We start from the raw sequence: 63,322 nt of genomic DNA on the forward strand, positions 1-63,322 counted from the left end.
CCCCCCCAAGTGAAGACAAAAAAATAAAGGGAAATACAGCTTAAAGGAAAGAAGGCATCTAGAGCTTAGAGCAAATTGAAGGCAAAAGCGTACTGACTTTTACGCCAGGGACAACACTAGGTGCTGTCCTGGACACTTGAAACGGAAATTGTCCTATTTCGTTCGAGACTTAGTTATTTCGGCCCTACACGGTCCCAACTCGTATAAAAGGGGTCCTAAACCTATTTTGGAGGAGGGGGGGGATGTATTTTAGAGTAACTTTTGTCTAAGGGAGAGCACAGAGCCGCCGCGGAGGCCGGGTTTCATCTTTTCTTCTATCAAGCTTAATAATTTTATGTCTCTTTGTGTGATTTGTTGTTTGTCTACCATGACTATGTGGAGCTAAACTTCACGTTCCAGGGTTGTGGTTCTTTCATGAATCTTGTTATTCGAATATTGATTTTGATTTCTTGATTTGTCGTATTGGTTTATTCATTCAATCTTGCGCTTAATTATTTGATTCCTTGATCACCACTACTATCTACGAATCTAGAATTGAACTCTAACGTGGGAATTCTAGATTGCACATAGGATTGAGTAGAGCAAGTTCTTGAACCTGGGCATCGGGGAACGGATTCGCAGTTAGGATAGACATATAGCTAATTGCCTTGCTTGGATGAAATACAGGAATTATAAATGCGTTCCCGTTAGTTCTAATTCCACAGATATATAGGCGTTAGGTTAGCTTGAATAGGCGAGTAAGAACTCGACAGATTCTTATGAGCGATATTAACCCTGTTAACCAATAACTAGATAAATTAGTTAGTCGATTCAGTTGAAGAATATAATAGGAATGTTAGATAGCCCATAACCCTGGATCGTTTTCATCACATTGATATTATAAAAATCTGTTCTTCCTGTTTAAAGTTCATTTGTTATTTTCTTTTTAGTTTAATTACTTTAGCATCACTACTTTTGGGTTTAATCCTTGTTTACATAATTAGGATAGTCTAATTTAGTTAATAGTTAATCACAAGTCCTCGTGAATTTGACATCCGACTTTTAGTCACTTTATTACTTGACGACCACATATACTTGCATGTGTGTTTGGCCGCAACAAGTTGTTCAAGCAAAAGATAAAGAGGGTAAAGATTGCTCAATCTAAATGGAGTAAGGAGACATATGGAGACATATTTAAACAACTTGCTATTAGGGAAGACACTATGAAGGTGAATGAGATGCTTTTTGAAGAAGAACTTACAATTAAGAATAGAATAGTGCTTCAAAAAGCACAAGTTGAATTGAAGAGATACTTAAGCATAGAAGAGCAATACTGGAAGCTGAAGGCTGGGATGATATGGTTTGCTGAAGGAGATAGGAATAAAAGGATCTTCCACAATCATGTTAATTGCAAGAGATAGAAGCTGTGATTGAATAGAATACAAAAACGGATGGATTCTGGGTTGAAAGCCAAATGATACGACTACTGCTGCTGTGGAATTCTACCAGAGGCAATTTACTAAAGAAGCTGATCCTAGTGACTTCACTCTACCAGACGATGTTCCTGCTATGGTGACTATGGAGCAGAATTTGGAATTATGTAGATATCCTACTCTTGAAGAAGTCAAGGCTGTTGTGTTTGAACTTAGTGGGGAGAGTGTTAGTGGTCCTGATGGATTCACTGGCACTTTCTATCAAGAATGTTGGGACATTATTGGTATTTATATTCATAACATGGTATTGCACTTCTCTTGGGGGAGCACCGCTGCCTAAATCTATCACACATACTAACCTTGTGTTACTTCCAAAAAATCCAATGGTTAAGACTTTCTCAGATTTGAGGCCCATAAGCTTGAGCAATTTCATCAACAAGGTGATGTCTAGAGTTACACATAATAGACTAGAAAAGTTCTTGCCTTCTTTGATATCCTCCAACCAGTTTGGCTTAATGAAAGGAAGAAGTATTTTTGAAAACATACTCCTCACTCAGGAGATTGTTACTGACATCAAGTTAAGGGGCAAGCCTTCCAATATAATGATTAAATTGGACATGTCTAAAGCATATGATAGGGTGTCTTGGAAGTCTTTGCTTCATGTGTTCAGGAAGATGGGATTTGCTGAACATTTTATCATCATGATATGGAATTTTTTATCAAATAACTGGTACTTAATCTTGGTGAATGGACAATCTTCAGGCTTCTTCAAGTCTACTAGAGGGGTGAAGCAAGGAGATCCATTATCTCGTACATTATTCATACTGTCAGTAGAAGTGTTTTCTAGATCATTTAACAAATTGTTTGATCCATTGAACCATCTTGCATATGCTGATGATGCAATTATCTTTGCCTCAACTCATCCAGATTCATTGAAGAAGATCATGGCAGTGTTGTGTGGATATGAGAAGATCCCAGGCCAGCTCATCAACAAGGCAAAGAGTTCCTATTATATGCACTCTAATGTGGAAACTGCTTTGGTTCAAACAGTTGGTGATATTACTGGCTTTTCTAAGGGTGCATTCCCTTTCATCTACTTAGGGTGTCCAATAATCTATACCAGGAGGAGGAAATACTACTATGATGATCTTGTAAAGAAGGTAAAGGCCAAGCTGCACTCATGAAAAGGAAAGTTGTTATCTTATGGAGGCAAGGCTACACTGATCAGTAGTGTGCTTCAAAGCATGTCAGTGCACTTACTCTCAGTTCCGGATCCTCCCAAAAACATATTGGAACAATTTTCATAAGTTATTTGCAAGGTTCTTCTGGAGCAATAAGGAAGAAGGGAAGAGTAGACATTGGTCCTCATGCCAGAAGATTTGTCTCCCAAAAGAGGAATGAGGGTTAAGCTTCAACTTGTTTGATGTATCTGGGCACTGTTTGCAAAGATGTGGTGGAGATTTAGGACTACAAAGTCATTGTGGTCAAATTTTATGTGGAACAAATATTGCAAGAAGGAGATACCAAAAGTGGTACAATTTAGGCAAGGTTCTCATGTTTGGAGGCAAATGTTAAGGTCTAGGAAAGAGGTGGAGCTTAAGACTTGGTGGGAGATGAAGTGTGGTACTACAAATATTTGGCATGAAAACTGGACTGGGTTAGGAGCTTTATAGCATGTAGTGCCACCTGATTTTCACATAAATGAGTACTTACAAGAAGTGGCAGATTTGAGGCAAGGAGATGAATGGAATGAGCAGTTAATGGAACAATCATTTCCTGAGGATATTGTAGAACATATTATACAACAGGTGCATTTTGAAGACACTGGAGGTTACTGGGACAAGCTTTGGTGGAGACCTGCAGGCTGCAGCTTCGGTCAAGTTCACAGTCAGTAGTGCATGACAACTAGTGAGACATAGGGCAAACAATAATCAGGAATTCAAGCATATGTGGATTAAAGGTCTTCCCTTCAAGATTTGTTTCTTCCTTTGGAGGCTATGGATATTCAAATTGGTTACTGATGATATATGGAGAAGACTAGGGTATTGTGAGCACGTGATTTTTGTCCTATATGAATTATTCCCATAAATTCAAAACAAAATAATTCCTTTTCATTACTTGCAATTTTGTTGATTTTCGTGGCGTTTTTGTGCTAATTGTTTGTTGTTGTCTGTGCATTTTTATTTCTTGTTTAATTAATGAAAAAATACAAAATATGTGCATTTGCATTTAGGAGTTAATCTCACATTTTGAGGAATTAATCGGTAATTAGGTTATTTTATAAAAAAGGAAAAAATCACAAAAATATCTTACTTTTGCATTTAATTTCAAATTTTGCGATTTTATTTTTAATTTGGTAATTATTAGAGTTAATTAATTTATTGGGGTAGGATAATTTGTGTTAGGAGTTAACTTAGATGTTTATTTTTATTTTAAAAAGAAAAAAAAGGTTTTTTTTATAAAGAAATGAAAAAAGAAGAAAAGAAGGATCAGATTTGGGCTAACTCAATTTAAGCTCCTAGGCCCAATGCAATTGCACAAAATACCCGCCCCAATTGGCCCAAACCCGTTCCCCAACCCGGTCCAGCCCCTCAGTACCCCCAAACGACGTCGTATTAGGGGATTCAATCCCAGCCGTCGAGGTTTGATGATCGGACGGCTGGGAAGCCTAGGTCACTTAGTATTTAAATGTCCAAATGAACCCCGCCCCCTCAGAACCCCCTACCCCCACCTGCGTCTCTCACCTGTTATCAGAGACCTGTAACGCCACCGCCTCCCACCGTGCACCGCTGGCCGGAAATCGCCTCCGCCGGCGGCGATCACCCAAAGGCCCCCAAATTAACACCACTTGACCGCCTTCCCCTCCTCGTTCCAAATCCATGCCCCGTCTCCCTCAAATCTAACCCACACTGTTCGAATAATCGAAACCCTAGCGCCGCCTCCGCCGTGTCCGGCGGCGCTGACCCCAGTTAACCCTAAAATCAACACCAAGTAATCCCTTTCACATCTACATTCCAAATCTCAACCCCGTTTGCTTCGAACCACAGCCATACTCGTCGAATCTTGAATCTGGTTTGAACCCTAAAAGCCATAGCCTAGTCCGTTCATGCAAAGACGTCTCACAAGGTCTTTTCAGCGTTCGGAATCCGTTTGATCTTGAAATAATGTCATTCGTTCATTCTTGGCCAAGAACAAGCGTATGACATTGTTTGAGGATTAAATCAAAGATCAGTCCTGAGTTCGAGCCGAGCCGGTGAGCCTCCTACTTTCTTCTGTTTATTTTTCTGTCTTCTTAGCATCTTTTCATCTTCTCTTCTTCTTTTTTTCTCTGGTTACCTGAGCTAATTTGGATAAGTTTTAGTTAGGATTGTTTGGCCTGTTTGATTCGCCTGTTAATGGCTTAATCAATTGCTGAGTTCACTATTATTTTCTTCACAAATCGAGTCCAAGAGGTTTCAGTTCGATAATTTGTTCTAAGATCATCTTTGTTTCGTTTAGTTCTTACTGCTTTTCTGAGTAATTCCTTGTTCTTGTTAGTATTTCAAGCAGATTCAAAGTCAATTCTCCTTTGTTTAATTTTGTCTTCTTGGTTTTTATCTTTATCAAAATCGATTTAATAATCAGCAAGGGTCAAGTTGGTTGTGGTAGGGCCTGGGTCAGGATTTGGGTTTTTGGTTATTCATGTTGGTTTATTTGGGAATCAGTTTGGGCTCTTGGAGTCATTTATGACCCAATTCAAAAAGGCCCAGCCGTTTGAACCCAGGTCTGTTTGGTAGCTTAGGTAATTTGCAAGGTCATTAGGGGTAGTTTAGGGAGTTCAACTCAGGGAATCTTAGTGGTACTGAAATAAGAAGCCCCTAGAAGCTTCTAGGTGGGGGTTGGAGTTGTAATTTCTGATTCTTGATAGTATTACTTGGATCGCAAGTCAGGAATTTAGGGGTAACTTAGTTAAAATAAAAGTTCAAAAATGACTAAAGGTTAAAAACTGAAGGTCTGAAGTTGCCCTAGTAACTTGCCTATAAAGGCATTGTTACTTAGGGCTGAAGGCAGATTCTAAGCACTGAAAAATATACTAAAAAAACTCCAGGCGGCAAGAACCTCTAAAAATACTGTTCCATTGCCCCCTTGCTTGGATTCTCAAAGTTTCTTCATATCTGAAGCAATTCTTGTTCATTTAAGGTTTAACAATGGATTAAATCTTAGCTCTAAGGTCTGATTCAGAGGTGTTGGGTTTGCATTCGGTTGAAATCACCCTTGGTATACTGATTTGGGTTGCATTTTTTCCACAATTGGTCTGCTTTGGTCCTGGTTCAAATGTTTTGCCTCCTTTTGGTTTTGATATTCGAGTTGGTTGAGTTGTGTTGCTACTGGGTTGAATGCTGTTACTGCTGCATTCCTCACCTTTTCCTTTGTTTTATCCAGGTATTTCCTTGGCTCATGGTTGTGGTTTGATTGTTGGCATGTAAAGAATTGAAGTTTTGTTAAATGAAGATTTTATTTGATGTTGAATTTCTCTTCTTTTTTACTGCTTCATGTTCTGTAATTAGAGCTCAAGTGTTAGTTAGGGCCCCCTATTCCTGCTGAAATCTAGTGTGTGAGAATGACTTGGTATTGTATTTTGCGTTTTGTGTCCATAGTTGAACAATGGACTTTAACTGTTTGAGTTTATGCTTGGTGCTGCATCAGGGTTCTAGCCTTTGTGAATGTCTGGCTGAGAATCGCCCAGATTTGGTCTTGAAAGTCATAGTCAAAGCTCTAGAGTGATATATCTTGAAATTTATTTATATTTTAGCTGCAATTAGTTGATACTTTCATATGATTTGTGTTTAGTTAGCTAAAAATGGAAATGCTAGTTGTTACGGCATGAAGTTTTGTTCATATGAGCCTGTTTAGGATTCAGGACCGCAGATGTGATTCCAACGTGATTTGGGATGATTTGGATGGTTGTCGATTACTTTAGCTAGTTAATTCTATATATGTGACATATAGTTGTTGAATGCATCAGTTCATTAATCAAAAGGTCAAAGAATGGACATTAGTTGGGTTGTTTGAGATTAATTTTTTTTCTCCTTCTAGACAAGGTATGAATATGGGTAATTGAAAAATAAATGGGTTGAGTTTTGGTCACATTTTGCATATGTGAATTGGTTTATTATGAACTCTACTGTTCTCTTCATTTACGCTAGCGGCATGTTCACCGGAAGCAAATCATTTGCAATTGGGTATTAAACACATTGTGCTTGTTTATACGTATGTAACTTTGCTTTAAGTGGTTTAATCTAGTTTATATGTTGAAATTTGGGTGTTGTAGTGCTGTGATAGATATCTTTTAGCTCTTGAAATTGTAGATCTCAAGTCTAAGGCTCAAAAATGTGAAAATGGGTTATTCTCATGAATGTCTCTATCTTAAGGTAAGGCTGGATGCTTAGCGAATGGTCATTTAGTTAATGGACGGTTAAGGCTGCAAATCAAAGCGGTCGGAATAATTCGATATCATAAAATGGTAGGGTTTGGGTCTTCTAGTTAAGTAGCATGCTTGAGTTAAGAGATTTGCCTCTTGTTCAAGTGTGGACTTGAACTTGAGGCCCAAAGTCCTTAATTACTTTAACTAATAGCAATCCATATTGTTAATCAATTAGGGCCCTTTAGAGACATTCCATACTAGAAAACAATAGTCTCTTTAGGGTGGCCTTTAAATAAAACGAGGCGCGCCACGCCAAACAAAACTCATAAATTGCGTGGCCTCTCTTTTAAAATTTATATTAAAATACTTAGAATTCGGGGCGTGCCGTTTAGCGAATTTCACGGCCCTCCGCAAAGTTAATAACACGTTAGTCGCTTTAGGCGCGTTCTTTAATAATTTTACCTTCCTAAACTCGGGTGTGCATTTCATGTGACCCAAATCTAAATCCCAAAACATTGAATAAAAATGTGTCGAGGATCCGGGTGCATTTCATGTGACGTGATCCAAAGACACGTTTTTAAACGACGTTCACCTTCTTAAATTTTTTTAATTAAAAGCGGTTAAAGAATTCTAAAATTGCACAATAGGATAACATGTATTAAAATCAGACTTTAGCCAAATATAGCAGTTGAGCGACCGTGCTAGAACCACGGAACTCGGGAGTGCCTAACCCCTTCTCCTGGGTTAACAGAATTCCTTACCCGGATTTCTGGTTCGCGACTGTTAAGCAGAGTCAAACGCTTTCCTCGATTCGGGATTCAAACCGGTGACTTGGGACACCATAAATTTCTTAAGTGGCGACTCTGAATCTCTTAATAAAATGAATCCCATTTCGATTGTCCTTTAATTGAAAAAACTCCCTTTATTATACCCTTTGCGGGGTGTAGTAGAGAAAAAGGAGGTGTGACAGGTATGTATATACATCTAGGTGTTGGTGTTTTCAAGCTCCCCAAGAGGAATCATTTAATCATTTGTTCCTAACTGGCCATACTGCTACTAGAGTTTGGAGGACATTTACGAATGCTGCAGGGCTTAATTTTCAGCTAGTACAGGTGCATCGAGATATTAAAGAGTGGTGGAATGCTGCATGCTGCCCAAAACATAAACCATTATATCAAGTTGTGCCAGCTATTGTCACTTGGGAGATTTGGAAGATGAGAAACACAAATAGAAATGGTGGTTCAGTATTTGTTAATAGAGTGATTCATGAGAGCAACAAGACCTTACACTTATTAGCAAAGATAAGGTATAATTGGCTCCTGGTATTCCTTATCCATGGCCAGACATGGTCAAATTCTTTGAGGGATACAAGCCAGTGTTGGTGACTAGAAGGGTGACTTGGCAGCTGCCTCATAGTGGATGGTATAAGTGCAATACTGATGGAGCTTCAAGAGGTAATCCAGGACCTAGTTTTATAGGCTTCTGTGTGAGGGTAGTGAAGGTGATTTGGTATATGAACGAGTAAAACAACTGGAGGACACAACAGATATTATTGCTAAGGCTAAGGCAATTGAAGAAGGCTTAGCATATTGTATGGCTCATGAGCTACACCCTCTCATATTGAAACTGATTCATTGGGTTTGAAGAAGATTATTGAAGGAGAGTGGGATCCAACATGGTGTATTATAGCTGAATGTGAGGAGGATACAGGATATGAAGGAGCACTTCAATGTGCTATTCCAGCATATACTAAGGGAGGACAACACTGTGGCAGACTTTTTAGCTAACATTGTATTTTCTTTTGCAGGTACAATCTAGTTTCACTCTTTCTCTGAACTACCAAGTGCAGGGAGGAGACTAATCAATCTTGACAAGTCATAGGCTCCTAATCTTAGGGTTAGGATTGCTAAAAGAAGAGATCTTGATTAATGAGTATGTTACTTTTCTTAATGCATGTTCTTGCTAGTTGTTTTGTTATAGTGGCATTCTGTATATTGTTAGGGTGCTTTCCAGTGGTATTAGCATGTTATCATGCTCATTCTGGTGGTGTTCTAAAGGTATATAGAAGTATTTGTACAAGCAACCAGTGGATTTCTCATCATATAAGGGCACAACATGTCTTCATATCTAGCTTTAGGTCATTGCATGTCCTATGCATTGTCTATTGGTTATGTATTCACTACAGGATATGCATTCAGTTGGTTCATAGCTCTCTAACTCATCAGTTATTAATGAAGCCTCAGATGGTGAACTTAAGTTGGGATTTAATGATTTAAAAGCTTTGTGGTATGCTATTGTGTATATGAGTACTGTAATGACATTGTCCAATCGTATTGACATGTTAACATGCCCATTCTAGAGGGGTTATTCCAGTGCATATTGGTGGATTAAAATGCAGGAATGCAGCCTACATACAGGCTACTACTGGCAGCTCATGGTTCATCCTTTGATTCAGAAGAAAGGCTACTTCACTACGTCTGTCATTGATATAGGGAGGAGACTATTCTCATATTGTATTCTGATGTTCAGAGTTTGGATGTTTGCATATGCATACTGCTTGGATGCTTGGTCAGCCCTAGAATTTAATGGTGTTGCTTGGAGATTCACATTTGCCTGGTCCTATGGAATACAAAACTTGGCACTTGGTGAGAGCGTTGGAGGTGCTACATTGAGGTTTTGCGCTTGGCTTCTGGATACACTCATCACCATATGTTGGGAGTTGTCTACTTTACCACTTGTAATAGTTAGGTTTCATAGTGTAGCTAGCTTTAGCTTTACTTCCTGTAACTTTGTTTTTTGGACAAATTGTACACATTGGAATCCAGTTTTGAATTATTATTCATATATTAGCCACTAGCATCCAGCCTAGTGGTATATTTGCTAAAAAAAAGAATCATGTTTCTTTCACCCGTTAGAACTTAGGATACATTGCCGCCATCATCTCCAAAATCAACTATATATATTAAATGAATACTGCAAGGGACAAAGATTTTTAGTTATAACCAATGATGTTAACCATCTTCGGGGGATGAAATATGTACTAGAAGATATTAGATATATACTTGTTTTTTTTATAAATAATAGAACTCGGTTGCATCCTTTGAAATTTATGCCAGTGAAATAAAGATGAGCTCAAAAGAAATGGAATGCAACAATAGACGGTTTTGAATCCAATCTGAACTTTGGCCCAAACAAGTAAACATGCAATCGGCAAGACCAAGCCCATATCCGTAAGGACCGTAACTTTAGACCCAACAATTTAGTTCTGTCCCGTGTAAACGTGTTTAATCAGGGCAATTGCACAGATAGCCAGTTGGAGGATCGCTATGTAAGACAAACAAAATTACGATGTATATAATATATAGTTGCTTCAGGGCTACGGGCTGAAGTTAAAATTTCGGGTACAAACTTTATGTACGAGTCTGAAATTGCAAGCTTTCCAAAGTCTAAGTTCAGACTTGTATATTTGAAGTTTGCATATTGCTTTTGCACTTCAAATTTTAGATATTTAGATATGAAGTTAGATTTGACAATCCCAACTTCAGACTTTATATCTGAAGGTTGAATTGTGAAGCCTAAATTATATTCAGATATTTAGGTCTGAAGTTCCCTCACTAAAAACTAATGGAACTAAGGATTATGAATTATATACATTGACACTATATTACATTATCAATGTAACATGTTATAACAATTCAGTTGAATTTTATTTCCTTGTTAGCGAGTACAAACTATATAGAGTAAATATTTAATTAAAAGTTAGAAAATATTTATATTAAACTCGTATATATTGTCACAAAAGAGTAATGAATTCATTGATTACTTTGTACCACACATCATATTATACGAAAAATAGGAAGCTCCTACCTTCAAAGTTGGATTACGATAATACCTTTTAAAATCTGAGTTACAATTTTGTCCTTGAAAAAACTTCAATTAAATAATATTCAAATTAAATTAGAAGTTAGTCGCTGATGTTGTAGTAATTTAATGCTTCATCAAATCAATTCAATAGATTCAGTTAGGTTTAGGCCATTCATAGTCTCCTTCCCAAAAACATTCTCCTTTAATGACTTCATCATAATTACCAAGGAAAATATTACTCCCGGTTCTTCATTTTTCTTGAATTCTTAAACAAGAGCTTTAACAATATAGATTTGTATCGTTAGTGAGAATCAGAAAGTAGAACAAAAAAGGATATCTGTTAAGCAACGTATAGAGAATTTGTAGAGTTTCACTCTTTATATCTTGTTTATTTCATCTTCCATGGTAACGTCTTTCTTTTTACATTCTTTGTTCAGGGAAATATAAATTACCTTAGTTAATTAGTTCTGGTTGTTTCTATCTTTCATATTCAACATTAGTAATTTCCCTTCACATTCTTCACCACACACTATATAAGTGCACAATAAGGTATCTTTGTCCCATTATCCTTTTTGTATTCTTTCTGCAATAAATTTCTTTTTTCCAAAAGAGTATTTTCACTCACCAGTATCTGCAAGATATATATGTTTCAATTATTTTATGGTGCAAATATCGACTTCCTTTCAGTCCTTTTTGGATCATAGTTAGTAACCTATTATTCTTGATTATGCGATTCTTGAAAAGTTCTAAAGTTAAACATGACAGTAATGTGAAAAATTCTTTAGAAATTCTGGAGCATGATAATTTAATTCTAATGACCCGGCCCGTTTTTTGAGAGTTGTAGCCCCGTTCTCTAATTTACTGCTCATTTTGTGCTTTACTATTGTTTTATCACTTACCGGGTTAAACGGTTCCGGTCCCAAGGGATGTTGGAGTGAATTGAGACACTTAGTCTCATAATGGAAAGCTTAAGTTGGAAAAGTTGTCCTGATGTTGACTTATGTGTAAATGACCCCGGAATTTAGTTTTGATGGTTCCGTTAGCTCCATTGGGTGATTTCGGACTTAGGAGTGTGTCCGAATTATGATTTGGAGGTCCGTAGTGAAATTAGGCTTGAATGACTAAAGTTGAATTTTTGGGAAAATTTGACCGGGAGTAGAGTTTTTGTATATCAGGATCGGAGTCCGATTCCAGAAGTTGGAGCAGGTCAGTTGTGACTTGTGTGCAAAATTTGAGATCAATCAGACGTGATTTGATAGGTTTCGGTGTCGTTTGTAGAATTTGGAATTTTTAAAGTTCTTTAGGCTTGAATAGGAGTGCGATTCATGTTTTTGATGTTGTTTGAGGTGATTTGAAGGTTCGACTAAGGTTGTATGATGTCATGGGACTTGATGGCATGTTTGTTTGAGGTCCCGAGGGCCTCGGGTGGTTAACGGATCAAGAATTGAATTTGGGAGACTGCTCAAGCTGAGTTTGCTGGTTTTTGGCTGATCTGGTTTCCTTATACACGATCGCGTGGGCATGTCCGCAATCGTGTATGCTAAATGGGTAACTAATGGAATTTTCTCCACGCCGTGAGTAGAGGGCTGCGATCGCGTAGCTATGGGAAGCAGTGTATCGCGAACGCGTGGGCTAGGCCGCGTTTTGTTCATCGCGATCGCGTGAGTCAGAGGGTTAGTTCATCGCGTTTGCGTGGAGAATTCCGCATTCGCGTAGTTGTGCTTCGCGATCGCGAGGTATGTTCCGCGATCGCGATGAAGGCATATCTGGGCAGAATAAAAGATTAAAAAACGAGGGTTCTGAGTTAATATCACAAAATTGAATTGGGAGCTCGATAGAAGGCGCTTTTTGGAGAGATTCTTGCGTGGGTGTTGGGGTAAGTGATTCCTATCTAATTTTGGTTAATTTTCATGATTATGCCTTTGATTTCATCATTCAATTTGTGATTTGAGGTGGAAAATTAGGGGAAATGAAGAAAAGTTCTTAGGCTAGATTTTTTAGGATTTGAATGGGATTTTGATGTCAGATTTGAGTAAAATTTATATGGTTAGAATCGTCGTTGAATGGCTTTCGGGTTTTATAATTTTGGTATGATTCCGAGACGTGGGCTTGAGGGCCGGTTTTCAGCCTATTTCAGCTTCGTATTTTTCTTATGGAATTGATTCCCTAGCTCATGTTGATTGTATTGGATTGTTTGTGGATAGATTCGAGATGTTCGGAGGCCGATTTGCGAGGAAAAGGCATATTGGAGTAGGAATTTTGCTCGGATTGAGGTAAGTAACAGTTCTAAATCTTATTTTTAGGGTATGAAATCCCGAATTTTGTATTATTTGACTGGTTTGGAGGTGACGCACATGCTAGGTGACGGGCGTGTGGGCGTGCACCTTAGAAATTGGGACTTGGTCCATTCCATGAAATTGTGAAGTTAAACAACTCTTTGCTAGCTATATGTTTTTCATGTGTTATAGAAATTTGACTTCAAATCATGTTACAAATCATGTTTAGGCTATGTGTTGGTACTGGGGCCCATAGAGGCCATGATACATGTTGAACTACCTGTTAATTGTTGTTTATACTCAGTCTCAGTTTTATTTGCATATCATATCTTAGTATCTGTTATTCCTTGTTGATACATCATATCATTTCTGATCGGGCTGGTTTTCATTATTTCTAAGAGCCCGAGAGACTAGAGAGATTGATGACTGAGTGAGGTCGAGGGTCTGATTGTGAGGATAATGATGGGATCAGGGTGCACGCCGCAGCATGTTTCATTGATTTTATGTCATGATTGGCTTGATATAGCGCTTGGGATGAAGGAGCCCCTCCGGAGTCTGTACAGACCCCTAGTGAGCGCAGGTACCTACTAAGTGCGAGTGCCCAGTGTCGGACGACTGAGAGGAATGAGTGACTGTGAGGAATGAGTGATGGCGAGGTTGGAGTGAATAGGAGGACTGAGTGACTGTTGCTCTGAGAGGCTGCATTTGACCTCATTGTTGTTGCAGTTAGCTGCAATATATCACTGCTTTAAAATTTTCTGAAAGATTTGACATCCGATTTTTACCTAAACTTGACATGTATAAACTGATTTGATTTAAATAACCGGACTTGGAAGCATGCCTATTTTCCTTTGTTGAGACTACTGAAAATTTGACTATAACTGTGTAGCTCGTCACTATCTTCAGCTCTTTATTTGGTATTGTTACTTACTGAGTTATTTTTACTCAAGCTACACCCTGCACTTCGTGTGCACATCCAGGTATTTTCGGACACGGTGGGTGTTGATTGCTTCGCACAATTAACTTTGTGGGAGATTTCAAGGTAGCTGTCGGCGTTCTCAGTCCTTGTTTCTTCCTCCTATCCTTCCTTATATTATATTTGGTTTTGGACTATCTTAGACAGTGTATTCTAGACTTGTGACATTAGATGCTCATGTACTCCGTGACACCCCAATTTGGGAGTTGTTATTCCTCGCTATATTTTGGAGCTTTCTATTTTGCTTATGAGAAATTTGCTATTTGAACTGCTTTAAACCCATTTTTGTTAGAAGTGTTAGAATTTTTCAAAAATGTCGGCTTGCCTAGTACCACGATAGGCGCCATCAGGACGGGTTGGAATTTTGGGTCGTGAAATTAATATGGAGAATTTCTAGGACTATACAAGACCTTTATATTGTCATGTTATATTCAAATAGCTTATGATACAATTGTAGACTTCGCTTAGGTCCTTTTTGGATCTTAGCTAATTAAGTACTGTCAATGTTTCTTGCTGATTATTTAGTATTAATATTGTCATTTTATATTTAATTAGCTTCTACTACAAGTGTAGACTTCGCTTAAATTCTTTTGGATCATAGTTAATCACCATAGTACTTAGTGCATAATATGTTTGTTGTAGATTATTTGGTATTGTCACGTCAAAATTCTTATTACGTTCCATATAGTCATAGATCAGTTACTCCAAATAGAAAACACATCAAATGATTTGTTTGTCCTAATTCCAATGCCTTATTATTTAGTATGAGTGTTAAATTCATCATCTGCATTAAAACTTAATTTTGTTGTTAACGATGATTCTGTATGTACTGTTTAAGTATTCTTGATAGCTACATCCTTCTTGGTGACTTTGTAGCATATCAATATTGTAAGTTTAATTTTCGTAGTTATTCAACTTTGATTGTTTATTTCTTTCATCTTCAACAGTCAGAATATTATTGCATTATGGCTTTTTTGACATTCTTTATTATACTCTATAACGGTGCACAATAAAGTATCTATGATGGCAAACTTGAGCGCACACAAAACATTTGTGGTTCCTACTTTTGTGCTGTTGTTACATATTTTATTCATAAATTTTATCATCTTTTAAATATTCTTCAATATAAAAACTTTTACTTGAAAACTTAATATTTAAATTCTCATCGAAAAATTAATTGTGTGAATCATTCTCTAAATCTATAAGAGTGTTAAATTTTTCATGAAGTACGACTAATTAAAACATCAAACTATCGACATTTGATATGCGATTGGCGTGTTAAAATTCCTGACACTATTATATTTATGCAATTCAACTAATATTCTTCTATCAGATTCAAAGATGAAAGTATTATAATTTTGAATCAGACAAAAGGTGCATGTACGTGCAATTATGATTTATAAGTATGAGTCAAATTTATTGATTTCAACAATTATTATCTATTTCTATCACAATTAACTATTATTTCTACGCAGATGCGTGATGACCCGATACGTCATTTTGTGTTCTAGCCATTATTTTCATATTTCGATACCTCAATTAGCTTCTTTGACTTTTCTTGATTTGTGTGCGTAGTCCGTTCTTTTTCCGGAAAGATTTTAGGTGAAAATTTGAAGAAAACGTGAATTTTAGCTTTTATAATGACTTTAATTGACTATGGTTAAGATTTTGTGCAAACATCCTGGATCGGTATTTTGACGATCCCGATAGGTCCGTATCGTGATTTTGGACTTGGGAGTACGTCCAAAATTGAATTCGAAGTCCCTAGCTTTTTTTTTTTGACGTGATTTATTGAAAACTTGTAACTTGAAGGTTTCCTAGGGTCTGGCCGTAAATTGACTTATGGCTACCGAGTTTGGATTTTGGTTTTGGAACTTGGTATATGTCCATTTTAATATTCAAAACTTGTCTGCAAAATTTGGTGCAAAACGGAGTTGATTTGATAGGATTCGGAGGCTCGGTTGTGAATTTGGAAGTTCTTGAGTTTCTTTGAAAATTTCATGTATTTTGATGTCCGATTCGAAGTTTTAGGTGTTATTTTGATCGCGCGAGCGAGTTCGTATAATGTTATTACACTTTTGTGCATGTTTGGTTTGGAGCCCGAGGGGCTCAGGTGAGTTTCGGACATGTTTTGGATGAGTTTGGATGGTTGAAGTCTGCTGGTGTTCTTCTAGATCTGGTGTTCTGATGCAGATATCCCATTTATGTGCCTCCCTTTCACGAACAAGAGTTGCATTTACGAGCAGGGCATGGGATTAGGTAACCTCGCATTTGCGAGGAAATGGTTCGCAATTGCGAACAGCACAGGATCGCTTTTGCGATCACTTGGTCGCATTCGATGCCTGACAAAATAGGACTTCCTCTCAATTGCAAAGATATTGGCCGCATTTGCGAATGCTATTTATTCGCATTTGCAATCAATTTGTTGCATTTGCAACTTCTACTCTTCTGAGACAAGGTTCGCATTTGCGACCTTGACTCGCATTTGTGATGCTCGCAATTGCGAACAAGACATCGCAATTGCAACATCTGCAGATGGGTAAAAGACGGGAAAATCGGGTCTTAACTCATGTTACACCATTTCTCAACCCTAAACACTCTAGAGGCAATTTTTCAAGATACTTTTCTTCCCAAATTCATTGGTAAGTGATTTTAATTCATTTCTTTTTAAATTCCCCATTATTTTTCATGAGATTTCAACATCAAATTTAGGATTTTCATGGTAGAATTTAAGGATTTGTGTAGAATTTGGAGACTTTTGTAAAACTGGGATTTAGACCTCTAATTGAGGTGAGATTTCGAAACAAATCATATAACCGGACTTGGGATGAATTGGTAATCGGGTTTTGGTCCGAACTTCGGGTTTTGACCAAGCAGGCCTAGGGTTGACTATTTAAAAAATGATCAAAATTGAACCTCTTTCATTAATGGGTAGTTTCTAAAAGCTATTTTGAATTATTTGAACTATATTTGGTTAGAATTGATTGGTTTGGAGGCTAATTCTAGAGGAAAAGTCGTGATTGAGCATTGATTTGGTTGCGGAGTGAGGTAAGTGTCGTGGTTAACCTTCACTTATGGGATTAGGACTTGTTGATCTATTTGCTATGTGTTTTATGTTAGGGGACAACGTATATATGATGTGTCAAGTATCTATGCATTGTCATTGGGTTAAAGCATGCAGGTGGAATTATTTCTTTGTATTAAATTATTTTCTTTATCATGTTATCCATGCTTAAGTTAGATTATTACTTCTTCAAATTATTCATTTCGTATTTATTGTATATTTCAAGGATGTTGTATATTTTGAAAGTTGAGTTTGATGTCGTGTCACTATATTTGAAGTAAAATTGTTCCCGCCTTAATTTTTTATTATTCGGATTTGTATTGTTGCTTGGTGAGGAAGAGAGAGAAGCACGAAGGGTATTGCCGTACCTTATTTGAATTCATTATAATCTGAGAGTAAAAGTATGAACGGTGATTTCATGCCGGTGAGTAAAAGCACGAAGGGTGATGTCGTGCAATTCATTTTTATATCATTGCTTTATCTGATTTCTGGTTTTGGTGATTTACTTGGTTATAGTGTTGCTTAATTCGGAAGATGTTATTTCGGGATATAGTACTTGCCGTTTTTGTGATATTCTCTCCTTTAGCATGTCCCCGCCCTGTTAATATTTTATCATTCTTCTTGTTATTTTTAGTCACGACCCCAATTCCATCCTTAGGATGTCGTGATGGCACCTAGTCTCTACGACTAGGTAAGCCTAATATTTAATAAAAACTTGACAGAAATAATTAACAGAAACTAAAGCAAGACTGATAAACTCATATAACCTTCCAAATAGGATCTCAACAATACGCTTTCCAAAATCAGTGGAACTGAGTCATAAGCTCTACAGAATAAACTAGAATGTCTACAACAAGAATCACCAACGAGGTACCGCCTCGCACACAACAAGAATCACAACCGAGGTACCGCCTCGTATACCACAAGAATCACTATCGAGGTATTTCCTCTTATTCACATTTCTCAATTTCAATCACAATCAATCCTTATACCGCCACGTGAGCCTTATATTTAAATAGCTTTGAAAATATTTTTTCCGAAATAGCTACACACACTTTAGTCCGTCTTATAACGCCGCATGGCTTTAAGTAATTCCCTTACAAGCAACACGCACATAAGTCCCACCTTATGCCGTCGCATGCACATTAACCCCTATCTTTTTACCGTCGCATGTGCATCAATATCACATCACAATAACAACTCGCACCACAAGTGCCCATATGTCACAACTTGCCAATAATCAACAATATCAATTTTTCCACAACAATAACCCATGGCTAAACCACAATGTGAAAAAGAATATTAACAATAACAATGAATATAAATTTCTCAACAAGAAAGATATCTCACATTTAACACTTTGCCTCAATGTGATAACGACTTTCACAACTTCAACAGCAATAACTCAACAATGAGAAAGGTAATGTATAACCACTATATTAATTAACAATAACTCATAATGAAAGAGATAACATGTAACGGTGACTTCAAATAAGGATAAACAATTAAAGAGATAACATGTAACAATGACTTCAATAATGATAAATGAAAAATGGAAGAGACAACATGTAACAATAACTTCAAAAATGATAAATAAACAATGGAAGTGACGACATGTAACAATGACTTAAAATAATGATAAATCAACAAAGGGAGAGATAATATGTAACAATGAAAGAGGCAACAACTTCAACTAGACATATAAGAGCAAAACAAGAAGTAAGAGGTAGAACAAGTGTTAACAAAGTCATTTAAGGCATGTAAGGATAGACCAACACAAGTAAGAGTAGATTGACTATGAGAATTTAGAACATGATATGACAATTCAATTAAAGCATGGAAAGAGTCTAAGTAGCCTAAATCGGTCAAACACCACATATAGCATGTATGCTTACTTGTCACCTTGCGTACACGGCTTTCACATAGCACAAATAATACAATCAATCTCAATTCCTAAGGGGTAGTTCCCCCCCCCCCCCCCACAAAGTTAGATAAGATACTTACCTCAACTAGGCCAACTCAACCCTCGGAAATAACTTTTTTCCTTAAAATTCGCCTCCACACGGCTCAAATCTAACCAAAATTGACTTAATATCATCAAACAATGCAAGGGAAAACAATAACAATATGTAAAGTTATGATCTTTACACTTTTCCCAAAAAGTCAACAAAAGTCAACCCGGGGCTTTCTAGGTCGAAACTAGGGTCCGAGGGTAGATTCCGACTACCCATAACCCCACAAGTTTATATATGTGATTAGTTTCAAAATCCGAGTCCAAATAAACTCTCAAAACTTAATTTTTTATTTTTCAAGAACTTGACAAAGTTTCACAAATTTTCACTTTGATTCACATGATTTTAATATTAAATCTAAGATATATTGATAAAATATAGTTGGAAATTGATTAGAATCACTTACCCAATATTTGTAGATGAAAATCCTGTAACGACCCGGCCGGTCGTTTCGTGAATTATAGCCACGTTTCCCCCATTTTTACTTCTTTATGTGTTCCTCAGCTGTATTTTATCGTATCGTGTTGGTTGGTTCGGGTCCAGACTGGTTTCGACGTGATATGAGACACTTAGTCTCCTATTTGGAAGCTTAGGTTGGAAAAGTCAACCGGATGTTGACTTATGAGTAAACAATCTCGGATGTGAATTCTGACTATTCGGTTAGCTCCGTGAGGTGATTTTGGACTTGTGAGCGCGTCCGGAATGTGATTTGGAGGTCCGTGGTAGAATTAGGCTTGAATTGGCAAAATTAGAAATTTGGCGATTTTTGGTCGGCAGTGGAAATTTTGATATCGGGATCGGAATGGAACTCCGCAAGTTGGAGTAGGTTTGTAGTTTCATTTGTGACGTGTGTGCAAAATTTCAGGTCATTCGGAGGTGATTTAGTAGGTTTTGGCATCGTTTGCGGAATTCGGAAGTTTAGAAGTTCTTAGGCTTGAATCCGAGGGTAATTTGGTGTTTTGATGTTTTTTTGAGTGTTCCGAAGGTTCACTAAGTTCGTATGTTGTTATATGACTTGTTGGTATGTTTGGTAGAGGTCCCGAGGGCCTTGGGTTGATTTCGGGTGGTTGACGGAACAAGGATGGAATTTGAGGAATGCTAAAGATTTCACTCAGCTGTCATAATCGTGAAGCAGAAAGGAACAACAGATGCGGGAACTGGAAGGCTAAGGCAGGGCCGTAGATGCGGAAGGTGGACCACACCTGAGAGACCGCAGGTGCGGTGGGGCGACCGTATAAGAGGTTTTGGAGAAATAAGTGACTTCCGCAGATGCGAACTTTTGGGCGCAGAAGCGGCACCGCAAGTGCGCTATTTTGACCGCAGGTGCGGAAATGCCTGGGCTGAAGGTATAAATTAAACCCTTCGCAAATTTTGGTCATTCCTCACCATTTCTATTCGGATTTTGAATCTTTTGGAGAGTTTTGAAGAGGGAATCAAGGGGGTTTTCATTGATGTAAGTTACTTGAGCCTATTAGTCGTGATTATGGTGATTTTTAGTTGTTTAAGCATGTAATTAGTAGGAATTAGGGACGAAAATGAGGGGTTAGGGCTTGGGAATGGGAGAGTTTGATTTGGGGATTTAAGGGACCATTTGATTTCGGATATTGATGAATTTGGTATGGATAGACTCGTGAGTGAAAGGGGTTTCTAGTTTTGTGATTTTTGTCCGTCTTCCTTGTTCGATCGCATCAGAGAGCGCCAGTATGATGATCCTAATTTGCTTGTCCTCAAGGACAGAGTTCAGCACGGCGATGCCAGAGATGTGACTATTGGTGATAACGGGGTATTGAGGATGCAGGGCCGGATATGTGTGCCCAATGTAGATGGGCTTCGGGAGTTGATTCTAGAGGAGGCCCATAGCTCGCGGTATTCCGTCCATCCGGGTGCCGCAAAGATGTATCAAGATTTGAGACAGCACTATTGGTGGAGGAGAATGAAGAAAGATATAGTGGGGTTTGTGGCTCGGTGCCTCAACTGTAAGCAGGTGAAATATAAGCATCAGAGACCGGGTGGCTTGCTTCAGCAGATAGAGATTCCAGAGTGGAAGTGGGAGCGGATCACCATGGATTTAGTAGTTAGACTCCCACAGAATTTGAGGAAGTTCGATGCTATTTGGGTGATTGTGGACCGGCTGACCAAGTCCGCGCACTTCATTCCTGTGTGTAATACATATTCTTCTGAGCTGTCAGCTGAGATTTATATCCGAGAGATTGTTCGCCTGCATGGTGTCCCGGTTTCCATCATTTCAGATAGAGGTACTCAGTTTACATCGCAGTTTTGGAGGGTCGTGTAACGAGAGTTGGGTATTCAGGTTGAGTTAAGTACAGCTTTTCACCCTCAGACGGACAAGCAGTTCGAGCGCACTATTCAGATATTGGAGGACATGTTGCGCGCTTGTGTCATTGATTTTGGGGGTTCATGGGAACATTTTCTACCACTCGCGGAGTTTGCATATAACAATTGTTGAAGGTTCATGAGAAGAGTTACCCTATTCACGAAGATTTGAAGGCATTACCTCTACGGGGTGTCGTGTGAGGTATTCACAGATCATCGGAGTCTACAGTACTTGTTTAAGAAAAAGGATCTCAACTTGAGGCAGCGGAGGTGGTTAGAGCTGTTAAAAGACGATGATATTACCATTTTATATCATCCCGGAAAGGCCAATATGGTGGCCAATGCCTAGAGTAGAAAGGCTGTGAGTATGGGTAGCCTTGCATATATTCCAGTTGGTGAGAGGGTGCTAGCATAAGATGTTCAGGCCTTGGCCAATCAGTTCGTGAGGTTAGATTTTTCGGAGCCTAGTCGGGTTCTTGCTTGTACGGTTTCTTGGTCTTCTTTGTATGAGAGCATCAGAGAGCGTCGGTATGATGACCCCCATTTGCTAGTCCTTAAGGACACGGTACAGCGCGATGATGCCAAGAAGGTTTCTAATGGAGATGATGGAGTATTGTGGATGTAGGGTCGGATTTATGTGCCTAATATGGATAAACTTCGTGAGTTGATTCTTGAGGAGGCCCACAGTTCGTGGTATTCCATTCATCCGAGTGCCCACAAGATTTATCAGCATTTGAGGCAGCATTATTGGTGGAGAAGAATGATTAAAGTTATAGTTGCATATATGGCTCGGTGTTGGAATTTCCGCAGGTGAAGTACGAGCATCAGAGGCCTGGCGGTTTGCTTCAGATACTTGATATTTTCGAGTGGAAATGGAAGCGTATTACCATGGATTTCATTGTAGGGCTCCCACAAACTTTGAAGAAATTTGACGCAGTATGGGTCATTATAGATAGGTTGACCAAGTCGGTGCATTTCATTCCGGTGGCAGCTACCTATTCTTCAAAGCGGTTAGCTGAGATCTATATCCGCGAGATTGTTCGTCTTCATGGTGTGTCGATGTCCATTATTTCTAATTGGGGCACATAGTTAGCATCACATTTTGGAGGGCCGTACAGCGTGAGTTAGTCATACGAGTTGAGTTGAGTACAGTATTTCACCCCTAGACGGACGAGCAGTACGAGCGCAACATTCAGATATTGGAGGATATGCTTCGTGCCTATGATATGGATTTCAAGGGTTCTTAGGATCAGTTAGTGCCGCTTGCATAGTTTGCCTGCACAACAGCTACCAATCGAGTATTCAGATGGCTCTTTATGAGGCCTTATATGGAAGGCAGTGTCGTTCTCCAGTTGGTTAGTTTGAGCTGGCAGAGGCTCGATTGGTGGGTACAAATTTGGTAAAGATGTCTTGGAAATGGTCAAGATGATTTTGGATCGGCTTCATACAGCACAGTCTTGGCAAAAGAGTTATGCCGATTGGAGAGTTCGTGATGTTGCATTCATAGTTGGAGAGAGGGTTTTGCTCTAGGTTTCACCCATGAAGGGTGTGATGAGGTTCGGGAAGAAGGGAAAGTTAAGCCTTAGGTACATCGGACCCTTTTGTTTAACCAAAAGTATGTCGTTTGATCAAAGTCTAATTTTAGAAGAAATCGGGTTACTGATAACCAAGTTTCACTTCACTTTCACAGCGATATCAAAGGAAAATAATAAGAATAACTAAGGGAATAATTGATTGCAAAGTCAAAGTAGAGAATTTCGATAAAGCAGACAAGTAAAGAGTGTATTTCAATATTTCGATCTGTCCTTACAAATAAAATTTTGTGCCCTTATATAGGAATATATAATAGTAATGTTTTTTCCCACATAATTTGGGTTAATTGTGGCCATTAATGATATTGATTTCCCATTTTCTTGGAGATCTATAACCGATGTATCTATCGCTATAAATGCCTCGTATCCGTTCTGATTCCCCTTCCTTATTTCTCTCCGGTTCATGTATCTTTCCTTCTTTTTATTATGTATTCACACTGTCCTCATTCATTTCTTGCCAACTGTCTCGTGGGTATTTCTTTCCATGTCTTCTTTTTCCTAATAATTAAGAAAGTCACATGTCGCTCAATCATTGTCCCACATGCCATGCTATGCCAGCTTTCCAATATTCCACGTGTAGCATTTTTTAACCACCAATACAGATAGTCCCCCCACTTTCTTGAATATTCTCTACTGAATATTAGGGGAAGTGGAAAGTTTTTATGGCGAGAATTTCCCTGCCGCCGTTTGTCAAATGTAATCATACTCCTTTCTGAAATGATGCGATGCATATCTCTTCCATTTGATGACCATGCCACGTGGGTTTTGCTAATTGTTCCTTCAGTTCTTCAGCGCTTTTTTGGGTTTTTCTGCAGTCGCATCAGTCACGAAGTGACGGTTCCATTATGACGCTTCATACTGACCTCAACAGTCGTGTCTTCTTACAAATACTTCTCCCTTCTTTGATTTTCTGAAGTCTTTCCTCCTTCCTGCATTTTTTCCTTGTTCTTTTTTAGATAATCATGTCTTCTCCTGATCCTCGCAAAGTTATTATTGTCGACGAGTTTGCTTCCTCCAATGAACCTACTAGAAGTAGAAGAGGTGGTAGATAGCGTAGCCTCGGTTCTATTTCTAACTGTGGTTCCCCCTCTCAAAGCAGTGCTGCCAATCCGTCTTCTTCTAGACCTAGGGCTTCTATAACCCCAAGATCTTCTTCTAGAGATAAAGATTCAACTGAAGCTTTACATGAACCCACTGTTGACGAAATTGTTCCTCAAGAACTATCCTTTGTGACTGATAGTGAATCCATGAAGAGTCAAGTTTCTTCCATGGCTGCTTCCCTTGATCGTGTTGATCATTACCCAACTCTGATTACTACTGGTCTCCTTGCTTTCGTTTGAAAGGAATGTAATTGGAAACCTGACTTCCCAATTTTAGTTACTGGTTCCAACCAGAGAATAACCTCATGTCAAACTGGTTATTCCTTCGTTTATGCATATCCTTTTACCTTAGGCTTTAAACCTCCTATTGACCCAGTGATTATTGAGTTCTGCTTTTACTTCAATGTATGCTTAGGACAGATTGGTCCTATTGTTTGGAGAGCTATTGCATGCCTCCGTTATTTGTCAAACTTGGCTTCTATGCCTTTTACTTTTTGTCATCTACTTAATCTTTACTCCCCCAAACTATTTCTTGAAGGAGTTTTTTCCCTTGTGGCCAAAGTAAGAGAGTATTAGTTAGCCCTGAGGATGACAGAGATCGAGGATGTATGCTCACTTCGTTGCTGCTCCCACTAGTGCTTTGGTGGGTGAAGAAAACATGCCTTTTCCATAAAAGTGGAATTTTGCACGTAAGTGTTTGCACCTTATCTTTTACCTTTCTAAAAAATGACTCTCATATATACTCGTGCCTACTTTTTTAGAAACTATGGAAGTTTTTGAGGAGATCCCCAACTTCCGTGCTTGGGTAGGAAAGTTGCTATCTGCTGCCCCTATGGAGAGAAGATCTTGGAAGTATCTCTCGGAGAGATTTGGGTGGAAAGTTAAGACACACGGTACTTTTTCCCGCTTAGTCTTTTTCTTTTTTCTCTTTTGCTAACTTAAGAGTTTCTTACCATGACTCTTTTCTTTTGTTAGGATTTCCTATTCGTGGTGTAAGTCCTACTTCTGTTTCATTTGCAAGACTTACAGTGAGTCTTGCTCAAGAAAGAATTCTGGGCTCTTCTTCAAAGAGGAAGGTTGATGGAGCCCGTGGCTCTGAGGGAGAAGAAGAACCAGAGGAGGGTTCTCTACTTCGTAGACCTCGAGTTAAGAGGCGTGTTATTTCCGACGATGAAACTACCCCTCCATCAAGCTCGATTCCTCCCAGGCTTTTAGATGAACCAGAAACGCTCCATTACTGATTTCTGATGAAGAAGTTTATAATCCCCCCTGCTTCTGTTGAACAGCTGTTTGTCCATGGCTTCAAAAATGAAAGAGCTTTTGAACCCGCTTCTGAGGAGTTTCCCCTTACCTCTTTTCCACCATCAGTCCCCGATTATCCTCAAGTTCCCTTACATGAAGTTGCTGTTGATGCTCCTCCCGTGACTGCTTTCACTTCTACTATTTCAACTGCTACCATTTCTCACATGGAATTTGATCTCTCCAGTAGCAAGAAGGCGATGAAGAAAATTGTTGTTGAGGTTCCTGAAGGTGGGAACTTGTTGAAGAAGTCGGGCCAAGACGACGTGTGGTTGAAGCCTTTACTAGGACCCATGGAGAAGGCAAAGTTGGAGAGTCACAATTCATTGACTTGGATGAATGATATTGTTCATTCGTCCCTGAAGGTTCGAGTTTAATTCTTACTCCTTCCTTCTTCCTTTTTCACTCTATTAATAACCTCTTTTCTTCCTTTATAGATCAACTTGATAGGCACGGAGCTCATGAAAATAATCGTTCATGCTGACCAACAAATTGCTGATTATCGTACCGAAGCTGACAATTTGAAAGAGCAATTTGAAGGTCTTCAATTGGAGAAGGAAGTGTTGGAACAGGAGAAGGATGCCTTAGAGCAACAAATGCATGTGATTGCCGCTGAATTAGCAATTGAAAAAGCTTCGTCAAGCCAAGTTGGTAAGGATAAGGATATCCATGAGTCGTCATTTGCTGAGCAACTTTCAAAGGCAACCGAGAAGATAAGGAGTTTGAGGGAACTCCTTAACCAGAAAGAGGCTTATTCAGGAAAATTGGTTCAAACACTTACTCAAACTCAAGAAGACCTCTGTGCCTCTACTGATAAGGTTAAGTTCTTGGAAATTCCCTTACTCCTTTGAAGACAGCTTTTGACGCTTCTAAAATAGTGAAGGAGGAGTTGATAACTCAAATTGATTAGTGGGGGAGAGACTATGAGGCTCTCGAGGATAAGATGTCACTTGAAGTGAGCAGATCTTTTTTAAATACTTGCCTCGAGACTTTATTCGAAGCCAGTCAGGAGGGTTTCGACCTTCTAAAGCTAAAAAGGAAATCGAAAAAACTCAGCAAAGTCAAAGTTTTCCTTCACCTGAAGATGGAATTCCCGAGGGTGATGAACTTGCTCCTGGTGAAGCTATTATTCAAGCCTCTTCTTCTCAAGATGATCCCTCTACCTTCGTCAATGATGCTCCCGTTGTTGATGTTCCAGTGGATGTGCCTCCTAGTTTTTATTTGATGGTTTTGTTTAGAAATTTTTGATGGGAAGTTTTGTTTTATTTCTTTTTGCAATAGTGGTTGGTTTACCCCTATCTTGTTTTGGGGTTTGATGACAAACATGTGCCTTATTTTTTGCGAAGTTTAATATTTAAATCTTGGCTTTCCTTCCCGCCTATTTTGATGTTTGAGTTTTTGTTACACTCTTTGACATTTAATTTTGCATAAAAAATTCTTTAATATTCTGTGATTCTAATAGACACGAAATTTTAATAAAAGAGGACCCTTTTATAAACGGCACTGATGAAGATGACGTCTCATCTTCATATTGGTGTAAATATGTGAAAGAAGTAAAAAAAGAAATAATTTGAGGAAGTTTTATGCTTTGAACTTTCAAATTTTGTACGTCATTCTTTATCCATGTAATAAACATTTACAACTCTTTGACAACTGCTTTATTTGTAACTGGTTTTAAAATTCCGGGTCTATTATCCCGTAACTAATTATTAACCTTAATCTAAAAACTCATAAGAACTTGGAGTATGTCTTGTATCCATATTGTATCCTTTTTTCGTGTTTCTTCAAAGATTTTCAAAGGTTTGATTTTTGGTTCTTGGGCTGATTCGGGCTTGAATTTGGACTTTTGTCTTCTTTGCCTCTTCATACATATATAATCCCCCCCAGTGTTAGAGCTTTGAAGTATGAAATCTCAAGCACTGGATTGTTTCTTCCTTTGGTCCATTCCATGAAAAGGAAAATACACATGGTACTCGGAAGTATACATTTAAATGATAACTGCTTAAGCCCTTTTCTCCATCAGAAGGGTTGTAACCTAGACCGATAATAATTCAGTATTTCTCGTGTCTTTTGGGTCTAATATCATCATTTGGCAAGAATTAGCTTTTTGCCTATCCTCTAAAATGGTTAGTACAATTAAAAAAGAGCAAAATTAAATCTTATGTGAATGATATCTGACCGCGGTACCTCCTTTGCCTAGATGTAATACTTCTTTAAATGAACAACATTTCAATTTGATGGGAGTACTTTGCCTTCCATTGTTTCTAATTCATATGCACCCTTTCCAGCAATGCTTCGAATTCTATAGTGTCCTTCCCAATTTGGGCTTAACTTTCCTGCATCGGCTGCTTTTGTTGATTGAAAAACCTTTTTGAGGAAGAAGTCCCCAATCTTGAAGTACCTAAGATGAGCTTTCCTGTTGTAGTACCGCTTAATAATTTGTTTATGAGCTGCCATTCTTATTAGGGCCGCTTCTCTCCTTTCTTCAAGCAGATCTAAATTTATTCGCATCTCTTCTTCGTTTGATTCCTCAGTTGTGTGTGTATATCTTGTAATTGGTTCACCTATTTCAACTGGAATTAAGGCTTCAACACCATAAACAAATGAGAATGGAGTCTCTTCCGTACCTGTTTTTGTTGTTGTTCGATAAGCCCATAAGACTCCTGGTAACACTTCAGGCCACTTACCTTTGATTCCTCTAATCTTTTCTTCAAGTTATTAATAATAACTTTGTTTGTCGATTTGGCTTGTCCATTAGCCACAAGGTGATATGGTGTTGAAGTTATCCTTTTAATCTGCCAACTCTAAAAAAAATCTGTGATTTTTGCGCCTATAAATTGCGGGCCATTGTCACATACGATTTCTTTTGGAACTCCGAACTAGCAGATGATGTTTTGCCAGATAAAGTCCCTGACTTCTTTCTCCCCCACCTGTTTAAAGGCTCCTGCTTCTACCCATTTAGTAAAATAATCCATTAGAACTAATAAAAACGTACCTTTCCTTTAGCTTGTGGTAGTGGACCCACGATATCCATCCCCCATTTTATAAAAGGCCACAGTGAAATAATCGGATGCAATAGCTCTGCTGGGCGGTGCATGTTATTTCCATATTGTTGGAATTTATCACACTTGGCCACAAAACTTTCCGCATCTTCTTCCATTTTTGGCCAATAGTATCCTGCTCTAATTAGAGTTTTTACCAAGGATCTTATTCCTGCATGATTTCCAAAGTTTCCCTCATGTACTTCTCTCATCACATATTCTATTTGAGAAGGTCCGAGACATATTGCTAAAGTTCCTCCAAATATTTTTCGATACAGGTTTCCACGAACCAAACAGTAATGGGCAGCTTTTCATCGAAATGACTGAGCCTTTTTCTTGTCTTCGGGTAGAATTTCGTACTGCAGAAAATTAACAAACTCCTTTCGCCAATCCCGAGTTAAATTATTGAAATTTACCTCATTTTTATCTTGGTCGATTGCCGAATGAAACAAATGTATTACGTTAGCATTTTCTTCATTCGTTACTTCTGCAACCAATGCGAGATTAGCTACTGCGTCTGCTTCCGCATTTTCCTTCCTGGGTATTTGCATGATTTTCCATGATTGGGATTGTCTGATTAACTCTCGTGCCTTTTCCAAATATTGTTGCATCCGCACCTCTCTAGCTATATAGGTCCCCTGCATTTGATTAAATACAAGCTGCGAGTCACTTTTGATTATAATTTGCTCTATTCCTAGTTCTCGTACCAATTCCAGACCTGCAATTACAGCCTCGTATTCTACTTCATTATTAGTAATGGGATGTCACTTTATTGTTTGCCTTATGGTTTCCCCTGAAGGTGGGATTAGAACAATTCCTAAACCCGCTCCTATAACATTCGAGGAGCCATCAGTAAATAGGGTCCAAGTACCCGGATTAGATCCGGTGAATACCTGCAGTTCCTTTTCTGCTTTAGGAACTATCCATGCGTTGAAGTCTGACACAAAATCTGCTAAAACTTGTGATTTATCACAGTTCTAGGTTGGTACACAATATCATATTCACTGAGTTATATAGCCCATTTGGCTAACCTACCTGACAGCTCTTGCTTATGCAATATATTCCTTAAGGGGTAAGCGATCACTACAGAGATAGGGTGACATTGAAAATAAGGCCTCAACTTTCTAGATGCCATAATTAATGCTAAAGCAAGTTTTTCTAAGTGAGGATATCGAGTTTCAACATCCAATAAAGATTTTCTAACATAATAAATTGGAGATTATTTACCTTTGTCTTCACGTACTAATGCTACACTAACTGCCATTTCTGATACAGCAAGATAGATGAGTAGCCTTTCTCCATCCTTCGGTTTGCCCAGTAGCGGTGGATTTGAAAAGTATGCTTTTAGGTTTTTGAGGGCTTGTTGACATTCATCAGTTTTTCTTTTTCAACACTGAAAAGAACTTAAACCGAGGATTTGGAAATAAATCTTCCCAAAGCTGTTATCCTACCTTTCAACCTTTGCGCTTCCTTTTTGTTCGTGATTATGTCTGGTATTTCCTCAATGGCTTTGATCTGTGCAGGGTTTACTTCAATACCTCGGTTAGAGACAAGGAAACCTAAAAACTTACCTTAAGCCACGCAAAAGGCACATTTTCAGGATTTAACTTCTTATTGAACTTGCGGAGAATCTGAAAAGTATCTGATAAATGTTGGATGTGATCTCCCACCTGTCCCGACTTGACTAGCATGTCATCGATATAGACTTCCATAGTCTTTCCCAGGTGTTCTTAAAACATTTTTGTTACCAATATCTGGTACGTGGCTCCAGCATTTTTTAGTCCGAAAGGCATGACTTTATAACAGTAAGTCCCCCTGTCTGTGATAAAGGAAGTTTTTTCCTCATCTAAAGGATCCATCTTTATCTATTTATAACCTGAATATGCATTTAAAAAACTCAACAACTCATGTCCTGCAGTAGAATCAATTAGTTGTTCTATGTGCGGTAAAGGGAATGAAACTTTAGGACAAGCTTTATTTAAGTCAGTATAATCTACACAAACTCGCCATTTCCCATTCTTCTTTGGTACTACTACAGTATTAGCTAACCAGTTAGGGTATTTTACCTCTCGTATTGACCCAATTTTTTAAAGTTTTTGCACCTCATCCCGGATCACCTGATTTTTAAAGGATCCTTGCTTCCTTTTCTTCTGTTTGACAGGTGGATACGATGGATCTTCATTCATCTTGTGGGTCATCACCTCCGGTGGTATACCGGTCAAATCTGAATGCGACCAAGCAAAGCAATCTGCATTAGCTTGTAGATATTTGACAAGTTTACCTTTCATTCCCGGGCTTGGCTTCATTCCAATATAAACTTTTCTATCTGGCTGGTGTTTGGAAAGTGTGATAGCCTTGAGTTCTTAAGTGTTATTTTGATGTTTTCATTCTCTTCTGGCTCTTGAATGACATCCGGTATTGAATCTAGTCTGTCTGTCCATCTTCAATTGAGGTTTGTGTTGTTGTGTCCTCAACCGAATTCTGTAGTTGCTATTTCTTATATGCATAATCGTTCGCTATACTCAAATCTGCAACTGAATTGATACTTTTAGAAGCTTGCTGATCTCCACAGATTTGTTGAATCCCCCATTGTGAAGGAACCTTAATAACTTGATGTAGATGGTACAACATCCATATCATGAATCCAAGGCCTACCAAGAATCATGTTATTAGCCATGTCCGTATCTATCACCTGAAATTTCGTATCCTTGACAACTCCTTCTGCAAATGTGGTAAGCACTATTTCCCCTTTTGTGACAAAACTTGAGTTATCGAATCTAGATATGGTACGTACTTTAGGCACCATCTTGTCATTAGCTTGCATCTCGTTTACCACCCTCAGAAGAATGATATTTACGGAGCTACCTAGATCAATCAAAAATTGTTTCACATTAGTATCATGTACAAGTAAAGATATTACCAATGCATCATTGTAAGGGATAATCACGCCATCCGCATCTGCATCATCAAACGTTATATTGTCTTCTTCCAAAACTTGGCGAACTCGCTTCTCATGGGTAACTGTGACTTTTGATGTCTTTTTTGCAGTCGTGTATGTCACACCATTGACCTCTTCTCCCCCGCTTATCACATTAACCGTCCTTTTTGGTGATGGAGGTTTTGGAGGATCTTGTCTATTCTTCATATATGATTGCTTACCTTTCTCACTGAACAAGTCAGTTAAATAACCTTGTTTTAACAAATGCTCTACTTCACCTTGTAACAATCTGCAATCTGTTATTTTATGGCCTTGGTCATTATGAAACTCGCACCAGAAATCTGGATTTCTTCTGCTAGGGTTCGATCTCATTTCTTTTGGCCACCGTACCTTATCTATCATACTTCTTAAAATAGATACCATCTCAGAAGTACTAATATTGAAACTGTAATCACCAATCTTCACATTTGAATGAGCATTACTATCTCGTGCATCTCGTTCTTTTCCGAACTTGGATGACGAACCTGCGTCTCTATCCCTTGATTTAGGACCATACCTTGGGTTTTCCTGTTTAGAGCATGAATTTCATCCTGCCGGTCCCATGTAAGGTTCGTACATGTTCTTACCGGATGTTTTTTTTGGATTCTGGTCATCTCGAACTTGTTCTTTCATCACCCCTTGCTCGAGTGATCTTGTCTTCTTCTATCCGCAGCTTCGTGTTGTACCTATTGTACAAATCATTCCATGTTGTAGTAGGGAATTCTTGCAAGCTTTCCTTGAGTCTCCTCATGGCTTCTGAGCTTTTTTCATTTAAGTTACTTGCAAATGCCATGGCCGCCCAATTATCAGGGACACGCGGTAACATCATCCTTTCACGCTGAAATCTATCCACAAATTCCCTAAGCAGCTCTGTGTCTCCTTGTATTATTTTGAAGATGTCTTCCATCCTCTTCTCGACTTTTTGAGCTCCCGAATGTGCTTTTATAAATGAATCTACAAGCTCAGCAAAAGAATCAATAGTGTTTTCTAGTAAGAGAGAGTACCATGTTAGTGCTCCTTTCTTGAGCGTTTTGCCAAATTTTTTGACCAGCACTGACTAAGTTTCTTGCTTGGTTAAATCATTACCTTTTACACCAGTTATAAACGCAGTTACATGATCTCGTGGGTCGGTCGTTTCATCATACTTTGGAATGTCAGGCTTTTTAAACTTCTTTGGAATCAGCAAAGGTGCAGCACTTGGCTTCCATGGATATTGTGAATATTTATCAATATCCACTCCTTTAATCACGGGTGGCACGCCAGGTATTTGCTCTATTTGGTCATTCTGCTCCTTCAGGTGCTTCTGCAAAGTTAGCACTAAACTTTGTATATCAGAATTATTTGGTGTACCTGACCTTCCATCACGAGATTCATTGGGAATTCCCCCGCTTCCTGAATTAGCAAGTCCCAAGCGTGGGTTTTCTATAGTTGCAGTGTTGTTTGGAGGAGGAGTTGGTGGCGTAGTTTGCAATCCACTAACAAAAGCTTGAAGAGCGTTGTTGACGTGTTCCGCAATTAGTTGTTTTAATGCGCGTCCTCGGCAGTTTGCTCGTCCCTTTGCTGATCATTTTTATGTGATGTTGATCTTTGAGGTGTCCCCTCCCGGGACTGTCGAGGAGAATTTTGAGGTGAAGGGATTGGTGGAGTTCCTCCCTCCTGTTGGTTCTGTTGGTTCAATTGGTTGTTGCCGTTGGCAGTTGACCTGACTGTTTGACGAAAAAGTGAATTTGGAAAGTGAAAAGATTATCAGATTTCCGGTAACAGAACCAATTTGTTTAACCAAAAATATGTCTTTTGATCAAAGTCTAATTTTAGAAGAAAATGGGTTACTAATAACCAAGTTTTACTTCACTTTCACGACGATATCAAAGGAAAATAATAAGAATAACTAAGGGAATAATTGATTACAAAGTCAAAGTAGAGAATTTTGAGAAAGCAAAAAAGTAAATAGTGTATTTTAATATTTCGATCTGTCCTTATAAATAGAATTTTGTGCCCTTATATAGGAATATATAATAGTAACGGTTTTTTCCACATAATTTGGGTTAATTGTGGGCATTAATGATATTGATTGCCCAAATTCTTGGAGATCTATAACCGATATATCTATTGCTATAAATGGCTCGTATCCGTTCTGATTCCCCTTTCTTATTTCTCCTTGGTTCATGTATCTATCCTTCTTTATATTATGTATTCATGTTGTCCTCATTCATTTCTTGCCAACTGTTAGGCCCGGTACCGTCTCGTGGGTATTTCTTCCCGTGTCTTCTTTTTCCTAATAATTAAGAAAGCCACATGTCGCTGAATCATTGTCCCACGTGCCATGCCATGTCCGCTCTCCAATATTCCATGTGTAGCATTTTTTCACCACCAATACACCTTTGAGATCTTTGAGAGAGTTGGTGAGGTGTCCTATAAGCTTGCATTGCCACCTAGCTTATCATCAGTTCACCCAGTGTTCCATGTTTCCATGCTCCGGAAGGATCACGGTGATACCTCCCATGTATTAGATTTCAGCTCAGTCCAATTGGACAAGGATTTGACTTACGAGGAGGAGCCGGTGGCCATTCTAGCACGGCAAGTCCGAAAGTTGAGGTCTAAGAGTAATCCTTCTATTAGAGTACAGTGGAGTGGTCAGCCGATCAAGGCAGCTATGTAAAGTCCGAGTTCGATGTACGGAGTAGCTACCCCCACTTTTTCACAAGTCCAAGTACCTTTCTATGTCCGATCGAGGATGAATATTTATTTTAGATGTGGAGAATGTGATGATCCGATAGGTCATTTTGAGTTCTAGCCCTTATTTCCGTGTTCCGAGATCTCAATTAGCATCGTTGCTTCTCGATTTGCGTGTGTAGTCCGTATTTTTCCGGAAAGATTTTATGTGAAAAATTGAAGAAAACATGAATTTTAGCTTTAAAAATGACTTGAATTGATTACGGTTAATATTTTATGTAAGCGACCCAAATCGGTATTTTAACGATTCCGGTGGGTCCGTATCATGATTTTGGACTTGGTCGTATGCCCGAAATTGAATTCGGAAGTCCCTAACTTGATTTGACGTGATTTGTTAAAAACTAGTAACTTGAAGGTTTAAAGATTTTCTAGGTTTGACCGTAGGTTGACGTTATGGCTACCGGATTCAAATTCCAGTTCCGGAACTTGGTATAGGTCCATTTTATTATATAAAACTTGTCGCCGAAATTTGATGCAAAACGGGAATTAATTTGATAGGATTCGGACACTCGGTTGTAAATTTGGTAGTTCTTGAGTTTCTTTAAATATTTCATGCATTTTGATGTTCGATTCGTAGTTCTAGTTTTTATTTTGGTGTTTTGACCTCGCGAGCAAGTTCTTATGATTTTATTACACTGGTGTGCATGTTTGGTTTAGAGCCCGAGGGGCTCGGGTGAGTTTCAAACGCGTTTCAGATGAGTTTGGATGGTTGAAGTCAGCTGGTGTTCTTCCAGCTCTGATGTTCTGATGTAGATTTCGCATTTGCGACGCCGGGCTCGCATTTGCGAGCCTCGCTTTTGTGAACAAGAGTTCATATTTGTGAGCAGGGTGTGGGATTGGGTAACCTCGCATTTGCGAGGAAATGGTTCGCAATTGCGAACAGCACATGATTGCTTTTGCAATCACTTGGTCACATTTGCGATGCCTGGCAAAATAGAACTTTTTCGCAATTGCGAAGATATTGGCCGCATTTGCGAAGGCTGGTTATTCGCATTTGCGATCAATTTGTCGCATTTGCGACTTCTGTTCTTTTGAGACAGGTTTCGCATTTGTGAGCCTTGTCTCGCATTTGCGATGCTCCCAATTGCGGCATCTGCAGGTGGGTAAAAGAAGGAAAAATCGGGACTTAGCTTATTTTACACCATTTCTCAACCCTAAACACTCTAGAGGAGATTCTTCAAGAGACTTTTCTTCCAAAATTCATTGGTAAGTGACTTTAATTCATTTCTTTTCATGAGATTTCAACACCAAATTTAGGATTTCTATGGTAGAATTTTAGGATTTAGGTAGAATTTGGAAATTTTTGTAAAATTGGGATTTAGACCTCTAACTGAGGTTGAATTTTGAAATGAATCATATAACTAGGCTCGGGGGTGAATGGGTAATCGGATTTTGGTCCGAACCTCGGGTTTGACCAAGTGGACTCAAGGTTGAATTTTCTTGACTTGGTAAATAATGATCAAGATTGAACCCCTTTCATTAATGGGTAGCTTCTAAAGCCTATTTTGAATTATTTGAACTATATTTAGTTAGGTTTAATTAGTTTGGAGGCTAATTCTAGATGAAAATCCGCGGTTGAACATTGATTTGGTTGCGGAGTAAGGTAAGTGCCGTAGTTAACCTTGACTTGAGGAATTAGAACTTGTTGGTCTATTAGCTACGTCTTTTATGTATGGGGGGCAATGTATATGTGAGGTGACGAGTATCTATGTGTTGTCATTGGGTTAAAGCATGCCGGTGAAAATTGTTTGTTTGTATTAAATTGTTTTGTTACTCATGTTATCCATGCTTAGGTTAGATTATTACTTCTTTAAATTATTCGTTTCGTATTTATTGTTTATTTCAAGGATGTTGTATATTTGAAAGTTGAGTTTGATATCGTGGCACTATATTTGAAGTAAAATTGTTCCCGCCTTAATTATTATGATTCGGATTTGTATTGTTGTTTGGCGAGGAAGAGAGAGAAGCACGAAGGGTCACTACAAAAAACTAGTTTTAGCTACGAACGTCGTCGCTAATCTGTCGCTAAATCGTCCGTAGCTAGCAGAATTTCTTGATAATATGTCGTTAAAACGTCGTTAAATGAGATTAGCAACGGATTTTTCTGTTTAGCTACAGAATTTGTCCGTCGCTAAAATCAGATCTTTTAGTAGTGGGTGTTGCCATGCCTTATTTGAATTCATTATCTTATATTGAGAGATTTGAGAGTAAAAGCACGAAGGGTGATGCCATGCCGGTGAGTAAAAGCACGAAGGTTGATGCGGTGTCATTATATATTACATGGTGAGGGCGAGAGTAAAAGCACGAAGGGTGATGCCGTGCCATTCATTTTCATATCATTATTTTATCTGATTTTCGATTTTGCTGATTTACTTAGTTATATTGTTGCTTAATTCGGAAGATGTTATTTCGGGATATCGTACTTATCGTTTTTATGATATCCTCTCCTTTCCCATGTCCCCTCCCAGTTAATATTTTATCGTTCTTCTTGTTATTTTGCTGCTGTATATGTATTTGTACAGGGTTTTTACGTAACTGTCTTGTCATAGCCTCGTCACTACCTGGTCGAGGTAGGCTCGACACTTACGAAGTACATTGGGTCGGTTGTACTCATACTACACTTCTGCACTTCTTGTGTTGATACTGGTATTGGTCCCAGCGGTGCTTAGAGGTGCGTCGGCTCGGATCACTTTCATACGAAGACTCGAGGTAGATCTGCTGGCGTTCGCAGACCTTGAAGTCCCCTTCCATTTCCTACCTGTACTATTTATCTTTTTGGAATAATTGTATTTATTTCAGACTATGTTTGTAGTCTTCTAGTTGCTCATGTACTCGTGACTACGGATTTCTGGGAGTAGTTAGTGTCACGTTGTTTATATTCGCATTGTGTTAGATTTGGAGTCTATTTTTCGTTTACTGCCATTTCTTGAGTTAATTGCTAAAAATTGGTTAATTGCTTTATTAACGTCGACTTGCCTAGCAAGTGCGCCACCACGGTCCCGAGGTTGGGAATTCCCGGTCATGACAAGATGTACACCATAAAATTGACATTGATTTTCTAGCCATCCTAAGTAAGACATATGTTGATTGAATTTCTCTACAGCTTCTACAAAATTCTATTTTCATGCGACAACAACTTCTTAACATGTACGTAACTTTAAAAAAGAGGAGACTACAATTTCTTAAATATAAGGCACAAAGTTTAAGACGGGTATCACTTGTAACCATAGCCAACATTGCTCATATTCATGTATAAAGTATGTGTTAAGCATAGTAGACACACCATAAATTAGTTTTGAGCTTACATTTTTCTTCATTAAAATTTGTGTAACTCATTGCAAGTTTATTCTAAGAATATCCATATCGCTTTAAAATATTTATACTAATTAGCATGGGATACACGTACAACGTACGTGTTCAAGAACTAGTATATATTTAAACACGTGGACATATAATTTGCTTCTGGTCTCCGTTTGTGTGGCCATGATGGATTAATTGTGGACTGATGTTAATTAACAAATGTATTCTTTATCGAGCTCTGGTGTTCTGTGGTCAATCATAGTTCTGTCGTTCGAAGAAAACCAAATGTCATCCATTTCTATGGTGTGAATTAAACTCAAGGTTGAAAAACAAAACTCGGTTGATATCTTACAAGTTGTTCACCAAACCACTTCCATCTCAAGTTTTGCATTGTGTATTACCCCTCTGTTTCAGTTTATTTGAACTTATTTCCTTTTTGGTTCGTTCCAAAAAGAATGACATATTTTTAAATTTGGTAACAATTTAGCTTAAACTTACAATTCCACCATTAATGAGAAGCTTTTATAACCACACAAATACTCTAAGTCCCTTTTTGACTTGTTTAGGACCACAAACTCCAAAAATCTTATTTTTTCTTATACTTCGTACCCAGTCAAACAGGTTCACATAAATTGGAACGAAAGGAATAATAAGGTTCTAAGATAAACCAGAAATTAGAATTTATTTATTTTTTAAATGAAAAGATAAAGTGGACTACGGGTAGCCCAACAACCTGGAGCAAGTGCTGCTTCATTTGGAGCACAAGTCAAGACCGTACCAACCCCACCAACCTCATCTCTATTTTCGATGTTTACTTCGGACTCGGAGACGATCTCTAGTCTTTTCTCGATAGAAAACATCAGCTGGTGATCATAGCTAAGCAAAAGACCTATGTAAATGCTCTACGTGGTTTTTTCGGATTTAAGTTGTAATATACATTAACCGTGTAATTATTTTTAAATATAACAATATATTTTAACCCATTATAGCATCTATTTAAGGTCTTTCACTATACTTTGCATGATCCTAACAGTAGCACTCTATATACGGATAATTTTCTTTTAAGTAGTAATCTATATTTCCACAAGACATGCACAACCAAAAAACAGGTGGTGTTTAGAATCTTCGAACTGGTACAATTATAGATGAGACAATTTTATTTATTAACTCTACATCTTCACAGGGAAGCCTTTCAAGTAATTAATACTACCTGAATTTTGATTAAAAATATAGATGAAGTAGGTAAATAATAAGAGGAAACTTCTATTTGTAGTAAAAGTTCGGGAACTTCAGGAACAAGGCAAAATTTCATAAAGGGTCCAAGAAGCCATTGACATTGACGTGATTGTCTGCATGCATAATCAAAAGCAAAACTCTTTCAGTCACCATTCCCTTCTTCTAAGTGATCTCCAGTTGTTAACCCCAGAGGCAAACTGCAATCAATTTACAGTCGTTGCATTTGCGTGATTGCGACTTATAATATATCTATATCTTATAATAGGAATAAGCTTATCAACTTAATTAATAATGTATTGTTCTTTTTCCAGCCCTCTATAAATAACAGAATCCCCCTTTATTACGTACTCAAGTCTGCCATTTGAAAGCTCTAATTTGAACACAAAGTGTTGGAAACTTTTAAACATGTTGTGTTCTCGTAGGGTATTTTCTTTACGTGTGATGTTATGGTTCTATGTTGTTCTACTGTGGCTTTGTGCATGCAAAGGGAAGACGCAGCTACCAAAGAACTTGAATATAAAAGCTGTTTTTGTGTTCGGAGATTCCATCGTTGATCAAGGAAATAATAACAATATAACAACGCTGATCAAATGTAATTTTCCACCGTACGGGAAAGACTTTATTGATGGAAAGCCAACTGGAAGGTTTACTAATGCCAAAACGCCAGCGGACTTGATAGGTATGTCCACTGAGTTTAACTTATATACACTGTTAATACAAGAATTTTTTACACGAGTCATCTTTACTCGTTACAGTAGATAGCTTGTCTTATTTTTAAGAATATTACAAATTTCATATTTTAAGGAGGCTTCATTATGTTAAGTTTGGTCATGTCATACGTTCTTCTTCTTCCTATACTCAAACATTATGTCTTTCTCTCGTATAACAACAGAGTGAAACTAAAACACGAGCGTCATAGGATTCAATATAATTGAAATTTTGGGCTAATTGTGCTGTCAGGAGTTGGCTGCAGAAAGTGAAATTCTAGACTAAATACTTTCCTTATAACTAGTTATCTGATGTATAGGAATATTAGTAAGCAGCTGTTTATAGAAGTACTAGTGATAAGTTGCTGTTGGAGTAGCTTGCTGGGGAAAGCCAAGCTTGATTTTAATTACCCAAAATAATAAAAAAAATCAATATAATTAACACCGTCTTATATATTAGTCATGGCCCGACCATTTTTACATTTGAATGTCTAAAATGTTGTTGTAACTTTGTTTAGACATAAACTCGAAAACGAATAATTCGAAAACATTCGTTTTCATCTTTTTTTTTTCCGTTTAAACATTCAGTATCTCTTATGCAATACTCAATATCCCTACAAAATGTTGCCACTTAAACTCCATACCAAATGCAAATATGCAATGCTTAAGCCTTAACAGGAAGACAGCTCATTTGAGAAACTTGATGTTATTGATTCTTTTGTTTCTTTATTGTTTTTCTTTGAGATTAAAGTTTTGACTTTATTAATTCTGATATTCACATCAGTGGAAGAACTGGGAATTAAAGAGCTAATGCCAGCTTATCTTGACCCCAAATTGCAAGCTGAAGATCTTAAAACTGGAGTAAGTTTTGCTTCAGGAGCTTGTGGATACGACCCTCAAACAGCTGCCATTGCGGTGTGTATTTTTCATTCCTTTTTTATATTTCATTTAAATGTCATCATTTTCTAACTGGTACGTATATTTTTATGGATTCAGTCAGTAATACCACTATCAACACAATTGAATCATTTTCAAGAATATGTTGGGAAGCTAAAGGGATTAGTTGGAGAAGAAGAAGCCAACACCATACTACACAGCAGCCTATACTTTGTGGTAGCCGGCAGCAATGACCTAGCTAACACATACTTCACCATCGGACTTCGCCAAAAACAGTATGATATTAACTCATATACTGATCTTATGGTGGATGGAGCTGCAGATTTTATCCAAGTATGTATATGGATATGTCTCTCTAGTGCAATTTATGGTTCTACAAACACAGATATTTTTTTCAACTATTTAAAATGCGAGATTTAGCCTATTAGATTATTGGGGACAGAATTTAAAGAGTGGCCTAACAAAAGGTCATACGGTACAAACAAAAAAGATCCTATAACATATATGGAACCTTATTACTAAAAATGTGCATAGTTTCTAATTTACCCGCCCTGTCCATATTTTTTCTACAATTATTATACCAATCATTAAATACTAATTAATAGTAGTTGAATCTTCCTAATTTGTCGAGTTAAGTTTGAGGAACAGAATATTCTAAAAAGATTTGGCGTAAATCAGATCAAATCATATTCTTCCAGATATTCCTATTTAGGCGCGCTACAATTATGGAAGTAAATATTCTTCCAGATATTTTCCACCATTGATAGCTATTAAAAAGCTTGAAAGTTTTGAATTCAAATTTGGGTTTTCAAAAATCAATATTTGTTTGGATTGGGTGTTGTTGAAAACAATCGGGAATATGATTTGGAGTTTATATCTCAATTTTGAGGGGTTTTGGTGAAGATTAGACTTGGTTTTGACTGAAATTCAGATTGTAACTCGAAGAAGAAGAAGAAGAAGAAGAAGACATATTGCAGAAATTGTAGATTATTTGTATTCTGATTGTAGATGCTTTATTTTCTGTTTTCACAAATAAAAAAACGGCTAAAACTTCTACAAATCTTCTGAAAAAACGTAATTATGTCAAAAATCACAATTATGCTACAATTGGATGGGAATTGGGATATAAAAATTCAATGTACCCAGTTTGTAGATAAATTGTAGATTATTTGTATTCTAATTGTAGGTGTTTTGTTTTCTGTTTTCACAAATCAAAAACGACTAAAACTTCTACAGATCTTCTGCGAAAAATGCAATTATGTCGAAAATGCCAATTATGCTACAATTGAAATGGGAACTGGGATATTAAAATTCAATGTATCAAGTTTGTAGATATTTTGTAGATAAATTGTAGATTATTTGTATTCTGATTGTAGATGCATTGTTTTCTGTTTTCACAAATCCAAAACGACTAAAACTTCTACAAAGTCTTATGCAAAAAACAGTCTACAATTTATCTATATTTTTTCTACAATTTATCTACAATTTCTGCAATATGTCTTCTTCTTCTTCTTCTTCTTCTTCTTCTTCTTCTTCTTCTTCTTCTTCTTCTTCTTCTTCTGAATTTCAGTCAAAACCAAGTCTAATCTTCACCAAAACCCCTCAAAATTGAGATATAAACTCCAAAACATATTCCCAATTATTTACAACAACACCCAATCAAAACAAATAATGATTTTTGAAAATCCAAATTTGAATTCAAAGCTTCAAAGCTTTTTAATGACTGTCAATGGTGGAATTGCTGCTCTCTTGTCTCTTTGAAGGTTTGTTCTTCTTCATTGAGAAAATTTGAAGCTGAAGGTAAATGTGTGTATGAACTTTGAAGATTTGACTTCAATTTTGATGAACTTTGTTGTTCTTCATTGATGAACTTCAACTGGAGTAAAATGGGGAACCAACTTTGTTAAAGGGTTTCTTCAATTTTCTGTGAATTTAGAGGGAGAATTTGGTTTCAGAAGATGGAAAATGGTAAAAAGAACGTGGGTATGGGTAAAACGTGGGTGGGACCGAGGGGCTAGGAGAGAGAAACGTACAGATTCCTTTAATTAAGGAGTAAAAAATGTACAATTAATTATACCCTTAATTAATTATGGTATAGAATTGGTAATTTGGTATAATAAGTGTAATTAAATTAAACCTTAAACATTAAGGATAATAAGGTTTCCTACGTGGTATAGGAATGTAAAAAATCAATTTTCAAGGGGTCCAATTTTGGGCACAGCCCATCTAAGTATTGGGCTGAATATATTGTCAAAATTGCCCCATAGGAAATTTGCCAACGTATTTTCCAAATATTTTTGTGCAAGTTACACATTTCATTAGTCGGCCAAAAAAAATTACATTTCGCTAGCCAAATATATATTATATTCATGTTATACATTAATATAAAAAACAATATATCTTGTCGACTTTTATTTTTGGGAGCCATACTGTATAGTTTTTTCTATTTTTTATTTGATAATTAAATAAATTATAAGAAATCAATTAAAACTTAATTAGAGTTCAATGAGTTGAGCTATCCTAATTTAGTTAACTTGAGTTAGCACATTAATTAACTATCATTGTTAATTTGATTTATTTGGAAGGAATTGTACAAGTTGGGAGCAAGAAAGATAGGGGTATTTGGGATTCCACCAGTTGGGTGCTTGCCATTCCAGAGAACAGTGAGTGGAGGAATATTTAGAATGTGTGTGGAGGAATACAATGAAGCTGCACTATTGGCCAACACTAAGTTATCAGCTGCCATTAATGATTCACTATCCAAGAAATTGCCTCAATCCAAGCTCGTTTTCATTGACCTCTATGATCCTATGCTTGATCTCATCATCAACCCTAAAAAATATGGTAAACTTTAATTTAATCTTTTCTAACTTGAATCGTTTTTTTTTGTTTGGAGTTTCTTCTTTATGGGTAGGGGTATAAGTGTTTAACTTTAAAATATAGGGGAGGAAAAGACCCCAATGATCCTTTATGTATAAGGCCAGGTTTAAGTTAGTCCTTTATATATTACCCTGGACAACCATCATCCTTTAAGTTTGCTGAAATTGGACACCTTCGGTCTAAGGCTCACTAAAATCCTTGTTAGGCTTTCATTTAACGGTAAAGTTCCATTCGTAACAGAATATATTAATAACAAGATGAGATCGTCACACCACCCAACCTTCACTATCGCCTTTTCCACCATTAAGTAAAAATATGTTCTCTTTCTCTTTTTTGCTACTTTTCATCTGTTTTCTTCCTTTGCGATTTCAGCCCCCCTCCATCATATCATATATCTGCATCAAGACTTTCCTTCCTCCTCTGCTAAGAAGTTCCTGTTTTCCTCTACTTCTTTTTCTATCCTTCAGCAGCAAAATCGTAGAGGTTAAATTAATTAAATTCTGTCACTACAGAAAAAATCCAAATTGAGTTGTTTAATATGCCTAAATCGAGTTGTTCATTGCGGAGGATAAATAATTATAATGAACCAAAAAATATTTTTGTATCTGAGAAAAAAAATTTGGCCAATAAAATGAATTTACAGCAATTTGAAAAGAATAAGCCATAAAACCAGTCACTTCGTCCATGGAGTTTCTTTCACATTACTAAAATTTTTAAGTTCATCCAATCACATGCAACATCCTTGATCCCCTTTCCGGTGAAAAGGTTTGGAAGTGAAGTTTATTTCCAAGGAGAACAAAAAGAAACATTTTAACTGGGCCTAACAATTTCCGTTAAGGAATAGAGTTGCCGTCACTGACTACCCTTTTTCTGTTAAAAAAAGGATTTTAGTGAGCCTTAGACCAAAGGTGTCCAACTTCGGCAAACTTAAAGGACTATTGCTGTCCAAGGTAATATATAAAGGACTAACTTAAACCTGGGCTTATACATAAGGGACCATTTGGGTCTTTTCCTCAATATAGGGCGTGTATCTGCAATTATAAGGGTATTCACTGTATTTACCAAAAAGATTATTATTATTATTATCTTTGTTCACCACTGAAACATGAAAGGTGTAAAATTAACGTGCTTCATTTATTAATTTATTTAAATTTTGGGTTTGACATTATCCAGTGTTAAGTGAAATTTGATGATGGTGTCTCAGGATTTGAAGTGGTAGAAAAAGGATGCTGTGGAACAGGAAACATAGAGGTGCTAATGCTATGCAAATACGGTGGGACATGTGAAGATGACACAAAATATTTGTTCTGGGATAGTTATCATCCCACTGAAAGAGGCTACAGGATCCTTGTTGATCAAATGATGAAAAAGTATATCAATAGTTTCACATAATCATGAATATCAGATTGCTTCATTACCGTCCTCTCATATCTGTATTTGATTGAAATATTTTTTATGTTCTTTACAGAGTGTGTTTGTATCCTGTACAAGTTTGAACCTTTTTTTTTCGTTTACACCTAGACATTTTGTTTTCTTGAGATTTTATGAGATTTGAAGAAATATCGAGTTTGTGCTTACTATATAGTGGATCTGATAGCACAATGCAAATTAGCATGGCCCAGTCTATTTTTAGAAATTGATATAACCTGTGATAGTGCACGACAGTTACCATTTTAGCTATGTTATCAATTAATGCTTATTATAAATATTTACTACTACTTGTTATTACCTTACAAGTTATCTGATTGTGTAAATAATTTTTTTTTTACCTTCAGGCTTCAGCTTATAGAACTTAAACTCCTCGAGTATAGACGGCAGTTTCTCATTATAGAGGGGTGTAGCTGCTGGCTAGTGGTGAGTGGCAACAATGAGACTAAAGTTAATTCTTTCCTCTCTATATGCAACATTACAAACATCTATCTCATTTTGTTTCTACGTCATCGGGTGAAGGTATTCTTCCATTGCCTTTACTGAGTATCAACATAAACAAAATTTTCTTTAAAAGGCAATTCGATGAGCCTGTGTAACTGGAAATTATTAGTATTCATTTTAAAATTTGTTATACGCGAGGGAAAAGGGGGAACGGAAAGGGGGAGAGGAATACTTAGTGGCGGATTTGAACCTCCACCTATTTGGTGGAAAGTTGTGCATTATAAAGTAAAATTGTTGGTTATACATTGAGAAATGATGATTCATATAGCCGACCCCAACTTGTTTAGGACCGAGGCTTAGTTGTTGTTGTTGTCGTTGTGGTGGTGGTGGTTATATATTGCTTGGGTTGGCTGAGATGTCAACAAGGTTCATTAGTTGCTGAAGTTAGACTTTGGTTGCAAAACAGAGATTTTGTTGCATTTCCGTGTAGGGCAAAGTGTGAGATTTAAGAACACCTAATTTGTCTTTAAAGGAAAGTCGTCTGGTAGTGGAATGAAAATGGAGCTGAATAGAGTGGAATGAATATATAGGATTCATATAACCGACAATTAGCTGATTGATCGATTGATCTGTTGTGTCAAGGTTTAAAATTGAACTTTGTCCCAAGTTCTCTCTCTCTCTCTCTCCTTACCTCTATTGGTGAGGCAAGCACAAAAATTGTCAGTTCAATTCATGCTAATCTTTATCAGCAGATGTGTAACTGAAATTCATAGTTTGTTAAGTTCGTAACTCAGTAGTATAAAGACATATGGACCAAGTACAGAAAAGGACTGATTTTGCTCGATTTTGCAGGTGTTGAATTAAGTCATTCGAAAAATTTGTTCAATTTTGCAGCGGTGAAGACTGTTTTGTCCTTGCACAACATTCTCAAATATCGCATCAGTAGCCAATGAGAAGCCAATATGTCAGGAAACTTAATACTCTCTCTTTTTCCTTGATCAGTATTCAGTTTATTATCATGTCAAACTGAATATAAGTCCAAATAACGGGAACTTAATCTTTTTATATTTGCAGCTTCTGCAGAAGCTTGTAATGAACTGTTGACTTATTCTTTAATGTATGCTGTTGCTATACATGTTGTATCAGAAAGAAACTCTGCAGAGTGTTCAACATTAAGGTTTGCCTCTTGATCATGTCACATCATTTCTGAGGTGTGATAAACATGTTGATATCAGTAATCGCTAGAAAGTCATATTATTCGTGCAGTATAGCATGAGTAGTAAAATCTACATAAATAATAGTTGACATTTAGCCATGGTAGATATAAGATATGTATTTTAGCAATGAAAAAAGCATGCTAGAAAATATTTGATGAGCTATTCATGCAACTGCTGAAGTGTTAGCAAGCAATCTAGTTTTGATCTCTTTCACCTGACTCTGTACACCTAAGTTTCTCCACGTAGCACTAACGTTGTACTCTGCATTTAACACCGGAGCAGCATCTGCACTTAGAATACTTGTAATGCATGATTTATCGGAGCATTGCAGAGGAGCCCGGCATCATAACTATGCATTAGCTTATGCAAGAATCTCAAAAATCTGTACTTCTCTTTTTGAATCTATCATTTCTTATATTAAAAGTGTGCTCAAATTGTAGAATATTTATATCCCCTGTCCAGCCTTGGGCTATACATGCACTTTCTGAGATCTGGGGTATAAGCTTGACCATTTTAAGTTTTTCAGTAAATGTTCTAGCTAATGCCTAACATTTCAACTTAAGTCCAACTTCCATTGTTCTTTTTCTGTTATAATTCCAACTAAAGGTAGTTATTTGCTATTCGTTACTTTTGTCATATGCTTTTTCAGGGAGGCTTCGTCGATGACTTTTCTTCATATTTTCTTGCACTAGTCCAAGAGCGCTGAGAGGTACAGATTAGGAGATTTTCAGGTGCCTCTTCTTTACCTATTAGTTAGATTTTCTTAATGTGAAGTAAAGAGCTTCAAGAAGAATCCTATTGAGCTAATGATCTGTTAAACCAACACAAGGCCTCCACTGTCCCATCACATGAAATCCTAAACTCATTCAGATTACAAGGACATTATTTCATTCAATTTTACAATTTTTAGTCCTCTAATTGAAATTGGATGCATATTCTGTATATACCTTCCTCAATGTGTACAGTTAATCTGATCTTTCTATTTCTCTTGATTTTCCAATGTTTCTCCTATTGGAGGCCGCATTCATATTCTTACACCTTCATCAATGTGTACAACTGATGTGATTTTATTTCTCTTGATTTTCTGATGTTGTCCCATTGGAGGCATTTAGTATATCGCGGTAGAAGTGGACATTGACAAATACATGCTGTTAGGAGTCACACCACAAAATCCTTCTTCATTTAAGCCCCCACTTTTAGTAACAATACATTCCAATGAAATCAACAAAGGGACAAAAGATAAATCACCAAGTAAGTCTTCTTTGCTCAGAAACTAAAACACACTTTGAGCTTCTTTTTTCCATTTGCTCCCTCAACTTCTTGAAAAATGATTAACCCCAGAAAGTGAAAAAAGGAAATGAAACAAATTAAAGCACCCCAATTACAATAAATGAACGGCTTGAGCCTGTGAAATAAATGTTTAACAAGCAACAAATAGAAATTTAGCCAATGTCTTCATCTAGTAAATCTGCAATCCAGCCTAACTTCTTGTCCATTACCATTTATGCTACTCATCTTGATCATAGAATTGGCAAATGCTTTAAAGAACTCATCCTGAGAGCCAGCATACTTTGAAACTAGTGTTTTGGCCCTTGTAGTAGCGAGCAAAGATTCATCAGAAGAGAAAAGGCTCTTGCCATTCATTAGTAGCTTGTAGTAGGCATTGTCGAATAAAGTTGTAGTAGAATCCATGGTGGCACCTGCATTTTTGACCTTGTTGTGCATTGGGCAAACATTCTGTAGACTGGCTGCAAATGATGTTTGTAGTGTTGGATCAATGTCGTGACCATTGTCGAACTTGTGGATTCTATTTTGGAAGGAAGAACAATGAGAGAATCCAAGAGTGTGCCCTCCTGTTAACAAAAAAAAAAAAATTATCTTTAATTTGTTAAAGTTAATTGGTATGATGATGATACCATGAGTTGAGCTTAAATGGAGAAGTGAAGATTCATATAACCGATCCCATCTTGTTTGAGAATGAGGCATAGTTGTTGTTGTAATTTGTTAAAATAGAAAAATCTTGAGTCGTATAATCAGTCTAGGAGATATACAACATTTTTCTTCAGCCAAGAAGAGACGAAAAGAGACGGATCTAGAATTTCATATCATGAGGGGGTCTGAGCCCGCTACTATTTTATGATAGTGAATACAAGATATATATATATATATGTGTGTGTGTGTGTGTGTATGTCCACTATTTAAAAAAAAAATTTATATACTTGCCTGAAAGCGCAACCAAATCATCCAAAGAAAGGCCTCTTTGGGCGAAGTTTTGTTGCAGTTGAGAAATGTTGAATGTGGGAGAAGGTAATTGTCGGGTTTCAGTGGCTTTGGAGATTCTTCCATCTTTTCTACCTTTTGGCACATCCCAAGTAGGACCTCCGGACTGACACAAGATGACCAATAAATAATTTCACGTTAATGGAGTAGTCCTCTATAAATTTTGGCTCCTCTGTCAAAAACCTACCACTAATAAGAGATTATTTATTGTTAAATTAAATATAGAACTTACAAGAGCAACAACATCCCGAGCAGCGAGAGCCAAAATATCAGCACAAGAGACGACTCCAGGGCACAATTCCTCGATTTGTTTCTTAACAGCGTCGATGACATAGAATGCGTGCAATGCAATATTAGGGGGGCCATCTTTCTCTGCTTTGTTGTTTCTTGTGGAGTCCAGCAACACAGAGCCATCACAACCCTTTCATATACATACAAACATATATAATTAGTTAATTACTATGTATATAACTAGTGCATGTCATTAAGGGTATGAGAAGTTCAAAGTTAAAATCACATATAGGAAGAAAGACAGCACTCTTTTCGAAATTGACTAAAAAGGAAAGAGTATAACTCCTATAAAATGGAACATGCAGAGTGATTAGCTAGAAACAAAGTAGAGAAGTGGAAAATTACTCTAACGAAACAATCATGGAAGTGCATCCTTAAAAGTGCAGCAGGAACTGTTTTGTCATTCAACATAGCTTTCTTCACGACTTTGGTGATGGTCGACTCGGCCTTGGGACATGTATTGTCATAGTAATTGGAGCTCAGTGCGTTCACTGTACTACTGGAAAACAGCGCAAAAGCAAAGACTAGAGCAATAAGACATGATCTTGTTACTGACATAATAACTACTTACGTTTGCCAAATTAAGCGTGTCTTTCTTTGTGCTTATTTTAGACTTGGCACTTTGCTGTGAGACCTAAGTAACCATACAATGAGAATTTAAAGGGAAGGAATTGTAATAGATGCAGAAGACTACACATAGAGTTGTTACTGGAGTAGTAGTTGTGTTTGTTAGCAAGTTTGGTCAGCTAGAACAATAAGAGTAAATTGGAATAGGAGTAGTTTGAAGTGATCCAATGATTACTGATTTTGGTTGCCACATAGAAACTAGTAAGAAATATGCCATTGGTTATTCAAGTACATGGGATCAGTAAGTTTGATGGATGAGTGGAGGCGAATCCAAGATTTTAATTTTGTTAATAAAGTATACCGTAGTATTCAGTGGTGGAGACATCCTTCTAGAGGGGGTGTCCTGACACTTTGCCGAAATTTTTTACTAGATATATATACTACTTAGTATGTAATAAATGGATAATATTTTTCTTAAGTAAAATAATACTCCCTCTGCGCTATCTTACAGTGGTGTCATTAGAAACTCTCATTTGGTAGGTTTTTTAGAAAATTATGTATGCATGCAGTGGCTTTAAGTTGGTTAAATTGCTTCTATAAGTTAATAACGAATTCTTGTTATCAGGCCAAAAAAAAGTGGAATATTAAGCTTCTGCTTAAAGCTAATTCCCTTTTAGGTTTGACTAGCAGTTGTAAAGGCAAGCAAAATGAATGGTCAACCTTTTCACTTACTTTAAAAGGGGAAATTGATTGTTGCAGTGGTGGTTAGGGTTCAACTAATAAAGCATATATTGATTGATAACTTTCTTACTATTGTGGTTTTAATATTCGGAAAATTCTAATATCACATGATCAAGTTTAGGAGCATATTTTGCGGGGCCATTGTGTAAGAGCTGTGAATTCTGTTTTATGTTTCATATGGCCAACTACTTCTCTCACCATCTGTGTCTTGAAAAAATAAAGAAGCTTACTTACAAGTTACACTAATTAATCTAATGAATACATAATATGTTTCTTTGTATACACTGCCATCACTGATGAACTATAGTGTATACATTATCAGTCTAACTTATCACTTAATCATAGTAAATTAATATGTGTTTACTTCGAAAATACGAGTAATAATTAAATTTGTTTGTGGTTTTAAAGATACGTGATTTAGTTCAATACTAATTAATAACCAAGAAATCAAACGTATAAATTAAAGAAGTAAGTTGAATCAAACCTGTACTTAAGCAAATCTTGACCTCGAGCTATGAAGGCCTCGAGGTAGGTCAATAAGAACAATAAAGTAAAGACAATAAAGTTAAGAGACAATTCTGATGAGTGATGAGCAAGAAAGTAAGAGAGTATATTCTTTTGCCAATGATTCATGATGCGTTACAAATGATTGGTGTACCCATTATATAACAGGGGAGCCCTAAATAAGGTGCATTTCCATTTATAGTAAAGAATCTTATTGGGACAGCTGTCTAACCGCCTAGTACAAATCCGTACTAACTTGTACAAATCTATTCCGGAATTTACGCCGTGATCTTGGGGCCATCGCGGGAATCTCGCTCTTTCTGTTATAAAACCATAACGGTATTATCTCGAGGTTGGTCGCACTCGGCCCTGGTGTTCATCGAGCAATCCGATCTTCCAGTATAATATTCTGCCCTCGGGCTCTAGCCCGGCCTACATCAATTTTGTTCTTCGATATGAGCCCCTCGAGCCTACAAAATCGGGCACACAAGATTTTACCGTATACAGATAGTCCCCGCGTTTCTTAGAGTAAAATGATAAGTAACTATTGAGCCTCGATTTCTCGGAGTCCTTGATGATGACGTCATTCCCGTTACATAGGCGCTTGATGTGACCGAAATGTCCCGTCGGTTCGCTTCCCCAAACATTAAATGCTTCACCAGTGGTGGTCAGCCATCTCGAGGTCTCCGAGTTGCGTTATTTCGGCTGTAGCCTTTAATATGGTCGTAGCCTTCGGGTGTGTCTCTTGGACTTGTTTCCCGATAACCTTTCAAACTTGTCCGAAATGTTAGTCCCCGAGTATGATGGCCTTGGCCTTTGCGTCGAGGGATGCCTCTTTGAGGTCTAATAAATTCGAGTTTAAACAACTCGAATGTGTTGACTGTCGGTGACAATCCCCGAGTATTCGAGGTGTATTTGCATTTTGGCCCTTGAGCCGTTTTTCGCCGAATCACAAGTATGGAGCTCGTATAGTAGCAAATTTCTTTGGGACACAAAGTGTTTGATATAGAGAGAATGCTTCTTTGAATAACTCATACATGCGTACATGTTTTGCCATCGAGGCACGACTATTCTACATGGACACGGTTCATCTAACCGTTTTGCCCATTACAAAGTTTTCCTATCGAGGCCCCCTTTGGCGTGAAGTATTTTTCTCGAACATATAACCTCCGAGGGTGATGCCCCCCATTGCTCGAGGTTGATTGAAAAGAAGCCTTGAATACTGTTGAATTCTTCCTAGGTAGCACATAGTTGTTGCCTCGTTAAAAACCTCGCCGGAAAAACCCATTTGGGATAAAACCCGATCTAAGGGAAAAAGATGCAACACGTGCTTTAAAGCCTAAGGTCTCCATGTAGAAAGTTACCCTCGACGACTTTGATCGAACATTTGCAACAAGTTAGTCTTAAATACAAATGGAGAAAAGGAGAAGGTCATACCTTAGCAGTAATATCGTTTGAGTAGTGATACATTCCAATTGTTTGGCAATTATTCGCCTTCCATCGTGCCAAGTTTGTAAGATCCTTTACTGATAACTCCGATGACTCGGTACGGTCCTTTCCAATTCGGGCCTAGTTTCCCTTCATTCGGGTCTCGAGTATTGAGGCTGACTTTCCGTAGAACTATGTCCCCGATTCCGAAGTATCGAAGGTTGGTCCTTCTATTATAATATCTCTCGATTCTTTGTTTCTGCGCGGCCATCCGAACAAGTGCAGCTTCTCATTTTTCATCTAATAGCTCGAGGCTAGTATTCGTAGCCTCGTGATTTGATTCCTCTGATGTATGTCGAAATCTGGCGCTGGGTTCCCCGAGCTCGACCGGAATCAAGGTTTCGGAGCCGTATACTAAAGAGAACGGGGTTGCCCCCGTGCTGGACTTCGATGTCGTTCGATATGCCCAAAGAACCTCAGGTAGAACTTCTCTCTATTTTTCTTTTGCGTCGTTCAACCTTTTCTTTAAGTTTTGAATGATAGTTTTGTTTGTTGATTCGGCCTGTCCGTTCCTGCTCGGGTGGTACGGTGTTGATAAGATCCTCTTTATTTTGTGTGCTTCGAGGAACTCCGTTACCTTGTTGCCGACGAATTTCTTCCCGTTGTCGCATACAATTTCAGCAGGTATCCCGAATCGATACACGATGTGGTCCCAGATGAAGTCAATAACTTCTTTTTCTCTGACCTTCTCGAAGGCTTGGGCTTCCACCCATTTAGAAAAGTATTCAGTCATAAATAAAATGAATTTAGCTTTACCTAAGGCCGTTGGTAGAGGGCCGATGATGTCCATTCCCCATTTCATGAAAGGCCACGGGGACGAGACTGAGTGAAGTTGCTCTCCGGGCTGATGAATCATCGGTGCAAACCTTTGACATTTATCACACTTTCTAACAAACTCCTTAGTGTTTTTTTCCATTCTATCCTAGTAATACCCTGCTCTAATAATTTTGTGAATCAAAGACTCAACACCGGAGTTATTTCCACAAGTGCCTTCGTGGATTTCTCGTAGAACATAATCGGTGTCCCCCGGCCCTAAACATACCGCCAATGGTCCATCGAACGTCCTCCTGTATAATGTTCCATCTTCATCCATTGTGAACTTAACAGCCTTGGTTCGTAGATCCCTCGACTCTTTATGACCCGATGGGAGCTTTCCATTTTTCAAATATTCGATATACTTATTCCTCCAATCCCAAGTCAAACTTGTAGAATTTATCTCGGCATGACCCTCCTCGACCACAGATTTCGATAATTGGAAGACAATCCCCGGGATAATATCATCTTCTTCAACTGATGACCCCAAGTTAGCAAGTGCATTGGCCTCACTATATTGTTCTTGAGGCACATGATCTAGAGTCCACTCCCTAAACCGGTGTAAGGTTACCTGTAGCTTGTCCAAATATCTTTGCATCCTATCCTCTCAAACTTCGAAAATTTTGTTTACTTGGTTCACCACCAACAGAGAATCGCACTTGGCTTCAATGACTTCTGCCCCCAAGCTTTTAGCTAGCTCGAGACCTGCAATCATGGCCTCATACTCGACCTCATTATTAGTCAACCTAGAAGTTTTAATAGATTGTCTAATAGTGTTACCTGTAGGTGGCTTCAAGAGGATGCCAAGCCCAGACCCTTTCACGTTCGAGGAACCGTCCGTGAAGAGGGTCCATAACCTCGATGATGTACCCGGTTTTAGCAGAAGTTCTTTCTCTACTTCGGATACGAGGGTCGGTGTAAAATCGGCCACGAAGTCAGCTAAGATTGGAGACTTGATGGCCGTTCAGGGTTGATATTCGATATCGTATCCGCCAAGTTCGACTGCCCATTTGGCCAATCGGCTTGATAACTCGGGCTTATGCAAAACATTTCGGAGAGGATAAGTGGTTAACACACATATTGGGTGACACTGGAAATATGGCTTTAGCTTTCTAGATGCGCTTATTAATGCAAGTGCTAATTTTTCTAAGTGTGGGTATCTAGTTTCAGCATCTCCTAAAGTCCGACTAATAGATAGGGAACTACGTACCTTGCTCTTCTGGAACTAGTACCCCACTTACCGCTATCTCAGACACTGCCAAATATAAGTAAAACTTTTCATCTACCTTCGGAGTGTGAAGCAGAGGTGGGCTTGATAAGTATCGCTTCAATTCTTCCAAAGCTTGATGGCATTCTGGGGTTCATGCGAAATCATTTTTTCTTTTTGAGTAAGAAAAAGAACTTGTGGCTTCGATCTGATGACCTCGAAATGAATCGGCCCAAGGCGGCTATCCGTCATGTTAGCCTTTGTACGGCTTTTACACTATCTACAATAGTGATATCTTCGATGGCCTTGATCTTGTCGGGGTTTATTTGATTCCCCGTTTTGATACCATGAAGCCGAGGAACTTACCCAAACCGACCCCGAAGGCATATTTTTCTGGGTTAAGCTTCATGATGTACTTCCTCAAGATTTTGAATGTTTCCTGCAAATGAGTTAAATGGTCCTCTATGCACAGGGACTTAACCAACATATCGTCAATGTAAACTTTCATTGATTTACCTGTCACACCTCCTTTTTCCTACACCCGCGGGGTGTAAAGGAGTTTTTCCAATTAAAGGACAATCGAAACGGGATTTGTTTATTAAAGATTCAGAGTCGCACTTGAAAGATTTATGGTGTCCCAAGTCACCAGTTTAGAATCCCGAATCGAGGAAATCATGACTCTGTTTAACAGTCCGCGATCCAGAAATCCGAGTAAGGAATTCTGTTAACCCGGGAGAAGGTGTTAGGCGTTCCCGGGTTCCGTGGTTCTAGCACGGTCGCTCAACTGTCATATTTGGCTTATTTGTTTTGATTTTAGTACATGTTTTTAACCTATGTGCCTTTGACTTTGAACCGCTTTTATTATTATTGTTTATTTTAAGGGAATTGCAACGTCGTGAAAACACGTCTCGAACCTCGTCACATAAATGCACCCATGATTTTTGACATATTTCGACTTCGTTGAGATTTGGATTTGGGTCACATAAATGTGCACCCGTATTTAGGAATGTAAAATCATTTAAAATGCGTGCCTAAAGAGACTATCGCGTTATTATCTTTGGGGAAGGCCGTAAAATTCGCTAAACAGCCCATCCCGAAGTCTAGGTAATTTGTATAAACATTTATCAAGGGCCCCGCAATTTGTTTGTTTATCTAGTGAGGCTCATCTCGTTTTTTATTTAAAGGCCAATCCTAAAGCAATCTATAATTTTCTATATTTATTCGTCTCTAATAAAAAAACCCCAACTATTTATTATTGGACCTAATGGTGACTTTGTACTTTATTGCAACCACTGGGCTCCAAGACAAGCCCAACAAAAGAAAAGTTAAAATTATGTGCACACCATAAACTGACCAAGCAGACCTGGGCCCAGGCCCAAAGTACACAAGCATCCAACTGAGCCTGGGCCGTTCATTGAGGCCCTGAGACTTATTCTTCTTGATAATGGGCTATTGAGCCCACACGGTTAAGCCAGGCCAAATTCCAATTCAGTTGTATAGATAATCACCGAAACTTATTCAAGTTATTCAAAGTGCCACTCAGATTAACGAAGCTTTGATCACTCAAATTCCAATTTAATACTCATATTATTTAACTCATTTAACTGTTAGTGGATTATTAGATACCACTAGGTGAAGAACAAACTGAAAACGACAATAATACTACACAAAATAGACTAATTATATTTGAATTGACTCCACTCATATTAATAAATCAGCGTTCAGGCTTATCACTTGCAAAATGTAAGACTGCTACTACAGACTATTTCATGCAAGAGTATTTGATAAGTCTCCTTAACTTGAAATCATATTTAACACAGATGTCATATGTTGATTTTACAGGCGATTGTGAATCCAAACTAGTCCTGATTTTTGCTTGTCCACAAAACGTGAAACTAGATCCAACATCAAATTATACTAAGACTGATCATGTCCACAAACAGATTCAACAGTCCAAAGTCCAAATTATACAATCCAGTATCCAGTTAAGTCATCTAGCATCTATGTAATTTTGGAGATGATCCTGAACAACATTCATTATCAGTATCTAAGCTATTGTGACAATATGAATACACATATTCAGAAAATAGATGAATAGGCCTTTCATTTCAGCACTTCACTTAAAGATACACCAAATTGTGATTCGAATATGTACCTGGAAGTTGGAAATACAAGAAGAAGAAAGGAAGGTCAGCAGCAATGGACAGAGGTCACAGTAGTAATGGACAGAGGTCACTTGAAACACACGTAAATAGACTCAAAATGCACTAGAACACCTCAGCAAACCCAAAACTCAATCAAAATCAGTTGAATTGAACCCAAAGCTACTCGAAACCAAAACAATAGAACTCAGCACCTTCCAATTACCAAAACTGAAAATAGGACTCCAAATTAACCTCCACAGCTTGAATTTAAACTAACAAGCCTGAACTCAATGACTTCTGTTTTTGTATATTTTTTGTAATTTGTAATTTCTATTTTTTTTGGTTTTTTGAAAATTTTATATCTGATTTCAGATCTGGAGATTATATAGAGAGATTTTTTAGAGGGGAGTTTATTGAGACTCCAAAACTTGTTTCTCAAGGCATTAGTGATGCCCTTTATAGGCAAAGATGAGGGCAGCCCTCAATTTTCTGTTTACAAATCAGTCCCTTATTTATTTTTCAGATTAGTCCCCTATTTTCTAACTTGCTACTCAAGCAAACACCCTGAGTTTTCTGAAATATTCACTATGGTCCTATTCTAGAAAGGTCTAAACTATTCTAGTGTGATCTATCATGCTCTACCCAATACCAAATACCTAAACTACCCTTTAATACTTCTAAAATTACTTAACCCAAACCCCTACCTATGATTATCTAGTTAAAAATCTTCAATAAACCAAACACACAGCAGGGTGATCAATTGCTAATGAGTTAAACCATCTTAATCAAAGACTTGAAACCAAATTAACTACAAACTGAATTTAATCAGACTTAACAACCATATAACATTCAAACGATTATTAACTAAACAGAATTACAATTGAGATTAAGAATCATTATTCAAATAGCCAAATTGAAACAAATCTAACGAATAACCAATTAATCACCTAAACTAACACGAATCAAGCAGATAAGGATCAAAAAAAAAAATGAAACAGAAATAAAGAAGAGTCCTTGATTTCGGACTGACAATTATTACCAAACAAAGTTAAGAAGCTACATAGTCATGGAAGGTCAGTGAACATCAAGGAAAAAGAAAAATAAAAAGAAACTAAGCTCGAAAACTCACTGACTCACTTCGAGACTCCGGTCAAATTTCCAAATTCGAACACGACCAACTCCGGCAGAAATAAAGCTCGATTGATGACCAATTCACTACGAGGAAGGTTAGAGGGTCATTTGGTATCAAATTGGTGAAGTTTGGGGCAATTAGGGTTTTGGCCGGAAAACCTTCGATTTAATATTCGAGGCGTTTCAGTCATATTCGAGGGAAGGGACTTAGGTATTTGAGATGAGGAGGCTGAGGAGAATCTACGGTGTTAATTTGGCGGCCCTTGGCGTAACTGGCGTCGTGGCCGGAAAAACTTTGGGGAAAGATTCAACGAGCTAGGCAGGGATTTGAAGGAAACGGGTAGTGGATTCATGATGAGGGAGAAGAGGGGGTCTCGTGGTGTTATTTTGGGGTGGTTTGGGAGGAGCGGCGTTCGCCGGTCGGCGGCGGAGGCGGCGCTAGGGTTTCTAATATTCGGGACATTCCGGTAAGATTTGAGAAAAAGTGGTTGAAGATTTGGGATTGGGTGGAGGAGGGGATGCTCTGCTGTAAATTTGGGCTTGATTGGCCGCCGGCCGCCGCCGTAGGCGAATTCCGACGGGCGGCAGGCGGTGGTTTCAGGGCGGAGAGCGGCGGGTCTTTAGGGGTGTGTGAGAGACGGGAGATGGGGTAGGGGGATGAGCATTTGGACATATATATATCTACAATTCCTCACTTCTGAGCCGTTAGATCAGCAAACCTCGACGGCTCAGATTCGTTTTAAATCAAACGACGTCGTTTAGGGATGCCTGGGACAAGGCAGGGGAATGGACCGGGTTCTGGGCCATTTGGGGTGGTTTTGGGCTGGGGATTTATTTTGACAAAGGCCCAAACACAAGCTGGCCTGCTTCTTCTTTTCCTTTATTTCAATTAACTTTTTTTTATTTCTTTTATGTCTTCATTTTGTATTTCTTTTTATATATTTTTTCTAATTTTATTAAAATGCAAAAAATTAAAATAAAGTCCTAATATATTTCAAAGTTAGACTAATTAAATTCTGAAATTATTTAAAATCTATTTCGTGACGAATTCACAATTAAACAATTAAAATGTAAAAGTGAACTATTTTTGTTATTTTCCTTGTATTTTGTTCTAAAACGAATTAACCCCTAATTAATCCTAAAATATGAAATTAGATCCTAAATGCAAATGTCACGTGTATTATTTTTTTTTTTATATTTTTCATATGAATTAAATGCACAAATAAAATGCAAACAATTAACACAAAATAACACAAAATTCACAAAATTGCAAAATAATGGAAGAAGTCATTTTGTTTGAATTTTTGGGAATAATTCACTTATCACGTGCTCACAGCTGCCCCTCTTTGATCGGGAACACGAAGAGTTCTCGGGCAAAGATAAGTGAGCGGATACGAGCGATTTTTTCCCGTTTGAATATTCCGTGCGAAGCATTTTTGAAAACCGTCTGACTGAACCCTGCTTCAAAGGTTGCCTACATATCCTTGGCTATAAAGGAATCAGGTCAGTGTAGTTCTGGAAGGTTTGGTAGCTGGGACTACCAGGGCTGTGATTTCACTGCTGTTGCTGCTGTTACTGCTTGCTGACCTCCTTATTACAACATATCAAAATAAAAAGAAGCTAGCCTAAGCTATGATCTATGAATTACAAAAAGGGTTCTATCTATGTCTTCTAACTTGCTCTTTGTGTTGCCTTGAACTTGTATTCTTCCACTGGAATTCTTTTGTTGCTACCTTGAATTGCGTTCTGCAGTGTTCTCCCTTTCCTCAAGTGATGCTTTGACCACTAAAACTTGAAATGTAGTCCTCTGTTCTCCATACGGGCTCCTGACTGCTGAAACTTGAAATGCATGCCTCTGTTCTCCAGGCGGGCTCCTGACTGCTGAAACTAGAAATGTGTGCCACTGTTCTCCAGGCGGGCTTCTGACTGCTGAAACTTGAAATGTGCGCCTCTGTTCTCCAGGCGGGCTCCTGACTGCTGAAACTTGAAATGTGTGCCTCTGTTCTCCAGGCGGGCTCCTGACTTCATCAAAACTAACAAAAACAAAGAAAATCTCTTGCCCCAGTTTGGTGACTGGGCATCATATTATCAGATATTAATAAGAATTTGAAAACTAAAACTTGAATTGTAATACCTCTGTTTTCCAAGCGGGCTCCTGACTGCTGAAACTTGAAATGTATTCCCTTGTTCTCCAGGCGGGCTCCTGATTGCTGAACTTGAACAGTATTCCCTTGTTCTCCAGGTGGGCTCCTGACTGCAACAAAATAAACAAAAACAAAGAAAACTTTCTGCCCCAGTTTGGTAGCTGGGTACATGGGTAAGTGTTAAACTGAATTATTCTACCAATTATTATAAGAATTTGAAAGCTAAGTCCTATTATCCAGGGAGGTCCTGACAACTTCTAATGATTATGAACCTAAGTTATATCCTCTAGAGGTATTACCCCCACTACATTTGTTGTCTAAAAGGTCTTAAACTACTCCCCGTTATCCAGGTGGGTCCTGACAACTTCTAGTTAAAAGATAGTTTTAACCTAAATTATATCTACTGAAGGTACGACTCCCACTATATCTTGTTATCTGAAGCGAACTTTAAAGCTACATCCCATTATCCAGGAGGGTCCTGACCACTCCTAATTAAGTCCTATCTTAGACAACCTATGTTCTTTAGGATACATTTGTGCTAAATTATGCTACTCATGATTGTTTTGAAATTTAAACTAAGTCCCATTTTCCAGGAGGGTCCTGAGAATTTCCGGTCATACCTGTTTTGGGTGCTTGCTTTTTCCTTAAGGAGGGTTTCTACGAAACCAATGAAAACTTTCTGCCCCTGTTTCGATCAAAGAAAAATCTTGTCAGTTTTAAAAATGTGGTTAGTTGCCGGCATTCTTGCTAGGTACATCCCTGCTGCTGGGCTTTACTCCGTCTCGCTTTCCTGGACTTGCCTTGAATCCCCTCGACTTCCTGACCGAATTTCAACCCCTTGACTTTGATGACCCAAGTGTTCTATCCCATATTGTTGTTTTTGTGTTTCCGACCCCTCTTTTGNTTCTAGCACGGTCGCTCAACCGTCATATTTGGCTTATTTATTTGATTTTAATACATGTTTTAACCTATATGCCTTTGGCTTTGAACCGCTTTTATTATTATTGTTTATTTTAAGGGAATTGCAACGTCGTGAAAACACGCCTCGAACCTCGTCACATAAATGCACCCGTGGTTTTCGACATATTTCAACTTCGTTGAGATTTGGATTTGGGTCACATAAATATGCACCCGTATTTAGGAATGTAAAATTATTTAAAGTGCGTGCCTAAAGAGACTATTGCGTTATTATCTTGGGGAAGGCCGTGAAATTCGCTAAACGGCCCATCCCGATGTCTAGGTATTTTGTACAAACATTTATCGAGGGCCCCGCAATTTGTTTTTTATTTAGCGAGGCTCATCTCGTTTTTTATTTAAAAGGGCAAGTCCTAAAGTACTATGATTTTCTACTTTATATTTGTCTCTAATAATAAAAGAAAAAGTCCTAGCTAATTAATATTAAAATCTAATTTGGGCTTCAAGTTCAAGTCCGGGTTCAAACAAAAGGGCAAGCCTTTTAGTTTGGACCCGCTACCTAACCCGAAGGCCCAAATTAGATTTTATGTCAAGCTATGAATTAAGCTCTTAAACCAACTCCAAAATAATGAATTTTAATAGAATCTGGATGAGGGTCCATCAGATCGTGGGCCTGTTCAGGGGCCCGAATTGAAACTGAACTGGACTCGAGGAGTCTGTATTCAGCCAAGAAGCGGATTGCAATTATCTGGGCTTTACGTTTGAGCCCAGCGTGACCAAGAGAGCAGAGTCCAGTTATGACTTTTTCAAATCCCATGGTTCAAATTATCCCAGCAAGCAAATTCAATTCACCAGGCTTTTTAAATTTCAGATTCGATTCCAGTTGGACACACAGCTTAACACTTGAACTTTTAGTTTCTTTTCCTGACTTCTATACTATAGTCATAAGGGATTATTTTTAGAACTGAAACGGATCAATTTGCTAATTTAATACATGCAGCAATTAATGGAGTAAGACTCGCTGAAACATGTAAAAACCATTAACAATCTGATTTTAAACTTATGAACATGCAATCAAAGTCAAATTCGATTTTTAACCAATAAATTGACAAATGCAAATCAATCTATACTACTGCCTGCATTTGTTAACTATTCACACCTATTTGAGTGTTCAAATATTAACTACACATGAGGACCTAGAATCAATCTATACATTTGTGCTGTTATTAAACTAATCACCAAACAATTACACTAGGCTAATGAATATTAACAGTCCAATACAAATCAACAGTCCGAAACAGTCCAGTCTCAGTTACAGGTAGGTCTATTGAACTTCATGAAATTACAAGAAATCTAATATGAACGTTAACAGAAATTAAAGCTATGCTGCAATTCAATTCATGTCCACAACTTGGAAATTGCGCGATGTGTACCTGGAGCTGGAAATAGAAGAAGAAAAAAGGAAGGTCAGCAGCAATGGACAGAGGTCACAACAGCAATGGACAGAGGTCACTTGAAACACACGTAAATAGACTCAAAATGCTCTAGAACAGCACAGCAAACCCAAAACTCAATCTATACCAGTTGAATTGAACCCAAAGCTGCTCAAAACTAAAACAATCGAACTCAGCACCTTCCAATTACCAAAACTGAAAATAGGACTGCAAATTAACCTCCACAGCTTGAATTTAAACTAATAAGCTTGAACTCAATGGCTTTTGTTTCTGTATTTTTTTGTAATTTTTATTGTTTTTTTGTTTGTTTTGAAATTTTTATATCTGATTTCAGATTTGGAGATTATAGAGAGAGAATTCTTTAGAGGGGAGTTTTTTGGAGACTCAAAAACTTGTTTCTCAAGGCATTAGTGATGCCCTTTATAGGCAAAGATGAGGGCAGCCCTCAATTTTCTATTTACAAATCAGTCCCTTATTTATTTTTCAGATTAGTCCCCTATTTTCTAACTTGCTACTCAAGGAAACACCCTGAGTTTTCTGAAAATTCACTAAGGTCCTATTCTAGAAAGGTCTAAACTATTCTAGTGTGATCTACCATGCTCTACTCAATACAAAATACCTAAACTACCCTTTAATACTTCTAAAATTACTTAACCCAAACCCCTACCTATGATTATCTAGTTAACAATCTTCAGCAAACCAAACACACAGCAGGGTGATCAATTGTTGATGGGTTAAACCATCTTAATCAAAGACTTGAAACCAAATTAACTACAAACTGAATTTGATCAGACTTAACAACCATATAACATTCAAATGATTATTAACTAAACAGAATTATAATTGAGATTAAGAATCATTATTCAAATAGCCAAATTCAAACAAATCTAACGAATAACCAATTAATCAACTAAACTAACACGAATCAAGCAGATAAGGATAAAAAAAAATGAAACAGAAACAAAGAAGAGTCCTTGATTTCGGACTGACAATTATTACCAAACAAAGTTAAGAAGCTACATAGTCATGGAAGGTCAGTGAACATCAAGGAAAAAGAAAAATAAAAAGAAACTAAGCTCGAAAACTCACTGACTCACTTCGAGACTCCGGTCAAATTTCCAAATTCGAACACGACCAACTCCGGCAGAAATAAGGCTCGATTGATGACCAATTCACTACGAGGAAGGTTACAGGGTCATTTGGTATCAAATTGGTGAAGTTTGGGGCAATTAGGGTTTTGGCCGGAAAACCTTCGATTTAATATTCGAGGCGTTTCAGTCATATTCGAGGGAAGGGACTTAGGTATTTGAGATGAGGAGGCTGAGGAGAATCTACGGTGTTAATTTGGCGGCCCTTGGCGTAACTGGCGTCGTGGCCGGAAAAACTTTGGGGAAAGATTCGACGAGCTGGGCAGGGATTTGAAGGAAAAGGGTAGTGGATTCATGATGAG

At 37.8% G+C, this 63,322-nt stretch overlaps 2 protein-coding genes across 2 annotated transcripts; one reads left to right on the top strand and one right to left on the bottom strand.

The window, feature by feature from the left end:
* Positions 1–34,946: 34,946 nt before the first annotated feature.
* On the top strand, positions 34,947–44,637 carry LOC109216028 (GDSL esterase/lipase EXL3-like). The gene is made up of 7 exons (XM_019380154.1): positions 34,947–34,993; positions 35,125–35,183; positions 39,108–39,299; positions 40,079–40,242; positions 40,324–40,557; positions 42,810–43,068; positions 44,309–44,637. The coding sequence occupies exons 1-7, from the start codon at positions 34,947–34,949 to the stop codon at positions 44,494–44,496; spliced, it is 1,143 nt and encodes a 380-aa protein (XP_019235699.1). The 3' UTR covers positions 44,497–44,637.
* Positions 44,638–47,344: 2,707 nt separating this feature from the next.
* On the bottom strand, positions 47,345–49,411 carry LOC109216029 (peroxidase 64-like). Its single transcript, XM_019380155.1, has 4 exons — positions 49,110–49,411; positions 48,706–48,894; positions 48,417–48,579; positions 47,345–48,046 (listed from the first exon to the last, which is right to left on the bottom strand). Exons 1-4 carry the CDS (start codon positions 49,320–49,322, stop codon positions 47,649–47,651), a joined length of 963 nt encoding a protein of 320 aa, XP_019235700.1. The 5' UTR covers positions 49,323–49,411; the 3' UTR covers positions 47,345–47,648.
* Between the last annotated feature and the right edge of the window lie 13,911 nt (positions 49,412–63,322).

The sequence above is a fragment of the Nicotiana attenuata genome, unplaced genomic scaffold (assembly GCF_001879085.1).
Source record: "Nicotiana attenuata strain UT unplaced genomic scaffold, NIATTr2, whole genome shotgun sequence".
In the NCBI taxonomy this organism is placed as follows: Eukaryota; Viridiplantae; Streptophyta; class Magnoliopsida; order Solanales; family Solanaceae; genus Nicotiana; species Nicotiana attenuata.

Excerpts from the sequence above, each read along its gene's own strand:
- LOC109216028 (XM_019380154.1), top strand. The coding sequence starts at position 34,947 with ATGGTTCGCAATTGCGAACAGCACATGATTGCTTTTGCAATCACTTG. Across the intron at positions 34,994-35,124 it reads ATTGCTTTTGCAATCACTTG|GTTTCGCATTTGTGAGCCTT; the intron begins GTCACATTTGCG and ends CTTTTGAGACAG. Across the intron at positions 40,558-42,809 it reads GAGCTGCAGATTTTATCCAA|GAATTGTACAAGTTGGGAGC; the intron begins GTATGTATATGG and ends TTTATTTGGAAG.
- LOC109216029 (XM_019380155.1), bottom strand. The coding sequence starts at position 49,322 with ATGTCAGTAACAAGATCATGTCTTATTGCTCTAGTCTTTGCTTTTGCG. Across the intron at positions 48,895-49,109 it reads TCCATGATTGTTTCGTTAGA|GGTTGTGATGGCTCTGTGTT; the intron begins GTAATTTTCCAC and ends TGTATATGAAAG. Across the intron at positions 48,047-48,416 it reads TGATTTGGTTGCGCTTTCAG|GAGGGCACACTCTTGGATTC; the intron begins GCAAGTATATAA and ends TTTTGTTAACAG.